This window comes from Lycium barbarum, chromosome 5 (assembly GCF_019175385.1).
Source record: "Lycium barbarum isolate Lr01 chromosome 5, ASM1917538v2, whole genome shotgun sequence".
NCBI classification, from domain to species: Eukaryota; Viridiplantae; Streptophyta; class Magnoliopsida; order Solanales; family Solanaceae; genus Lycium; species Lycium barbarum.
In genome coordinates, this window is record NC_083341.1 from 128,137,497 (window position 1) to 128,209,585 (window position 72,089).

The 72,089-nt window shown below is 34.6% G+C and overlaps 4 protein-coding genes and 1 long non-coding RNA gene across 6 annotated transcripts; 1 reads left to right on the forward strand and 4 right to left on the reverse strand.

Annotated features, from left to right (window-relative positions):
- Window positions 1–14,279: 14,279 nt before the first annotated feature.
- LOC132642711 (uncharacterized) lies at window positions 14,280–15,437 on the reverse strand. The gene is made up of 2 exons (XR_009583310.1): window positions 15,348–15,437; window positions 14,280–14,633 (listed from the first exon to the last, which is right to left on the reverse strand). It is a non-coding gene; the product is annotated as an uncharacterized LOC132642711 (long non-coding RNA).
- A 1,880-nt stretch (window positions 15,438–17,317) lies between these two features.
- On the reverse strand, window positions 17,318–23,722 carry LOC132641505 (ultraviolet-B receptor UVR8). The gene is made up of 8 exons (XM_060358529.1): window positions 23,435–23,722; window positions 21,952–22,104; window positions 21,299–21,457; window positions 19,796–19,963; window positions 19,480–19,611; window positions 19,287–19,376; window positions 17,808–17,897; window positions 17,318–17,716 (listed from the first exon to the last, which is right to left on the reverse strand). The coding sequence occupies exons 1-8, from the start codon at window positions 23,640–23,642 to the stop codon at window positions 17,523–17,525; spliced, it is 1,194 nt and encodes a 397-aa protein (XP_060214512.1). The 5' UTR covers window positions 23,643–23,722; the 3' UTR covers window positions 17,318–17,522.
- A 7,063-nt stretch (window positions 23,723–30,785) lies between these two features.
- On the reverse strand, window positions 30,786–33,626 carry LOC132641507 (uncharacterized protein At1g27050). The gene is made up of 2 exons (XM_060358530.1): window positions 33,185–33,626; window positions 30,786–31,373 (listed from the first exon to the last, which is right to left on the reverse strand). The coding sequence occupies exons 1-2, from the start codon at window positions 33,539–33,541 to the stop codon at window positions 31,098–31,100; spliced, it is 633 nt and encodes a 210-aa protein (XP_060214513.1). The 5' UTR covers window positions 33,542–33,626; the 3' UTR covers window positions 30,786–31,097.
- A 2,975-nt stretch (window positions 33,627–36,601) lies between these two features.
- On the forward strand, window positions 36,602–39,700 carry LOC132641508 (uncharacterized). Its single transcript, XM_060358531.1, has 2 exons — window positions 36,602–37,374; window positions 39,075–39,700. Exons 1-2 carry the CDS (start codon window positions 36,794–36,796, stop codon window positions 39,487–39,489), a joined length of 996 nt encoding a protein of 331 aa, XP_060214514.1. The 5' UTR covers window positions 36,602–36,793; the 3' UTR covers window positions 39,490–39,700.
- A 22,571-nt stretch (window positions 39,701–62,271) lies between these two features.
- LOC132641509 (homeobox-leucine zipper protein HAT5-like) lies at window positions 62,272–64,916 on the reverse strand. 2 transcript variants are annotated; one of them, XM_060358534.1, is made up of 3 exons: window positions 64,534–64,916; window positions 63,494–63,882; window positions 62,272–62,957 (listed from the first exon to the last, which is right to left on the reverse strand). In XM_060358534.1, the coding sequence occupies exons 1-3, from the start codon at window positions 64,649–64,651 to the stop codon at window positions 62,556–62,558; spliced, it is 909 nt and encodes a 302-aa protein (XP_060214517.1). In that variant the 5' UTR covers window positions 64,652–64,916; the 3' UTR covers window positions 62,272–62,555. The 2 variants fall into 2 exon arrangements, with proteins under 2 accessions (XP_060214517.1, XP_060214515.1); XM_060358532.1 differs by having other exon boundaries at window positions 64,528–64,914.
- Between the last annotated feature and the right edge of the window lie 7,173 nt (window positions 64,917–72,089).

The window sequence follows — 72,089 nt, forward strand, 5'->3', positions numbered from 1 at the left end:
TTTCAAGTGACGGAGTATTAATCGAGGTCCGAGTAACGTGCGGTTGTGATTATAATATTGTCTTGCGGCGGAATTGGCTTGGATTCAAAGTAAATATTGAACATATTGCTGCTCTAGAAATAATAAGGTATGAATCTCTCCTTATTAATATTAATTTCAGTTTATTTACAGAGATATAGTTATTACATAGTCGTATAATAAGTTGGATAGTTGAGAAACTTGGAAAACATCGTGTGAGATGTTTTATGGAGCCTATTGGAGTTGATAATGTTGTTGTGATGTTGGTATTGTTGTTGTTGTTGTTGGTTATTGGATTGTGATTTCGGGCTAGGCATATAAATAGGGGAGATGCTGCCCGAATTTCGGCAGATTCTAAATGGATTTAAATTAAGGGTTTAAGACGAGCGTATAAAGATGAGCCTAACAATAGTATGAATGGTTGTATATGTAGATTACGAGGCTACGAATAATCTTAAGTAAATTGCAAGACAGGAAGTAAGTTGGTAGTTGAGAAGTTATCTTCCAGGTATGTTAAGGCTAGTCCCTTTCTTCTAAAGGCATGATTCCTTTCTTATGAATCCAATAGGTGTTTTCCAAATGTCCCATGATCCCTTTATGTGAATCCATCAATGTTTTCCAAAGAATATTCTTATTCTCAAAAGCTAGAAATTCATAATTCATAGAGTTTATGGTTCAAAGGCATGACTTCTTTCTTGATAATCCATAAATATTTTCCAAAATGTCCCTATTTTCCGAGTCAAAGATTTATGATTCTATATGATTTTATGACAACAACAACAACGGACATGTTTTTACAATATGAATGACGATGTTAAAGATGAGAATATTTCTATGATGATTATGATGATGATGATTTTAATTCTAGAAATTCCAAAGCTTATGATGTTAATACTATTATGACATTATTGAGATTACTTCATGATTTTCTCGATTTTATTCATTGTTGCTGATCTCACCTTATAATAATTGTTCCTTCAAGGTGAGATATAGCGATGATGATAATTCCATAATGAAAATCAGAGGTTACCGACCTTACGTCACTCAGGCAGGGAGATGGATCAGACCTGTAGGTGTTCTATCAACGAATTCTCACGAGCACTCCACTTACTTCGGAGCTGCAGAGTATTTGGTATTGTCCTTATGATCATCGTATTCTATGTAGAGGCTCGTAGATGTGTGTGTACAGTTAGATGTTTTATAGCCCTACCGGTTCATATTGTTGTATAATAATTTGGTGGCCTTGTCGGCCTTATTTTGAGCTCTTGATACTTTACTGTTAGCCTTATCGGCTTTATGATATACGTTATGTTGTGACGACCTTGTCGGTCCGCATATGAACATATGTGCTGAATGATCAGATATTTCTATGTTGGGCCTTTTCTGCATGCAGGTGTTCTTTGAGTTATAGTTTATAATGTTCAAAGTAATGGATAAGTCAAGTGGTTCCCGGCCTACGGGTCGGAGCCCGTCATACTCCTGATAGGGGTGTGACAGTACGCTCTGCCTGACCATCTGTCTGCGGATGAAAGTTGTGATGAGGTTAACCTTGGTTCCCAATCCCTTCTGAAAGGATTTCCAAAAGTTCGCTATAAATTGAGCACAACGATCTGAAATAATGGTATTCTGAGCCAATCCACCAGGCCTCTGGTCCGTGAGTTTCACGTGCTGACAATTCGGACACTAAGCTACAAAATCTGCGACATTCTTTTTCATATCATTCCACCAATAAATTTCCTTAAGGTCATGATACATATTCGTGGAACCTGGATGGATGGCATACCTGGAATTGTGAGCTTCTAACATAATTCTCTCTCTAAGCTCATCAATATCTTGAACATATAGCCTGCCTTTGTACCTCAAACTACCATTATCTCCCCCTTGTTCGAAAGCCGTTGTCTTACGCTTGTGAATCCTCTCTTTCAGCTGCAATAAATAGAGATCACTAAACTGTTTCTCATTCACTTCGGCTACTACGGAGGAATCAGCCCTGTTCTGAACAACAACTTCATCATCTTCGGAGTCCAAGAGTCAAACTCCTAGGTTAGCTAAGTGGTGAACTTCCTTGGTCATAATTCTCTTATCTGCCTCAATGTGAGCTAAACTTCCCATGGAAAGCCAACTAAGAGCATCGGCTACAACATTTGCCTTCCCTGGATGATAGAGAATATCTACATCATAATCCTTAAACAATTCGAGCCATCTTCTTTGTCTAAGATTCAGCTTTCGTTACTTGAAAATATACTGCAGGCTTTTGTGATCGATGAAAATGTCAACATGCACTCCATACAAATAATGACGCCATATCTTAAGTGCAAAAACCACGGCTGCCAATTCCAAGTCATGAGTCGGATGATTCTTTGCATGAGCCTTAAGTTGTCGGGATGCATAAGCTACAACCTTACCATGTTGCATTAAGACACATCCGAGACCAATTCCCGAAGCATCACAATAAACTATAAACCCTTCGGTTACTTTTGGTAGCGTTAAAACTGGAGCAGAAGTCAACCTCTTCTTCAACTCTTAGAAACTTTGCTCACACGCATCTGACCATTGAAATTTGACCTTCTTCTAAGTTAGCTTAGTCAATGGAGCTGAGATAGAGGAAAAACCCTCTACAAAACACCTATAATAGCCTGCCAGACCCAAGAAACTTCTTATATCTAAAACTGAGGTGGATCTGGGCAAATTCTTGACGTCATCTATTTTCTGAGAATCAACATCCACACCTTCACCTAAGATTACATGGCCTAGAAAAGCCACAGACTTAAGCCAAAATTCACACTTTGAAAATTTAGCATAAAGCTCACCATCCTGAAGTGTCTGCAACACTATTCTGAGATGCTCTGCATGTTCAGTCTTACTACGGGAATACACCAAAATATCTTCAATGAAGAAAATGACGAAAAGACCAAGATAAGGCTTGAAGACTTTATTCATGAGGTCCATGAAAGCAGCTGGCACATTTGTCAACCCAAAAGACATGACAAGAAATTCGAAGTGACCATAACGGGTTCTGAAAGCGGTCTTCAAAATATCAACTTTCTTAACCTTTAGCTGATGGTATCTTTATCTGAGGTCAATCTTAGAATAACACTGAGCACCCTGAAGTTGGTCAATAAATCATCTATTCTGAGGAGAGGATAATTGTTCTTAATGGTAATTTTGTTCAACTGGCAGTAGTCAATACACATGCGTAAGGAACCATCGTTCTTTTGGATAAACAAGACTGGCGCGACCCAAAGTGAGACACTAGGCCTAATAGATCTTTTGTCAATAAGACGATCTTTCAACTGGTCTTTAACTCTTTTAACTCAGCTGGAGCCATTCTGTATAGCGAAAGAGATATCGGCTCAGTGCCTGGAAGTAGATCAATTCTAAAGTCTATCTCCCTATCAGGAGGAACTCCGGGAAGATCCTTCGGAAAAACTTCTGGAAACTCATTAACAATTGATACGGACTGGAGAGTTGGGATCTAGGTATTCGTATCCCTGACTCAAATTAAGTGATAGATATACCCCTTGTAAATCATCTTTCTGTCTTTAAGATAGGAAATAGATCCACCCCGGGGTACTACTGAAAATCTTACGATTTTGGTACTACAACCTATTGTGGCATAACATGAGGCTAACCAATCCATACCCATGATCACATTAAAGTCTACCATCTCTAATTCTACTAAGTTGGTTATGGTTCTGTGGTAATAGACTAAAACTTGGCAACCCCTATAAATACGTCTAGCAATAACTAAATCTCCAACTGGAGTGGACACTTCAAAGGGTTCATGCAACTTTTCTGGTTCTATCCAAAATTTCTTAGAAATAAATAGGGTTACATAAGATAGGGTGGATCCTGGGTCTATAAGGACATAAACTTCGAAAGTGAAAATTGTTAGTGTACTTGTGACAACATTCGCACGTTCCTCTGTATCCTGACGACATTCTAAAGTATACAAGCGGTTCCTTCCTCCTCCTGCATTACAAGACTAACTGCACCATGCCTTGACTGGGCTTGAGAATTCCGAGGAGTTGCTGAATTAGTGGACTGAGCCACGTTACCACCGGTACCCTGTCTCGCTGATGGACAGTCCTTTTGAAAATAGCCCCGTTGGCCACACCCATAGTATGTATCCATATCCATGCGACATTCCCCTCGGTGTCTCTTACCACACTTACTACAGACCGGATTATCATAAGTCTGCTGACCCACACTAGCCTGAGAATACGAGTAGGTTGGCCTAAAATTTTGTCTCTTCTGATCATTTATGAACTTTGGGGCTGGGGCACTGGCTGCAGATGGAGCGGGCTGATGACTTGTTCTTGAACAATTTCCTACCTCCACCTCCCCCATAACTGAAGTTACTTGCAAACTTAGCTCTTTTATTAAACTCTCTATCTTTTTCTATCTGAAGAGCTTCTTCTTCTTTCATTTTGTCCTCAATACCCTAAACAAAAGCAACCATCTTGGTGATAGTCATCCTCTCATTCTGTGCAGCAATATTTACATCACCATATAAGTCGGGTATAAGGCCCAACACAAATCGCCTAACTAAGGCCCTTATATTAGGGACCATATACTAAGCATACTTAACTAAGGAAACAAACTTGAGATAGTACTCATTCACACTCATATCATTCTTCCTGAGTCTCTTAAATTCGTAGGCCTTCGTCTCTCTGAATTCAATCGGCTGAAAGTGGTTAATGAAAGCATCTACAAACGCATCCCAAGTTGTTGAGGATGAATCTTTCGCTCAAGACTATTCCCACGTCTTATACAAAATATGAGCAACACCCTGCAACTGATAAGCTCCCAACTCTGCTGCTTCTGTCTCAGTGGCATGCATAACACAAAAAACTTTCTGAAGCCCATCAATGAAGTTTTGTTGATCCTCCACCTTAAGAGACCCTATGAACACTGGAGGCGTCATATTCAGGAATTGCTTGGTCCTAGAGCTATTCGGCCCTTCACTAGCACCTGTGCTAGGAGCCGTTTCCTGACGTTGAGCCTGGTTAGTAACAATTTGGGTGAGCAGCTGAATAGCTCCCCTAACATACATGTCAGTAGCACTGCGCTGCAAAGTAACTATAGGACGGACCTCCGCAGGCCCTTCTGTAGCTAGGGTTTCAGTCGAGGGCACTGCATCCGGTGCAAGCCCCTGAGCCTCGGTGTGAACTTCCTGAGTCTGAGAGTCCTCAGCAGTATCCTTTTGGCTAGTAATTAACATCCTTCTAGTGTACTTTATTTTCGCAGCATTTTCTGCAATACGTAATACACACGAGTTAGAAGAATTCCTGAAAGCATAGTCCTAACTGCACGATCTAGAGTATGAAAGAAGTGAGACAATCCTAGATGCCTTGGTGGTCAACTGTTTATATGTATAGGTGCCACACACACATAAAAGTGACCCCACTAGACACGGTTTCATAGACTCCTTAAAACTGTAACGACCCGCTAAGTCGTTATATGCATTTTTACCATTTTACCCCTGCCGGTTCATTTCTGAGTCTAGGAGCGAGTCTCGTGATAAATTAAGGGAGAGAATTCTGAAATAAAGGCATTTGATTTTATATGTGCACTTGTTTGAAAACTTGACTTATTTTCATTGGGGGATTAACTTAGTAAATTAGACCTCCGTTGTGAATTTCGAGGCCACAAGTGAGTCCGAAGCCTGTTTTTACATCTTTGTGCATGTTTGGTTTGCGTCTGTAGGGCCTCGGATTGATGTCAGGATTTTAGATGAAAATCTGGTAGAAAATCAGGGGTCACTGGTCGGATGCGACCGCTGCAGCGGACAGGGGGCCGCTACAGCGAGTCAGCCACAGTGGGGTGCTGGTTGCCGCCACCGAAATTCTTGCTTAATGAGGCTCGCCTTAGCTGTGGGATTTTTTGCTACAACGAGACAGCTGCAGTGAAGCTATGACTATTGCAGCAGTTGACACGAGACAGAAACCCATTTTTTATATTGCAAATTTCGAAGTCATTCACCACATAACACCAAAAACAGTTTGTTACACCCCGTATTTTCCGAACATGAGCATGACATGTACATCACCGTAGTAATGGAGTGTCGGAGATGTCCCATGCCGTTTTGGGAGGTACAAGTCATGGGAAATATGTAACAACGAAGAAAAAGGGTGAATTACGATCTCGTAAGTCGTAATCGGGAAAGAGTATTTTGAAACACGAGAACATGGACATTATTAGTATAATAAGTGATTAATATCATGTATGGAGAGTTTCGGAATATTTCGAGATCGAGCAAATTGAAGAAAATAAGTTCGACGAAAATTTGAGAAATGCTGGAAGGAGTTTTAGTCAACTTTGGAGGGGTATATCTCCATGTATAGTTGGAGTTTTAAGGTGTTTCAAAATCCTAAAATTAAGTTCGTCGAGTCTAGTTTGTAATGCAACAAACCGCTCGTTGATAGGACGTCGGAGTAGAGAATTATAGACGTTACAAACTGAACTGTCGCGCAGAAACAGCACAGCTACAGTACTGCTACAGTACCGACGGCCCACCCACTATAAAAGGGTTAAAACCCCATTTTTTTCATCCAAAATGTTCCAAAACATTCCAGAAAAATCAGCAAGAAAAAGGGCCCATAAATCCCACATAAAAGTGAGGATTTGAGTGAAATTTGAAGCTACAAGTACTAATCGAAGTCCGGGCAACGCATAGTCACAAATATGATTTCATTTTGGAGTTGGAGGAGCTTGGGAGCAAGTGAAAAATTGAAGATTTTTTTACTTTGGTAAATACAAGGTATGAATCATTAAATTTCTTTCTTTATCAACATGGATTAAGAAATAATTGCCAGAATAAAGGTTATATTTTGTTGTGTTGAGGTTGTTGAATTATGGATTGAGGTTTGAAGAAAATTTTGGATAAAATATGTATATAATCATCTTGTAGAATGTTGAGGATGTTGTTATTGACGTGTTGGTATTAATTTCAACTTCCTTACAAAAGTAAAGATTATTAAATAGTTGTATCACAAGTGGGTTGGTTGAGAAATTTGGAAAATAGTGTGTGGGTTGTTTTATGGCATATGTTGGTGTTGGAAATGCTATTACGACTATTGGTATTGTTGTTGATGTTGTTGGTTATTGAATTGGAATTTCGGGCGAGGCATATAAACAGGGGAAATGCTGCCCGAATTTCGACAGAACCTTAAAAGGATTTTAATTAAAGTTTGGAGTCGAGCGTATGATGATGATTCTAATAATAGTATGAATGGTTGTAGATGTAGATTACGAGGCTACGAATAATTCTTAAGAGAGGTGCAAGACGAGAAGTAAGTTAGAAGTCAAGAACTTTCTTCCAAGTATGTTAAGGCTAGTCCCCTTCTTTCTAAAGGCATGATCTTTTCGTTATAAACCTTTGTGTCGTATCCATAATATCATTGATTCTGCAAATGCTAGAAACCCATGACTTTCGTGATCCTTATGAGGTTATCGAATTTCCAAAAGCATGAATCTTTTCCTACCAAACTATGTATGGATTCCATAAAAATTTTCATTTCCAAGAATGTTAGGAATTTATGACTCTTAAAGTTTTATGATGGCAAATATGAATGATTTCTTTTATGATAACCATGACGATGATTATGAGGGATTTATTTATCTAAGCTCCAAGGCATACGGATTTCATGTTATTATGAGATAATTTGTATTCACAGAGATTTCCATGTAGATGAGCTTTATATTATTATGATGACCATGATGAGAACGATTTTATGTTCAAAGGTTTCAAGTTTACGATTTCAATGACGATATGAGAATGTCGAGCTATTTATTGATTTCTCAATTTATTCATGGATGGTGACTTTATTCTAAATCTTCCAAAGTATATGAATTGATGCCTTATGAGATTTACGATCCTATTCTATGTTTTCTCTTAATTCTATTCTTCATCGATAGTCTCACCTTAAAATAATTGTTCCTTCAAGGTGAGACAAAGCGACGATGAGTATTCCATAATACAATCGGAGGCTACCGACCTTACGTCACTCTGATATAGTTGTGGCTTTTGATTGGGCTCTTATGCATGCTTTATATATATGTATGTATTTTCTCACACCGCGCCGCGCTATAGTCAGCCGGGCAGGCACGTAGATGTGCACACCACTGCAGTGGGCATGTTATGATATTGCCCCAGACGCGGGAGGCCTGGACGCAGGCTAATGATGATAACACCGAGCCTTAATGACCGGGCATGACATTTTATATATGACACCGAGCCTTAATGGCCGGGCATGTTACTATGTATATATATTGAAATGTTTTTTAAAAGGCTAAGCATGCATGACATCCGCCCTACGAGGCATTCAGATGTACAAGTTATCTCTTATTCCTTGTTACTTTCCATATCTATGTTACATTGTTACTCATGCCTTACATACTCGGTACATTATTCGTACTGACGCCCCTTCTTGTGGGCGCTGGGTTTCATGCCACGCAGGTGCATACAGATGAGTAGAAGACATTGCTAGAAGATGTTCCAGCGGGATGCGGCGAGCTCCATTTCTTTCCGAAGTGTTGCCGAGTCAGAGTATCCATGTCATGGTATAATGATTTATGTTAGAGACTTTGCAGACAAAGTCACGTATTTAGCCTGCCAGTCTTGTATGCGGCTATATAAGCCGATGTATTCATTATGCATCACTTTACAGATTTATATGATTATAAATTTTATTTGATTCGAGAAAGATAAAAAGAATGTTTTTGTTAAAAGTTTTCCCTATGCATTTTAGTTCATGACTTAAGGATTATGAGTACCATGAGATCCAGCAGGTTCGCTCGGCTATAAGTAAGGGTCGGGTGCCCGTCACGCCCTATCGGGATTGGGGTGTGACACAGTTCCCAAGAAAGTGAGAAGAGATTTTCTAAGGCTAGGAGGAAGTTCCTTCTTGAAGGTAAGTCCTAACCTTTATGTACTGCATTCCCCTTTCTTCTTCAAGTCGCATGACTATCCTAAGGTCCATTAATGGTAGGTAAAGGCCCTAGAACCCTAGAATTGATAAACCCTTAAATAAATTGTGGAATGTTGATTTTATTGCTGTTCTATCACCTGGGAGTTAGAGTATCACTTTCTAGGATGAGAATTTAATTAATAATGATGAGAATAGTGTATTGAGACTTAGGGTTTTAATAAAAATGGAAATTATGCCCTAAAATCTGTTTTGAAAAGGGTAATTAGATTAGAACCCACAAATTGAAAGATTATGATTGTTGGGATTGAGATTATGATAAATTCATTATAAAGTGATAGTTCGCCCATTTGAAAGGGGTAGAAGTAATTGGGTCTTCTTCCCCAATTGTTGTTCTTATATGATTAGAAGGTTTATTGCTTACTTAGCGTTATATTGCTAGACTTTGAGCGTTCCAAAGCATTGCGAAAGGGGAAAGCTCTCGCGGAGTAGCTTGCATTGTTCCAGTTCTGCATCTGAGGTAGGTTATGGTTTACTTGAGTTAGACTTTGATTAGTTGATTGTATATGTAGTAGAATTGATGGGAGAAAGCATGTATAGGTCTTCGAACATGACATCTGGTTGGATATTACTTATTTTGGTACTGATTGCTGAATTATGTGGCTTATCGCTATTACTTTATGTACTGAAACCTGAGTTGGATTTGCTAAGTTATGAGAAGGAATGAGCCAATATATACTCTTGTTGATTGAGATGGTTGCATATTCTTGCTGTTGTTGAGTTGAATTAACTTAGTCCTATTATGACTTGTGGCATGGTGCTTTGCATTTATTGATATTGAATTTATTGACTGATCATATTCCATATTGACTGTTGGACTAGAATACGTTGAGATGCACATTGTGATCAGATATATATATATATATATATATATATATATATATATATATATATATATATACATACACATTTGATAAGGGATGAGGATGTGGCCTAGTTATGGACACGTGATCCGAGGTTAGTTCCGGAGCGAGTGGTACACGGACACCACGAGTCCCCTGCAGGTCATGCCTAATGAGCGAAAATAGTTGCTGGCATGTGTGTACAGTTGAGAACTATCATTGGTTGCATTGTATTGCATTGCATTAGACTTATCTTATTCTTGTGGTGTATTGTGGACTGGTTGATGATTGGCTCTTGATATTGTTGTGTTATTGTGCCTATGTGCCTATTTTGTTGGTTTTACAACGTATGCATGATACTAATCTTAGTCGGCATATGATATCTACGGTTAATAGTGTTTGTACTGATACTACCTTGCTGCACTTTTTATTTGAGTGCAGATTGTGTGCCAGAGACTTCTTCTGCAGATTGTGTGCCAGAGACTTCTTCCAGACCTCACATCTAGCTTGAGGCTATTTCCTGTCCATATCAGATGGTGAGCTCCTATCCACGCCATGCCACCTGAAGATCTTTTCCATCTTGATGTCTACTTAATTTCAGACATTTATGTTATTTCAGACAGCTATTATTTCTTAGACGGCTTTATGTTTTAGAGTCCTTGTACGATGACTTTCAGGTTTTGGGGTTGTAATAGTTAGACTTCTGCATCTTTATTTTATTTATAGCATGACAGACATTTTTATGATCTTATTTCTTGTTATGGATTTATAATGGTACAAATGAATGAATAATTTGTTAAGGGGATGGTTCGCCCACCAGGGGGATTAGTGTGGGTGCCATCACGACGGGTTGGGTCGTGACAAAGACACTTGAACCTAGGATCCGATACCAAGCTTTGTCACGCCCCGAACCATGGTCTGAGCGTAACACGACACTCAGTGCCTTGCTGCATATGACCGAGCTAACCACATGGCTTGCTGAATCAACATGGGGCATGAGCTGATGTGGAATACAATATAAAACATGGATACTCTGAATAAAACATGTGACATCGTAGTAATACTGAAAACACCGTTTAAACATGATGAGGAAGCAGTCTGAAAATATAATAATAAATATTGAGCCAATGCTGGCGATGCGACTCTGAACATCTGACATAACATAACTGACTAGTCTATGAAACCTCTGGTATGAGTATGACTGCTAAACTGTTTACCGGAACAAGGGCTCCGGCATACCTTAATTGCATGACTGAAATAAACATAAATAAAGATAACACTCCGAATAGAATGGGGCTCACCAAAAGCTGATACGAGCAAGTCCTAACGTGCTAATTCGTTGTCCTGTAAATCTGCATCGTGAAATGCAAGCCCCCGGACAAATAATGGGGACGTCAGTACATTCGAATTGTACTGGTATGTAAAACAACTGAATGAAATAAGCATGGCACATGAAATAATATAACTGAAACTGTAAGCTAGACATGAACATGAGTATATCTGACATAATATATATATATATATATATATGTGTGTGTATGTGTGTGTGTGTGTGTGTGTGTGTGTGTGTGTATGTGTGTGTGTGTGTGTGTGTGTGTATACATATATACATACATAACATGAGTAAAATATTTTAGGTGGGAGAGCCATAGTATAATCGACATGTAACCACCACGTAAGTACGTGGCGCCTTATCTCTGCCCGACCAGCTAAGCCATCTTGTACCTTGCTGGGGTATAAGACATGAACATGACATAAATGGATCCAATAACCCGCAATGGATAAACATGAAGGAATGGTCCTAACTGGGTGGAGCGATCCTTATCCTACGCTGGCACGCGTGGTTTTCAGGAATTAAACCTTCTCGGTAATCTATGAAACTCCCAAAATATGAACATGGATATAATTGGCTTAAAAGATCATAAATTACATAAACATTATTGTAAACATAATTCATGAGTGTAATATAACATGAATATAGATATATAGTATAACTTGTATGAAAACATAGAAGCATGTAGAATTTCATGATAATAAGCATAATAATTCATATCTTGCATTTAAGAACCCATGGAATACAAAGCATGGGTGTTCATGGATTACAGACAGATTCCCAATAATCAAAAAATGAATATCATGAACACAACAACAAATTATTAATACAAACATGGTGCATCATGGTACATGTACTTAGGGTCATCATGAATTTGACTAGAAACCCTAGTTTTGGTGAAACTTCGTATTGTCACAGAATAACGTGGCGTGGGGAATAACAATGATATATCCACACGTAGATAGAAACCCAACATACCTGTAACGCTCCAAAACCTATATAAAAGTCTGAATTTTGAGAAGAATCCCAAAAGCTTTAAACTTGAATCCTTGTGATGGGTTTTCTTGAAAACCCTAGGTTAGGAATGATGATTCCCATATTAAATTATGTGAATACATGTTAGAATTGACTTGGAAGGGCTTGGAATGACTTACCTTAATGTCTTGGATTGATGGGAGAAGAGGAACTTCGTTCTAGGGCATGAAGAATGTGAAAAGTAGAAATAAAACTGAACCCACATATTTATACAATTCACTGAAGCGGAAAAAGTACGGGCAACTTGTACGTCCCGTACTTTGAAGTACGGCCCGTACTCCTAGCCCGTACCTGGTTGTCAAAATCCAGTGACTTCATATTGTTGCCTGAATTGTACGAGACAAAAGTACGTCCTGTGCATCGTAAGTCATACCACGTATGGAAAATTCCGGTTACTCCCCCCCCCCCCCCCAAGATGTACGCCCAGAATGTACGTCCCGTACAAAATTGTACGGCCTGTACAATTCGACATAACACGTACATTTACCGTTCCAAGCAAATTTTCAATCTCAACACATTCCGTCTTGATTCTAAGTTTCTGAATCATGAATGTAATTTAGTTAAAGGGTACGAGGTGTTACAAAGCCCTTACAGTGATTTATGTGTGATGAGAGTTCTGTCACTTAGAGTTTGGAGTGAGTTGCTCGCTGATTAGACTCTGATTCTACTATCCTCTTCAGTTGTCTTTTAACTTTCTAGATAGTTTGGTGTCATTTCTTGTATTTACTTTCAATTAGATGCTCTTGAATCATGCCACCAGCTCTTGGGATAATTTAATTGTATTTTTTGCAATTATGTTAGGATTTGGGGTTTAGAGTTTTCAAAAGCACTAGATTATCTGCTGATAGAAGTATTTTTGAGAATTTTTTTATCCTGAAGTATCATATCTTTTACAATTGACACATTTATATATCATGACTATGAAGTATGACCATGATATAGTTTTACTCTTACATGGAGATATTGACGTAAAAATAACTGCATATTACAAATGAAAGCCTTATGTGTTTATCCTAACAATTATTATCAAGTTTTTTAAATTATACAAGACATTCATCTGATCAACATAAATGTTCAATCAAGAAATATTATCTATTACCATGTTGGGTCACTGTCATACCATATTGTTCTATATGTCAATCAAATTATGCAAAAATAACAAACTGGGAATGTTCTTGATTGTTCCAACAATATTGACGACAATGCAACTCTATAAGAAAAATGAGATTAATGATCAACCAGTTCGTCAAATGATAACGACTACATTTCATCTTACGTTGATTCTTTCCAAAACTATAAGTCCTGAGAATACATTGTCTCGTCATAAAAGAGTATAATTAAAGTTTTTGCATTTCGAGCTCATAAAAGAAGTTTGATAGACTAATTAACAATTGAAATTTAACCACGTAAGGATGACAATTAAATGTTAGTATCATGTCTTTTACAAATTTGATTTTGTCGCCTTTTACAAATTTATTTTTAATTTTATGCTTTTTAATTTAATAAAAGGTCTTTATCTTTACACATAAAATATTTGAGAATAAAACACAAGAAACTTTTGCAGACTTATTTTTTTAATTCGAAATTGTAAAGGGTTATACTCACTCATTTTCTCAAAATGATAGTTCGGTTGTAGTTAAAACGGTAACCTTGCATTCTAAAATAGCAGTCATTTTCTTTATTTTTCAAACACACTGTAATAGATTAGAGAATAACACACAAGATTTTTTACGGACTTATTTTCTTTTATTCAAATGGAAAGGGTTATATTTCGGAAACAGCCTCCCTACTCGTCAAAAGGTACAGATAAGTTCTGCGTACACTCTATCCCAGACCCCACTTGATGAGATTTTACTAGGTATGTTGTTAGTTGTAAATCTAAAGGGTTTGTAAAATGTAAAGGGTTATATTCATCCATTTTCTCAATTAAAAGATAGTTCACTCATAACTAAAACTGTAACCTGCATTCTAGAGGTGCAAAATTCGCACCTCTCCAATTCCCCTCCTCCAAACATTGCCCCCCAACAAAACGATATTCATAAATAGCTCTGAGATCCAAAATAGAAAAGAAACAAATATTTCAGATCATGATGCAACCGACTAATTTTATTGCAGTTTATTTCAGCAAGTAAACATAATCACATACATAGTATCCATCAACCATATAGAGACATTTTTAGATTCACCTGTAGAAACTCCACATATTCAATACAACCATATGAAGATTCTTGCAAGGTTAAAGCTTTCCACCTGAACCACTATCTTCATGGTCGATCGAGTATTTGTTCAGTGGACGGCATATGCAGAATTTATGCTTAACACACAAACAAGGAAACACACAAGCACAACCTCCAAATGCATTTGTATGTTCCATATTTCCACAATTTTTACACGTCTTTCGGCTAGTCGCCACATCTGAAAATTACAAAATATGTTAGCATCTTATACTGATATAATTTTGAAAGGGCTTAATTATAAACTACCGCATATGACAAGAGGTGATCCAAGGTAAAATAACTATATACCGCATGTGAGTTCACGGACGACTGAAATTGTCTGATTGAGACAAATTTAGAGCTAATTAATGAATTTAGTAGCTGTGCAATATTAGTTATGTATATATATATTCTGAAATTTCTTTTACCGACACATACATGGTCACGTTCTTTTTTTTTTAATTTCTCACCCACTGTTCGGTACCCTTTTGGATCCTGACTAATTCAGATTTGTGTCAGAAAGTTCACTTTGGGTGGTAAAGTGTTCCTCTCTAAAGACGACTTCATTCTCAGAGCTCGAGACCTCTAATTAAAGATGGGACATACGTACTACTCCGCAAGCTTTGGTTAAATCACATTTTAATTAAACTTTAATGAGGCTAGAACTTATGCTCAATTTGAGTTGTGTATGTAAGTGATTTGTGTAAGACATTGACATAAAGAGACAGTCGAGAGAGCCAGGAAATGGTACGCTTATAATATAATTTAAGTAGAAGGAAATGATTTTTCAGATCTTTCATGTGTTATTTTCATATTTTTCATGTGTAAAAATGAAAATTTGTTTATTTAAAACTAAAAACGACATGATGAAGATTACAGACGGAAATGATAAGAGAGAAAGAAATAGACCGACCACAAGAAACGATCAGGAAAGCAACTACCAAAAACACAGTAATCGAAGCCTTGTACATCTTTGTGTCAAGTAAGAATTTTAGAGTGCTGCTTAGAACTTACTATGTACAACCTTTATATAGTATCTAACTCTTTAATAACTGGCTAAGGAGAAAGTTATTACTTTAATCCTATTTTAAGTGATTTTTTGCCAAACTTCAAATTTGGTTAGTGGGTCAACGAAATTCTTTAGACTATATGGAAAGGTTAGTCAAAGAAATATGTCTACATTATTTGTGCTTCAAGTATTTCTTTATTTCTAGTAAAATATAACTATCTAAGTCTAACTAAAGAATTTCTTAAGAAAATAACACTAAATATAAGATGAGTGGTGATGTTGTGCTAAAATATTCAACCAAAAAGCTAATGAATCACAACAACAAACAACAACAAAGTCAGTGTAATTCCACAAGTGGGTCTGGGGAGGGTACTGTGTACGCAGACCTTACTTCTACTTTGAGAAGGTAGAAAGGTTGTTTCCAATAGACTCTCGTCTCAAAGAAAGATGGAAAAAAAAGGGCAGTAGCAACTGATAGGAGGTGTGGAGATCTAGAATTAGGTAAAAGGTTAGTAGGTAGTCCGGCATATTTCTCTCCCATTCCTGAAGTATTAGTATTATTCTTGTATTTTCGTATCCTTAGATTTCTATTACTACTTGTTGTTTCTTTAGCCTCGATTACAACAGCAAGATAATACAATAATCGAGGCTAAAGAAACAACAAGTAGTAATAGAAATCTAAGGATACGAAAATACAAGAATAATACTAATACTTCAGGAATGGGAGAGAAATATGCCGGACTACCTACTAACCTTTTACCTAATTCTAGATCTCCACACCTCCTATCAAGGGTGATGTACAGAGAATCCGCGAGGAGCTAGAAGAAGACTTTTTTACATCAATGGCATCAGCTGGAGCTTGCACCGAATTGGTCGTATCCCATCGTATTCACGTATCAATGCATGTCCTGGGTGAGCTGAAGATGTGTCATGTCCTGTCTAATCACCTCACCCCCAATACTTCTTAAGCCAACAGCTATCCCTCCTCAAGCCTATTAAGGCCAACCTCTCACACCTCCTTATCGGGACATCCGCACATCTCCTCTTCACATAACCGAACCATTTCAACCTCACTTCCTGCATCTTATCCTCTACGGGGGCCACTCCCCACCTTGGCCCGATATCTTTATGCATTTCTAATCTTAATCGCTTCTGGAAGATAATGAAATCGCATAAATAAATACTGCCAATTAATAAGCCATAATGAAAATGACCATAACCTAAAGTACTAAGTCATGCTAAAATAAGTACGACTAATAAGTATTTATTACATGACTAATTATTAAAGAAAAAATAAAATGATGTTATGTATCTTCGCTGTCTAAACCAATGCAAAACTAAAGAATAAAAATTTAATATTATTGTCATTTCTAGTGTTAGAATTAAATTTCTTTTGTTTGCATTAGTATTGATTTAATTTTTGTTTGGCTTTATTAGAGTCTCTAACTTTTATGGGATATAAAACTTATTGGACTATATAAAACTCTTAATCCTAGCTTGAAATAATATGTTAAAAGACAAAAACTATGTAAAAGTGAAAAAGTTTAAAAAATATCTATAAATTACATTACAAATAATATTTTTATGTATAAAATATTTTTAGAAATTTTATGCATGTAATGTCGGACTGATTTGGTTCGATTTGACGTTTTTTAGTCAAAACCAAACCAATTATAGTGGGGTTTTTTTTTTTCAATACCAAATAAACCAAACCACTAGTCAGTTTTTTTCTCGATTTGACTCGAATTATGGAGTTGGTGCAATTTGTTGATTTTCTTTGTACACCCCACCTGTGACCACACAAGGATTTGCAGGGAAGCTTCCCCGGAATAAGATGACATATAAATTTCATTCAGAAAGTCACACACATGGACTATATTTGGACATCATCGCGCCCTTTACTGCCTCTTCAAATGTGTAATCTTGTCAGACCACATTCCTTTAGTATGTAACAAATAAGACATGATTGGGACCGGTTATATGGATCCTCTATTGCCAAGACGGCTATAAAATAGAAAAAAATTATTTTGATAAGCAACATAGTGGACAATTACATTTCAAATCCTGAATATCGCTATATTAGAAACTGGAATTCACGGCATACGTCCTGATAACAAATGTAAAACCACTGCCACAGCAAACTCTACCAACACACGGTTTCCTAGACTGTTCATTGCATAAACTTACAACCTGCGGAACTGTTTGATCATTTGTATCTCCTAAGCCAAGCTGACCATGTTCACCCCACCCCCATGTCATTACTGATCCGTCATCTGCTCAAAAGTTAAAAATAGTCCAGACGTGAAGACGGGTTAATATGCAATTCAAGGTTTCTCACAATAAACTTTTGCATCAGATCCTCACCTGTTATCACGGCAGAGTGCTCAGCTCCTGTGCCAATTTGGACGACCTTTGTACTATCGAAGTCAAGGACTCTTTGTAGGGCACCTTCATCTTCAGTGCAAATGAAACAAAGTTGTGAAGTGATCGAGCCACGGCAAATACTTGTTACAATGTGATTTGAAATTTCAAACAGAATTAACCATTATATAGTTAGGCTTAATTGTTGTTGATAAACTTACATTAGGTCTGGGTAAGAATAAGCATCAGATTTAGAGGACCCCTAATTTCCCTAGAATCTATTTACCAGCAATTGCGGAGCCAGGATTTTTACCAAGGGGATTCAAAATATAAAGAAGTAAACATATGAAGTCAAGGGGACTCCAACATCTAGGATAGTTCCGTAAAAAATAATTTTGACTTTGTATTATACAGTGTAATTTTTCGGTGAAGAGGGCTTCGACGCACCCCCGAGCTCCGCTCATGTTTACCCGTATTGAATGAAATGGGCCAATTAGATCGCTAGATATGGAAGATTCATATAGCTGACCGCACCCTATCTAGTTTGTGATTGAGACCTAGTTGATTACAGCATCGAATAGCAAGAACCATAGATTATCAACTTGATCACAAGTTTAAGAAACATTTAAGAGGGTCAGAACAGTAAGTTCGTGACCAAGAAATGAGGCTTGAGATTATGTTCTGAAGGTTGACATCCACTTGGCCAAATTATTATTGAACTGCTTTTCTTTTAGTTAAAACCGAGAGACAAATTTGTAACTGAGTTTAGTAGACTCGACTAACATTAAATCTTCTATTGGACTTTTGAATCAACCGATATTCCTTCTGTTCAGGTTAAAATATATAATCCTTTTTGCCTCTTCAAATATTTACTAGACTCAGGTAACCTAACTCTTCTATTGGACTTCGAAATGTACTTCCCATTACATTCAAAAGTTAATGCTTTCTTTTAGATATTTCCTAGACTCAGCACTCAGGTAACATTAACTCTTTTATTGGACTTCTGAATGTGGCTGATATCTTTCAATCACGCTCAGAAAACTACTCTTTCCCTCTTTAACTGTCATCGCATTTGATGATATATAGCAGTCAGTACTACTGTTATGCAGTTTGGTGCCAAGCATTTAGCTAAAAGGCCACCAGAGCGCTGCTTCGCGTAAGTGTTTTGTTTCTCCTATATGGTTATAACTTGTAGAGGTCCAAAAAATGGGGCAAAGCAGGGATTTCCAAATGTTTGGTCAGTTTGACAACTCATGACCACATAGAAACACACAATCTTGTGAGAAGTTTAGGCATTTGTATCGGGTGTTTTCAGCATCATTTTCGCCTTTCAACTTAATTAAGACAGATAGATCTACTTCTTCCATGCAAGGATTCAATCAAAGTAGTGAAAATCCATCCATTGTGAGAATCCAATCTCAAGAAGCAGGAGAAAGAGACTCGAGCTACATAAAATCTTACAAGAAGTTTATTGATCATTACCAGATATACGATGACTCATCATGTTCGTTTTCTGAGCTCCAGTAGGAACATTATAATTGTACCTGCCAAGCATGTATACTTCCCCGTCACCTATTAAAGTGGTGAAAGGGAACGTCTTTAAATTTCTATATACATTGTAATATTTCCGTCATGTATTCTCAATTGGTACTAATACAGATCAAGCCTGACATACCTGTCAATACAAGAGCGTGATTCCATCCTAAAGCAACCTGGCTGAAATATAACTCTGCAGTAACACGGCGGGGCCTATACACATCTGGGGCTCCACAGAATGCTCTTCCCCATACATATAAATGCCCGTTCACTTAAAAATCCAAAAAGAATAAAAAATCTAAGCAATATATAACAGGTAAAAGTATTACCAACTTGATAAGATTATCATTCACTTATCGGGATGAATCTACAACCACCAAGTAGTGGATGCTTTGACTAGATAAAGATTGGGCGAGCAATCCTCAGTATTGGATATGGAGTACTCAGAAACTAACCGGATATTGCTGCACTATGATCTCCATTTGCAGTGATACTCCTGATTTTGACATTTTCAAAACCCAAAGTAACCTGAGGAGTGCTAACTAACTTCTGTTTGTCATCAGATATACCAAGTTGACCACGTTTTCCGGAACCAAATCCATAGATAAGATCCTCAGTATCTCCTAACAGAAGTTAATTGAAGTGAAAAATCAGCTTCACCAAAATCAATATACATGCTTATGTACAAACAATTGTGTGAACAAGATTACTCGCTTCCACAATAATGGTTACAATTTTTAAGGACAACTCTAATCAACCTGCTTTTTCTATCCTAACAGTGTGAGGAAACCAGATATATAGAAATTATTAAGTAATGTACCATTTATTAGGATTACCTAGGAAACCAGATATATAGAAATTATTAAGTAATGTACCATTTATTAGGATTACCTATAACAATCAGTTTTTACCCTACCACAAGGAAGAAACTTTTTTCACAATTATTTTGTAGCCTGTCAGTTAAGTAGTTAACAAGCTGCGATATATGTCCTAAATCCACGTCAGACTGAATTTTAGCAGCCGAGATCATTATCCATCAAACATCACTGACAACAAAGACCTGATAAAACGCATTTAAAGTTTTTGGTGCCAACAGAAAAGATAATGAATAATCTGTTCTTGAATTGTACAGTTAAGTAGGCGTTTGGATATAAATTTGGTTGAAACTTGTAAAAAAGAGTTTTTGAAGTTGAAAATGGTATTGAAAGCTGAAGTTATGTTTCTCACTTGAAAAAAAAAAAAACTTTTTGCGAGTGGAATATTTTTCTTCATGAACCAGTTTTTCAAATTTAAAAACTCCTCTTCAAAAACTAACCTAAAAAATCATCACAATGCACATAACCAAAGAATGTATTGAATTTTGTACAAAAACTCATTCCAAAAAGGCCCTAACTATGCTGCACAAAATTCACTTATAGGATATTCTTACCCACTTATGATATTTGGGGTATATCTCATAAAACCTGCTTAACGATATGATGGTGCAGAATAGCTGTTTAGTTATTAGAGAACTAGCTATTTGAAGAACTTTCATTTTCCGTCACTGTTAACCAAGCTGTAAGAGAGAGTGCAGAATTTCACACTAAATTAGTTATAGTTTTGTTGTGATTAAGAGAATAAAGAAACTACTGGAAAATTCTACCTAATTACTTTACCATGCAGTAATCTCTGGAGCTCTTATGTTAACAGGCCTGATTGTTGTGACTAACTGTGACTAGTCACAACAATCTGATTTCATTTCAGGCTCATGGATATAACCCATCAAAATTATAGCTGTATAGTGCTAGCAATAGTTTAAAAGAGAAGCATTTGCAGCACTAACTATCAAACTATATGAAAAATGACAGAAGTATGGCCAATTATACAAATGAGAACAGATATACAACACACAACATTCTTGGAAAGCATCGATTTTGTTAATATAACCAGATTAATAAAAAAAAAGAAAATATTATTACCTTTTAGTAAGACAAGTGAATGACGCATACCACAAGCAATTTGCTCGACATGCCTAGTCTTGAATTGCAACACTTGTACAGGAAAACATCTTGAGATATAATCCCCGTGCCCAAGCTGACCAAATGAACCATCTCCACAAGTAAATACGTAACCAGTATCTGGTAATTGTTAAAACATTTACTCTCAAATGCAAGTTAAAACAGGTATTCAGCTAAACAAGATTCCTCCAGATACATACCACAACTATTCAAAGTCATATTTGCAGCAAGAGAACATAAAATATTCAGGAATATGCTAAAACAAAAAGTTGTAACAAAAGTTCATATCATCTGTTTGTTTAAACTGTAACAGGAAAAGTTCATATCATCTGTTCCCAAAAAGCTTTCAACAATCATAAGGGAAAGAACTTTAGGAGTAACCTAGTGAATAAAAGTTCCTCGATATAAGAATGAAATTCTGCTTTAGTCTGCACAGTCAATGTACCCTAAGCGTGAAGACTTAAGTTTTAACTTGAGAAGCCCATATAACATAATTGGAATCTCAATCATGAACTTTCAATTTCATCAGTATTTCAGAAGCAAAAACCTGATAGTATGAAAATTAGTAATCCATTATCAGATTAGATTTATAGCTGAAGCAGACTTAATCAAACCTGAAACAAATCCTGAGTGATTCCATCCAGCAGAAGCATGTGTAATAAAGATGCCTTCCAAAGACTCTACTGACTTTGGGTGTAAGCAGTTCACCATCTCCTCATGGCCTAACTGACCAGAAGTACCCCTCCCCCATGTTAGCACTTTTCCACCTGCAAAACCCAAACAAGCTTGGTATTTTTTCCTTGAAAAAGTAAAAATCTTTCCGTTGAATCTCATACCAAGATGATATCTTTACCCAACAAGCTTTTTTTTTTTTTTTCCTTTTTTGTGAAAGTTCAAAATGTTCCATTGGTTCCCACATCAAGATGGTGTCATCTAACTATAACCCATCAAGACGTTTCATTTTTATTTTATTTTTAAGTCAATTTGTTTCCATTGAAGCTCACACTATAACCCATCAAGACGTTTCATTTTTATTTTTTTTAAGTCAATTTTTTTCCATTGAAGCTCACACCAAGATGGCGCCATCTTTACTGTAGAACCCAATCAACTTCTTTTTTTTTTTTTTTTTTTTTGCTGGTATAATCTTCCATTGAAGCTCGCTCCAAATAAAGTGTCATCTTTACTGCAAAACCCTATCAAGTTTTTTTCATTTTTCCATCTTCTAAAAATTTAATATTTTTCCATTGAATTTGAATCTCACACCAAAAAGGTGTCATCTTTACTGCAAAACCTCAAAACCTATCAAGTTTTTCATTTTTCCTTCTTTTAAAAAATATCTTTTCATTGAATTTGAATCTCACACCAAAAAAGGTGTCATTTTTACTGCAAAACCTTAAACCCTATCAAGTTCTTCATTTTTCCATGTTTAAAAAGCCAACATCTGTCCACTGAATTTGAATGTCAAACAAAAAAAGGAGTCATCTTTATTGCAAAACCTTAAACACCATCAAGTTGAAAAAACACATAAATAGAAAAAGGAGTCATATTTACTACCTAAGGGTTCGCACACCCAATAACTTTGGCTCAATCCCTGTATTTGTATTTAAAAATTCACTTCATATGTATAAATAATTTATCAAGAACTCTATAAGCTGCATTTCCTAGAATCCAGAACCCATAAACTCAAGATCCTAACTCCGCCTCTATTAAAGCTCACTCCAAATATGGTGTCATATCTTTACAATGAAATCCTGTCAAGTTTTTCATTTTTCCATTGAATTTGAATCTCACACCCAAAAAAGGTGTCATCCTTACTGCAAACCCCTATCAAGATTTTCATTTTTCTATTGAATTTGAATCTCACACCAAAAAGGGTGTCATCTTTATAGCAAAACCTTAAACCCCATCAATTCTTTCTGTTTTCCTGATATAATCTTTACTGCAAAACCCTATCAAGTTTTCCATTGAATTTGAATCTCACAAGTAAAAGGCGTTATCTTTACTGCAAAACCTCAAACCCCATCAAGTTAGAAAGCACATAAAACAAGAGATATAATAAAGAATATAAGTTTGTAGAGTAGAGAGAAAAGAACATACCAGAGGTAAGGGCAATGACATGGGCACCACCACAAGAGAGATGAGAGATTGGACCAAAAGAAGAAGAAAGGGATTGAATGAGTTGAGGTTGATGTTCATCTTGAAGTTTCCCTGTTGCTAATTGTCCTTCTGTTCCTGCTCCCCAACTCCATATTTCTTCTTCTTCTTTGCTTTTTACTCTTTCTGTTTCTTCCATCACTTTGGACATCTCATCTATCAGACTTTTTTCTTCCTCTCTTCTCTTCTTACTTTGCCAACTTTGATTAGCTTTGCCAGTTATGAAAATTTAACGAGGGTCAAAAATACACTCTAATTATCAAAAAAAAAAAAAAAAAAAAAAAACCCAAATTGTCAAATTATGTAAATTATGACTATCTAATTTATAAAATATTTGAACTAAATTTGTGAACTCATTCTCTAAAAGACAAGTGAAGTAACTCATTTTCTAAAAGGCAAGTGAAGCTGAAATTTTCTTAAAAAAATTATTTACATAGCATAAGTAATGTTATGGTGGCACCTACAAGAAAATTAAAAAGTAATTTTTTTATTAAAAAAATGTTTTGTTTTTTTTAAAACTGCATTATTTAAAAAAAAAATCAGCATTTTTTTAAAAATCCAGATTTTATTTTTAAAAAAAAAATGTAGAAAACTATCAAAAAATTTAGAAAATCAGAAGAAAAAAATGATTTAAAAAATGGAAAAGTTGATTTTTAAAAAAAAAAATTGAAAACGAAATAATTATTTTTCTTATTTAAAAAAAAAATAACTTTTCCATTTTTTAAACATTTTTTTTATTTTCTATAATTTTTGATAATTTTTTTACAAAAAAATATTATTTTTCAGTTTTTTTAAAAAAATAAATAGTTTTTTAAAAAATTTCACGTAGGTGCTATTGTGATATTATTTATCCACGTGAACAACACTTGGCAACATTTTTATATAAAATGGAGTGTGTAGATCACATGTCATTCAAGAATAAATTGAGATGTGTTTTGCAAACTAGATAGTAATAGTTTAGGTAGTTTTCCCAACCTTCTTCTGATAGTTTAAGTATGAAACTAAAAAAAAAAAAAAAAAAAAAAAGGTCCAGATATGCCCCTCAACTATACGAAATTATACGGATATGTCCATCGTTAAAAGGTGGGTGCACGCATGCCCTTAACGTTATGTTTTGCGTCACCCATGTCCTTAAGTTAACTGAAACCTGACAAAAATATTGGAGGGCAAATTTGTGCAGTTCCGCATAGTATAGGGGCATGTTTGATCCACTGAAATTCCTAAATATTATGGCACAAAAACACTAATATGACACAATATATCACTGCACTCCAAAGCATAAAAAATATTTGCAATTACAATCCATGCATCCACCATTACTTTACATCTAAATTATACAACTAAAAGATCAAATACAATTACAACCATCTTTTAAAGATTGTTTTCACAAACAAGAGCACCATTTTCCCTTTTCAAAAGATTTGTTTTACTGTGATAACATCTTCTTTTTTTTTCAATTTGTTGATGACCTGGATAGTTCTTTTTAGATATTTTTCGTCTTCTCAACCCCAATATCTATACGATAATGCATGTAACAATTGCCGCACAAAACATAAACATAAAAAAAAAATAATTACAAATCTGCCACAAAAAAATCACAAGGAAAAAGAGATAACTTACATTAGACTTATGACACCTGAAAAAACGTCTCCCGCAGTGCTGAAATTTTGATAGCAATGATAGAGAGAATATTACATTTTAGGGATTTATATGGTCTTACATAAAATTTAATCTGGTCTAACCCTTTTGTGAATTCCACGCATAACATAAATTTAGTAGAATTATTTGGAGTCCATGTTGTGAGATAGAGTGACGAACCCTTCCATAACTATTTAAAGAACTCGAAGCTTCCGATATTGCATAAACAAGTGAAAGAATAAGAGAGCAAAGTGTGGGTTACACGATAAGTGTGGAGTTTCAAAATGCTTACCAAAAAATCATTGGCTAGCATAAGTGCACTACAAAAATAATCTAAGAACTATTGGTACAATATGCAGTTGTTGCATGCATTATCGTTTAGATATTGGGACTGGGAGAACGAAAAATATCTAGAAAGAATTATATAGGTCATCAACAAATTGACAAAAAAAAGATATTATCCTTAGTAAAATAAATTTTTTGAACAGATAACTTAAGGACATGGGTGACGCAAAACATAACGTTAAGAGCATGTGTGCACCCACCTTTTAACGACGGGCATATCCGTGTAATTTCGGATAGTTGAGAGGCATATCTGGACCTTTTTCAAAAAAAAAAAAAAAAAAGATAGTTGGGGTATGCTTTTGACCCTTATCTCATCTTTTGTTATACTATTAATACTTGCTCTCCTTTCAAATGCCCTTTTTGAGTAAAATCTTTATATCTTTATTGTTAAAGATATTCTGACAAATTAGTAATCAAAGAAATATTGTGACTCCTAATTCATTTGAAAAAGGCTATCGTAAGATGTGGTGGGACAGATGAGATTTCTTTTATCTTTAATTTGGGTGATACAAAGAAAATCGACAAACCGCATCAAATGGATAAATTAAACCAAATCAGAAAAAATCTTATTAGTGGTTTGGTTTGATAATGGAGAAAAAAACCCGACCAAAATAGATTTGATTTAGTTTTAACTAAAAAAAGTCAAACCGAGAACAAACTGACCCGATTATATATATATATATATATATATATATATAGACACACACACAATTTATAAATATTTTTATGCATATATAATTTATAAGTATTTTTATAATTTTATCACCTTTAAGCATTAATCAGTCAGCTTCGTTCATGATGCACCATCCGTTTAAGAATTGGTACCACAACTAATTGTATAATTAATTTTATTTTTTGGCAGTCAAAAGGACTTTTCATTACTATATAGCTACTGTTGTACAATGTCAAAACACTTCTATGGCATAACAGCCAAACAGTGATCAAAACTAGTCTTTATTACATTAAAATAACTCAAATTCAGCTCATCCAATCTTTTTGTGAGTGTTGTTCACTGGGAACCTCTAACAAACACCTCTTGTATGATCCTCCTTGGAAGTATCTGTGGTGTAAAATAATTCTTAATGCAAAGTTTGAGCTATAATCTTTTTGTTCATTTAGTGATATGCTTTTTAATTAAATGTTTAAAACCTAGCTGAAACTCTTTTTTTTTTTTTTCCGGAAGAATATTGAAGTTGTTTGTCACTGCATTTTGTTTGATTGTTATGGTTATACATCACATGCATGTTCTATACTTATTTGATCCAACTGTTATGAATTTTTTATTTAATGAGTCGATGAATTTACCATGCATTTTTCATTTTACATATTTAGAAATAGAAGGGCAAGATGCTTATTTTTGGTCAAGCAAATGCTATTATAAGATGCTTAGTATTGAACCAAAACAAAAAAAATAAACTGAAAACCCAACTAACCCAAAAAAATCCTAGAAAAATCGAGACTGAAAAACCCGACTTTTGTTGGTTTGGTTTGGTTTATAGTTTTAAAAACCCTACACAATTAGTTTGATTTGGTATTTGAAAAATTTGAACCAACCCGACCCCCTATTCTTAACCAAAAGTTTCGTCCCGAAATGGGAAACCCTTGTTGAAAATAACCGTGTGTAATGCAAAGAATAAATAAATTACCCCGTCTCATATTCAATTCTCATTTAAAGGCTTATTTAATGTTTATTTGAATAAACATGTTAGTGGCTTATTAAGTTCTTTTTAAAGGGTGAGTTAATAACTCACTAATCCTCTTTGACCCCTTCATATTTCCAGCTAATATTAATCAGTCTTTTGGTGAATTACAAGACTGAAAAATCATCTCTTCTTTTTCTTGAAAGTTCCTTTTTCCTTCTAATTATTGGGCAATTCAATTTGTGCAAACTCCAAACTTCCAGCCACTAGTTTAAGTGTTTGGAAGTATTGTGGAACCTTGGGGAGCGACCGGGCTAAACGATTTGCATCGTATTCGGTCCAAAATCGCTTTCAAGGCAGTGGTTTACCACGACGCAGCGGTGAACCGATAAGTTGATTGTATCCTTCTGTTCGTTTTACTGATTAATATTGTTAATATTTCTAATAACCCCTTGTAGAAAATGATTCCTCTTAACCAACCCGACCCTATCCTTAATCAAATGTTTCGTCTCGAAATGGGAAACCCCCTTGTAGAAAATGATTCCACTTTAATGGGTTCTTACTGTGCGCGAACTTAAATTAGTTGGATCAGTGATTGAATACGAAATACACCAAAAATAATGAGGATGACTAGAAAATTCTCACTTTAATTCTTTTTATTTATCGAGTACAAAAAATTGAGACTCAAATCTTGACCTATCGAGTGCACGAAAGTATCCCCATGGTGATTTTATTTAGTTGTGGGCGGAGTAAACCACTACTACTAATTTCAGGCGGACTAATCAAATAGCAAATGTTTTTTTTTTTTAACCACAAAGTGTATAACAAAGTCTTTAACCAGTTTTTGTAAGTATATAGGCTTTACTTTTTGTCAAAATATGTGTACATTTCATTCAAGTTTCAATTTAGCCCAGGTAAATAATAGGGGCACTTTCGTTGAAAGAATATCACTGAGCCAGGGTGAAACTAAATATCAGTGCTAGCTCCATTTTCAATCAACCATTTTAGCCCTTAAGTATAGATTTTATGTCCCAAAATAAATAAAGAATTTCAATATAATTTCGACCATTTCAGAATTACCTAGATTTCCTGGACTGCTTGCTCAGTGACAAAAAGGGAATGTCCTGGCTCCTCTTGACTTCTAAACAAGATTACATTCATTAACAACATAAATTGGCCTAAAATGAAGAACATATTGGTTATTCACCTGGGGACTTGGGATAAAAATGGGAAGGTTGGTTAAATTCTATATTTTTTTCATCGGGAAGGTTGCTTAAAGGCGAGCAGCTAAAAAGCATCAGCTAGTTTAGTAGGCGTTTGGACATGCGGTTTGAAATCATGAAATGAAACCATCGTTTGAACATGCATTTCATCTTATAATTTCAAATCATAGTTTGAAATCTCGAATCATCCAAAAATGCATGATTTGGGATTTCAAACCATGATTTCAAAAAATTTAGATATAAAACTTGACCCATAAGTTTATATTTTATAAAAAAAGACCCATAAGTTAGTAACTACTTTTAACAATTACTCCCACCAACCATTTACCAATCTCAGTAACTTCCAGCAACCTTTATTTAAAGAGTAGTTACATTACTATTCATGCTAAATTTTCATTTTTATTGACCTAAAATTTGATCAATTGATGTTGCATTTTTTAAAAAGATCTTCTAGTAGCGTATTAATTTTGTTATGAACTATGACTTGCTCATTTGGTAAGATTGTATAAAAATTGAAAATATTTTGATAGTTTTCATAACTTCTGCGGTTTTTATGTCTATAAGAGAAAATATAACTTGAGATATCCAAATTACATGTCCAAACATGATTTCAAATCATGGTTTGAAAACCATGATTTCAAATCATGGTTTGAAAACCATGATTTCAAATCAAGATTTCAAACTATGTCCAAACGGCTCGTTAGTTCTGATCTGAGTAGGCTCATAATACGAACTATCCTAGCGCGAGAACTGGCCTAACCACCCTTCATTTGGGGTCAATGTTCCGGAATCAGCTAAAAAACAGCTTTTCCACAACTCCGTAATTAACATTAGGCTCATCAGATTCCACTTCGCGGTTGCAAGCTTCTGCAGTAAGATGATCCCCAAATAGGAGTACCATAGCCTTGAAGTGAAATGCTTATGTTGAATTTTAGCAACAATACCTCTTGCAGCTGAACATTTCTCAGCACGAAAAGAAGCAACAGTGTTGATCCTTTAGGTTTATACAATCAGCTGAAGAAGATTACACGGGCATACCAGGCTGTGTGAATCTCTGAAAATATCTAGCAACCACCACGGCTTTGTCAAGAGAAGTACCTCTTACCCATGAGTCCCATTAGATGTCTAATCCTTCTCACTTCTGCATAGATACAACATAATGACATTCTTTTTTCTTTTTCTGATGAAGTAACATTAATTTTTTTTTCTTTTTTTATAACAACGGTGTCTATGTACGACATCTTGACTATCACACCAGGTACCCGCTACCTCCACTAGCACAAATACCAGGTAACTCAAGCAAACGGAAAGAAATCACCTCGTTTTGCAGAAGTTACATGTCCCAAATTTATAGAATAACTACTACATCATTCCCTCAGTCTTCGCACAACAGGGTCAAATAACATCAACGTCCACTGTTCTCTAATATGTCTTACGATTTGATATTTACTCAAAAGTTATAAGTTTGTTACCTTGATCCCCTTCTTATCCCTGATTCTCTGGTTCATTCCCAGAGAATGTTCTTATACTGATCATACCCCTTTTGAGCAAAAGTGTACAGTGATTTACCTGAGAAATCTTCTGACTGATTGTAATGCAAATAATTGTACGTAAAATTCTGCAAAAGATAATTAGCAATCTGCAGCAGAATAGAGCCAGTTAGATTAGATATTCCTCTTTCCAAGTTATCTTGCAATGCACCTTCCCAGCTAAATTGGTACTGTTGCAGCAGGATTCTCTGGAAGAAAACATTGAAAGATTATAAATCATTTATACTTGAAACAAAATGACATTTCTTCCTATGGAATAGAAAAAACATTGTCCAACTTACGGCAAAGCAAGACTTTGGGAAGGGGACCTATACAGAACAAAAAGAAACCTGTAATCAAGTATCATCTAAATTTACATCATGTGATGCTGATCAGAAAATGAGTATATGAAACTATGAGGTAGCCCTTGTTGCTAGGACAAAATATAACTGCTTCCACTCTAGTAAGCACACAATAACAAATGTAGTGTCATTGTTACTAGTAATAACTCATAACTGTTAACCACGAGACAAAAACATCATCCACGAACATCTGACTCATAACTCATAAGCGTATAACGACTTTTTGTTATAGTCATCTTCAAAATAGTCAAAGATAAGGTAGGAAGGAGCCATCGGGAGGACCATCAGTACTTACCAAATGAGATAATAAATACAAGGGTAAATTAGCTTTACAAGATTACATAGCATGTGGCTGCTTGTTGCAGATTGTACCTGCCTTTATCATATATGACACAAGCTAAAAGCCATGACAGGAAAAGCTGATTCTCCTACATCCCCTTTGTAGAGGGACGATCCTAAAAATATATTGTGAAGCTCATCAACGCTGCCAACTTCTTCCAAGTTGTATGCTGCACGTACAAGTATTGAGGAACCCAAGTATAGAGACAACATCTATATTTTCGACAAAATCCAATCAAGGAACAATATCTTATTTGCAAAGACGGATGCATATATGAATTACAGACTCAAACAAATAAATAAATCTTACTTACATGATTATTATCTAATGCTAAATACTACACTGAGAAAAATTCCAACAAGATCTGGACCTTACTGAAAGAACATCTAAAACTGAAAATCACTCCAACTAATCTGCAATAAAAACTCAACCTTTACCTAACTTCATAAATAAAAGCTTAAAATGTTACTTTAGAAAGCCATATTGCTAATGTTACAAGTGAGGCAACCCCTCAAACCACGGCCATAAGTTACAAAATATCATCATACGCAACAATTTCCCTACCCTGGTAAGGCTCGACAAGCCGTGTACTAACATGTGCACGAACATTACCGCCAGCATTATCATTATCCTCATCTCTGGGGTTCACAATTGCTGATCCCAGTCTGTTACCTCTCCCATGCCTACTCAGTGGCACCTCCGCCCTAACTAACTTCGATGCAACCGTTGATGTGGATAGTTCATCCTTTCGCATCACGCCTTCCTTCCACTCTGATGCATGGTCAGTTGCCCATATTACCTGAACCTGTCATCCCCAAGAAAAGTAAAGCCACATATACATCAGCTCTCAATTTTACTTTTACAACCTGACACTGCAAATAATCCTTTGTACTATTAGGGGTCGTTTGGTTGCTGGTTAGGAGGTGATTTATTCAAGTATTAAATCTTGCATAACTTGTACCATGGTTACGTCACAAATTAATTCATCTTGGATGGTAATTAACATGCTATAACCTGTTACTCTACCTAGATTGTGCAAAAATTATATACATTCTACTTGTTATACTACATTGATTGTGCAAAAACTAATTTACATTGTCCATGTATGTAAATTAAACCCATACAATTATACCAACTAACTTACTAAATTTTGAGATATAGTATGTCTGAACCCATACTTTTAACACTACAATGAGTTCACTATTGAGAATATTAAAAGATGAACCCATTAAATTTAAATCCTGAATCTGCCTCTGGCCAAACGATACTCACATACCAAAATTCTTGGCCAAGCTATGACCAAGAATTTAGTATGTCAGAATCATAGAATCATAGATTCAATTAGACATCTTGATATCAAAAGGTCAAATTAACACAGAAAAGTTGCAAGCTTGGCAAAAATTACTTGAGAGATAAAGAGAAAAAGGAGTCTTTACTGGCAAAAAATTATATACATTGTCTGTGTATACATGCTACAACCAGTTATACTACACTGATTTTGCAAAAACTAGTCACATTGTCCATCTATATAATTTAAATCCACACAATTATACCACCTAAAGTGATACTCACATACCAAAATTCTTGGCCAAGCTAAAACCAAGAACTTAGTATGTCAGAATCATAGATTCAATTAGGCATCCTGATATCGAAAGGTGAAGTTAACACCAAAAGTTACAACCTTGGCAAGAATTTATGCATATCTTTAGTTTAAGACCACAAGATTCAAAAGGCTTCTTTACTTTCTTAAACTCCGTATCAAGTCAAATTAAAACAAACAAATTGAAACAAAGGTGTTAAACACGCTACAACCTGTTATACTACACTGATGTGCAAAAATTTAGTTACATTGTCCATGTATATTAAATCCATACAATTATACAATTATACCAACTAAATTGATCCAATTAGACATCTTGATATAAAAAGATGAAATTAACACCTACCAACAAGTTTTTACCAGTTTCAACCAAAAATAAAAGTGAAATCAACCCCAAAAAAGTAGCAAGTTTAACAAGAATTTCTACTAATAGAAGTTATTATTTATGATAAAAAGGGAAAAAAATGTGTTTACTGGTTTGGAGTGGAGAGTAATAGGGAAAGATGAATGCACAACATCATCAACAGCGTACAGAGCAGAATCATTAGCCCGGAAAGTGATAATGAGCGAGACCATTCGGATCAATACGAGTTCAACCACAAGATTAAAGAGCATGTTGGTACATTATACGTATCTTTAGTTTAAGACCACAAGATTCAAAAGTCATTCTTTACTTTATTTTTTAACTCCGAGTCAAAGTCAAAACCGGACAAACAAATTGAAAAAAGATGGAGTACTAACTAAACTGATTCAATTAGACATCTTGATAACAAAAGCTGAAATTAACACCAAAAAGTTGCAATCTTGGCAATAATTTCTACTATTAGAATTTACTGGCTTGGAGTGAAGAGTAATGGGGAAAGAGGAATCCACAGAAATTAATTAACTTTTCGGTTTTACCCTCAGCAGTAATTGTTCTTAAAAGACTACAAACACACATAAATACAGAAGAACATTCAATGAAGAAAGATTATATCTTTAAACACTAATGTTAGAGGAAAAGAAAGAGTGTTTACTGGTTTGGAGTGGAGAGTAATGGGAAAAGAGTTATCCACAGCAGCATCAACAGCGTTCTGAGCAGAATCATTAGACCGGAAAGTGATATGAGCAAGTCCATTGGGTTCAACACGGGTTCTTGAAATGGATCCATAAATCTCAAAACGAGATTTAATGTCAAGAACAGAGCACTCTGAAGGAACACCAATAACTATTACTGTGGCTGGTTGTTGTTTAGTGGTGGATGATGATGAGTTGTTGTTTTCCGGTGAAGGGTCGTCGCTGACGGCGGTGGTTGATGGAAGAGGACGGCGGCGCTTCGGGAAGGAGTATGGGCCGGGTCGGGCGAAGTGGGTTCTGTCTCTTTTCCGGCCCATGATTTAGTGGCCTAGAGATGTATGTAATAGCTATGAAAAGTGCGAATAAGAGATTTTGGACTATTTATTCTTTTGTGTTTTCAGCTGGGCAATTTGCACGATACTCTTTCGTTGGGGGTGGCCTGTAATATTTGTGCGGGTCTCTAGATTTGCTCTCGCCTAAAATATTTTGAGATTTTGGGTTTAAATTTTGGCTTAGTTATAAAAATTAAAAAATCTGTCTTATGTGACAGACTTTGCCTTAAGGCAAAACTAAGAGTCTGTCGTCTTTGCCTTATAAGACAAACTTTTAATTATGCGTTAAGAAAAAACTTGTCTGACGCGGCAGACTTTACCTTAAGGCATAACTCTCCGGCAGACTTTTCCTGATAAAACAGACTTTTAGTTATGCTTCAAGACAAAATCTGCTGCATAAGACAGACTTTTAACAAAACCTTGTCTTGCGAAATTATATTTTTTTTTTACTGAGGGGGTTCGAATACAGAATCTCGAGGTATTTTTGATCACCTTTTTAAACGAAAGGTAAAAATTAAAGACCAACCATTTGAGGAGTAAAAATTAAAGACCACCCCAAAAGAAGTACAATCTGCGCAAAAAAATGTTTTGAGTTGCCTAAAATCCTTTTCCATCTTGGTTCGGTTTGCTGATAGGTTATACACAAGTTATAATGATGTTAATATTAATTAAGTGCTATTGTGCTTAGTTATCTACATTTGTGGAAGATTTGATTAGCTATGGCAAAACTTGGCACATAATTAGAAAAAGATTGTTTATTTCGAGTAATGCCCTTGAGTCTATCTACATAATATTTGGCTTATCTTGCATAATAATACTGATGTAGTTTATATCATAAGCGGTATTCCTCCGTCCCAATTTTGTGTGTTACTCTTTTTTTTTTTTTAGTCAATATAAAAAAAAACGACTACCTTTCTATATTTCAATAATTTAACTTCAAAATACTTATTTTATTCTTAATAAAATAATTTATAATCACAACAAATATTTATGATTTATATTAGACCACAAATTTTAAAAATATTTCTTTATTTTTTAAATTTCTTGCTCAACCAAAACCATCACATAAATTGGACGGAAGGAGTATAATTTAGGGAAAAAGGGTCAAAAATGCTTCTCTACCTTGGGAAAGGGGCTAAAAATATCCTCCGAATTAATTTTGGGTCAAAAATATCTCTTCCGTTATTAAAGTTTTCAAATATACCCCTGTTTTAACGAAAATCCGCAACGTAATCCGATTTTATTTTTAAACCTGCTCTATTTAAAACCGACTCAATTAAATAAAAAATCCATATGGGTTGCCCGCTCATGTGCCTAGTGGCTCCAGATGTAGTACTAGGGAACAAGTTGGTCGCATATTGGTTTTTTATGTAATTGGGTCGGTTTTAAATGGAACGGGTTTAAAAATGAAATCGGATTATGTTGCGGATGTCCGTTAAGACAAGGGTATGTTTCAAAACTTTAATGATGGGAGGAGTATTTTTTATTCAAAATTAATTCGGAGGATATTTTTAGCCCTTTTTTCAAAGTAAAGGGGCATTTTTGACCATTTTCCCTGTAATATAACGTAATGGACTTAAAATATTCAAGTTATAGATTATAGGCCATACTTGTTGATTTTGTTGCACCAGAAATATAGAAGTAGAAGAATTGAGTAATAAGTACCTGAAAGCGTGTGGTAATTACTTCTTCCGTCCCAAAAAGAATGTTTTAGTTTGATTTGGCATAGAGTTTGAGAAATAAAGAAAAACTTTTAAAATATGTGGTCCGAAATAAATTTTAGATATTTGTGTGGTCATAAATTATCTTATAAAGTTAACTTATTTTTATATGTAAAAATGTGTCAATCTTTTTGAGACAGATAAAAAAGGGATGGAAACAATTTTTTTGGGACGGCGGTATTACTACTACCCTATATATGTATGTTTGGCGAAACTTTTTTGCCGCTGATGTCTAGACCAATTTGTTCAAGTTTTAATTATTTATCTTAGTGAATATTTTACCACATTACATCCACATTGACAGGGCTTAGTTAGTGGGGCTGGGCATGGTACGGTATGTAAAATTTTGGTATGATAATTTTGATTTTTGGTTTTTAAAAATATTAGACCATTACCATACTAAATTAATTCGGTATGATTCGGTATTTTTAAGTTTAATTTCGGTATTTTACGGTACGGTAATCGGTAACCAAAGTTTGTTCAACTTTGACAAACATATAATCATATCATAGAGAATTACTTAGCCTATTCAAGAAACGTCTTAATTATATCGTACTAACACCTCACATATGAAAAATTCAAAAGAAATTACAAGCAATCCTATTCGTAAATCAATTACACAACAAAAACATTTTAATCAAGAAAGAGTAGTCAAAGTTCAAACGTCTAAATAATTAGTTTTATACTAATACTAATTTAAATATTTGGCAGTATTATAATATATACTAATATATATGAATTGTATATGTAATTATATATACTTCGATATGATATTCGGTATTTTTTTTTATAAATACCGAATATCAATTTTTTTTTTAAATGCATACCAAATATTATAAGTAATACCGAAATCGCGGTATAAAATTTTTGAATATGATAATCGGTACATACTATACCATGCCCACCCATTGCTTAGTGGCAGTTGAAAGTTGCCACTTTTCATTTTAGATTTGAACTCTTGATGTCTAAATCCAACATTATTACTACTTATTTTAGCTAATCCACATCGTCAAGTGTAAGATTAGTGAAACTTAAAATTATTTGATAGTAGCTTGGTGTGTGAAAAATTGAAACTTAGGCCAATTATTCCTTAGTTTCATATTGTTTTCGATATGCTTGATTCTATCTGACCTTTGTCTTGTTTTCCTCTCCTGGTCTCTCTCTTGAGCCGATGATCTTTCGGAAACAGCCGCCCTACCTTGCAAGGTGAGAGTTAGGTCTGCGTACACTCTACCCTCTCCAGACCCCACATGATGAGATTATACTAGGCTTGTTGTTGTTGTTGTTGTTGGGCCAATTATAATGTACAAAGATTAAACACCTCGTTTACTCCTCCCTAATGGTGTTTCCAATGCTTTATCTGGCCATCTAAAATAAAACTTATGTCTCCAAAACCCTATTAAAAATTTCTCCTCATTCTGTTATTCTTTAACCATGAAAATACACCTCAATACTGAGCTGAGCTCAAACAAATGAACTATTGCTCTGCATTTTTCAGTACATTTTCCATCACCAAATGGCCACTTCTTTATCCCATTCTCCACAGCTATTAACTTTCTCATTCCCCAAGATTCACTCTTTCTTGAATCAAAACAGAAAATTTCACTTAAAAACTCAATCTTTTCCAATATTTCAAACATTTAACCATTTGGGTCACATTCAAACAAGACAATTTCACTTAAAGACTCAATCTTTTCAAGTATTTCAAACATTTAACCATTTGGGTCGTATTCAAACAATAAAAAGAGCTTCTTCTGACAGTTTTCTTGAAACAATTGAAAAGGAAGAAGAGGGTTTACTGGCTACTGATGAAAAACCATTGAAATTTCTGTTATTGGTGTTGTTATGGGCTTCTGTATCTATTGGTTTATTTGCAGTTTCTGGTGATGCAAAAGCTACTGCTGCTGTTGTTGATTCTATTCGGGCTTCGGGCTTTGGTGTTAAAGTAGCTAATGCTTTGAGGAGTTTGGGTTGGCCCGATGAGGCTGTTGTGTTTGCTTTAGCAACACTTCCTGTAATTGAACTTCGTGGAGCAATTCCTGTTGGTTATTGGTTGCAACTTAAGCCTATTGTCTTGACTGTTTTATCTGTTCTTGGGTAAGTTTCACTTTCTATTTTCATTTCCCTAATATTTCCACCTATTTGATTGGACACGGAGTTTAAGAAAAAAGAGAAACTCTTGAACTTATGGTGTTAAAATGAGTCATATATATTTTGTGTGGCTGTAAATTAAATTATTTTTAAATATAGAAAGGGTCATTCTTTTTGGCACAGACTAATACGGAAATAGGTTCGCATAAATTGAAACGGAGAGAGTAGCATGTTTGGCCAAGCTAAGCTTCCAAGTTGTGATTATTTTGAAAAAAGCTTTTGTTAGAAGTGACTTTCAAAAAAGTACATTTGGAGAATAGTAGTTTGAGTTTAGCTAATCTATTTTAAAAGCACTTTGTTAATATTAAAGCGACAATTTCTTGTTTGGTCTGAGGTTTCAAAAGTGCTTCGAGGAAAAACTACTTTTTTCAACTTTTTTAAAAATAGCTTCCGCTACTAATCAGAAACACTTATTGTCATAAAAGTTTGGCCCAAATAGCTCAACTTTTTAAAATGAGCACTTTTTAAGAAAACTAAGCACTTTTAGCTTCCCACAAGCTTGGCCTATAAGTTTGCAGCTTAAATCCAGTAATTTGGAAGAAAGATTGCACATTTGCTCCACTGTCCTGATTTTAAGTCCTTGAATTGAATGCGTGTTCGTCCTTAGAAGTTAATTTGGTTGCTGTGCTGCAGTTTGAATAATGTTGCTTCCAGTTAAAATGTATTGTTAGCTATTGGTACTTCAATTGTTATATGGAATGTCTATACAAACAAGCATCCAGTTGTTAGTTACTGGTAGTTGGAGTTTCAGTCACTGTCAAAATGATGTCTATTGCTGATTGTTTTTCGATAATTTAGACTTCAGAAGCTATATAATCTTATATGACAGTGAAAGGTAGTGATTAGAGAGTAGCTAATTCTTGAAAAGAGATGTAACTTCAGTTCCTTCAAAATCGTTAGTCAATCCTCCTTCCGATAGGGGCAGTTGAGAATTCAATCCGATTTTGACCATTTTAAGCTGATAATCAAGAGGATGCTGCATTAGTAGGAACATAATTTTTTAAAGTGATGTCTGCCAGAAAATAGTGGGAACATAATTTTTTGAAGTGATGTATGTGAGAAATGCTAAGGAGAAGAAGATGTATTAATGACTTTAATAAGTACAATACGAATCTAGTTATGTATGAGATACAGTTCAAATATTATATTTGACCTATGAGGAACACTAATGCATGCAATACTGCATTCAATGCATATCTAACAAAGTCTAACAGTGTCTGCTTATTCTGAAAAGTGCTTTTCGGATAAGTACTTACAGAGAGTAGCAATTTGTGTTTAGCTAATCAATTTGAAAAGCACTTTTGCCAATATTAAACAGCAATTTGTGCTTGACCAAGGTTCCAAAGTGCTTTTGGGAAAAAGCTACTTTATTCAGGCCCAAACAACTTCTGTTACTAGTCAAAAGAATTTACTATTTTCTTAAAAGCTTGGTCAAACACTTCAACTCTTCAAAATAAACACTTCAGGCTTCCTAGAAGCTTGGCCAAGCAGGCTATAAGTAACTATCAAACAATGTCTATTAGCAATTGTTTTACATTAGTTAGACTTGCAATTATTTTACATTAGTTAGACTTTGGAAGCTATAGTGACCATGTTAATCTTTAGATGAGCTTGTTAATGATCAAGAACTGGTGCTGCATCTGTAGGAACATGGTTCCTGTCCCCTTCATTCTGCTCTACTTAAAGAAGTTAGCAATTTCTCTTGCTGGAACGAACAAGTCAGCATCGAAGCTTTTGGATTTGTTGTTTGAGAGGGCCAAAGAGAAGGCTGGTCCCGTGCAAGAGTTTCAATGGCTTGGTTTAATGCTCTTCGTGGCAGTTCCATTTCCTGGAACCGGAGCTTGGACAGGAGCTATTATTGCTTCTGTGCTCGACATGCCTTTCTGGTCTGCTGTTTCAGCAAATTTTGTTGGTGTTGTCTTGGCTGGCCTTTTGGTGAACTTGCTGGTGAATCTTGGACTCAAATATGCCATTATTACCGGAGTAATACTGTTCATTATTTCGACGTTCATGTGGAATATTCTTCGAAGTCTTAAAAGATCGCTGAGCTCATCAAGCTGATATCAAATCCGGTTGAAGTTTTGAGATGATCAGTATAAGCCGTTATGGATGAAACAGAAATGGAGAAGAGAAAGAGATGTCTTTTTGTTCTTTTAATCGATCAGTATTACTACTTTTTCTTCACATATTGCTATTATATGTATTGGGATTCATCAGATCATCTCATCAATCAAGAATGCCTCAACAAGATAAATTCACTTGTCTCACACAATACTTCTGGTTGTGCCTTGTCCTCTTTACTTCCTTTATTTTTATATGCAATGATAGTGATGGAGTACTTTGGATCAGTAGAATTATAAAACTACAGAACCAACTGGTACCTCAATGTTGTGTGTTTGCCAGTGGTGTGCTTTTATTTGGACCGTTTTGAAAAATTCCTACGTCTTCCATGTCGAAATGATGTTATACTTCTAACTTCAAAGAAAGAAAGAATTTTTAAGTATGCATATTGTGGATTGCAAAATTTTTAAGAAGCATTTTGTTTGTTCTAGGGATTACTCGGGGGATAAATTTTTTGCAGCACAACATACTGATGAAATGCTTTGTTCGATAATCCTGCAGATGGAAATCTCAGACAGCCCCACTGTATCGTTCTTTTTTTTTTTTCTTTTTTTCTCCCGATAAGCATAGTGTCTAAGCCAGCTTTTGTTGGCTTCGACTTATTGCACGCGATATTTGCTACTTCCTACCAACATAAGTATTGGGTATCTCTATTCACCCAGGCTTAGACAAATAGAAAGAAATCACTTAATGTTTTTGTTTCTTTTGAAATTTGAACCTGAGACCTCATGATTTTTTATCCCACTCATTAACCTGTGAGTCATACCTGTGGGTGCTTCTTGTTCTTTTATATGTATCATCACTATAAACCAAATCAAGCACTTTGTAGATACAAGCCACCTTGTACTTCTAGTTTTTTGTGTGTTAAAGAGTGTTGGGACAATGGCAGGAGCTTGTTTTCCAGAGAAGGGTTAACTTGGTTGGCTTTAAGGTGAAAAAGTTTGAGGTTCAGCATCTTCTTTCCTTTTTCCTTGTGAAGAGAATTTTGGAAGGTTCATTTGGGAAAAAATGATTTGCGACAGTGCACCATGTTAACATAAATCTCTTTCCCCTTTTCAGAAGATGTGTGAATGGAATTTATTGAAAACACCTGGTTGACGTTATATACGAAATTTGAGAAAGACCGGAGGTGATTTGAAGTAGTTTGGAGTCACAATTCAGACTTGAAAAACGTCAGATATATTGTATACACATGTATACAGATATACATGAATATATGTGTATTGTACAGGAGCGGGATTACCCTATGCGCACCGGAAGGATAGCGGCTGCGGGTTCCCTGGTTAAAAAAAAAATGAAAATATATGTGTGCATGGATATACACCTCCTACCATACCGCCATTCTAAACCTAGTACACTCTCATCTTTCTCTCAAAAGGCAATTCTGCGAATTGCCCTTCTTTTGGGGTGATCTTTAAATTTTGTCCCTCATATTTGAAATCTTTAAATTTTGCCCTTCGGCTAAAATCCATGGGTTCCAGGTTCGAACCCCCACTCAGTCAAAAATTTTAAAAAAATTCGCAAGGCAGAGTTTAAATTTCGCTATGCCCCCACCGACATACACTTGTTAAGGAATTACCAAAGTTATGCCGGACCCGGCATACTTATGCCTTATGGGCAGACTTGGCATAAATATGTCGGATCCGGCATAATTTTGGTAATTCCTTCACAAGTTTATGTCGGATTCGGCATACTTATGGGCAAACTTTTAGTTAAGCGTTAACTAAAAGTTTTTTCCTAGTTATGCCTTATGGGGCAGACTTTTAGTTAAGGCATAACTAAAAGTATGTTCCATAAGGCATAACTAAAAGTATGCTAAGACATAGACTTTGTTTTATAAGCCAAATTTGGTTAGTTCAAACTCCGCATATTGGCAACCAAATTGAACTTAACATCAGTAAAGCAGTAACGCTGGCAAAGAAACAGATCATACATTGGCAGAAACAAAGCATGCTCATAAAAGGTTGATATTGTTTTTATATTTTATCTACTGGTGCATCGTAGGATGTGTCAATTTGCACAACTTGGTAAGTGCAAATACGAACAGACTGAGGTACATTTGCAACATTTTAAGACCTGAATATGCATTAAGATACATTTAGGTAGAACAGAACATCCACATTCTTTATTGGTTTGTTATGATTTATTGGTCTGGTCCCATTAAAAGTTTATCCATAAATATGACTGACCCGGCATAAACTTATTAAGGAATTACCAAAGTTATGCCGAACCCGGCATACTTATGCCAAATCTCCCCATAAGGCAGAGTATGCCGGGTCCGGCATAACTTTGGTAATTCCTTAACAAATGTATGCCGGATCCGGCATACACGCGACCCAAATCTTGCCTTGCAATTTTTTTTAATTTATGCTTGAGCGGAGGTTCGAACCCAGAACCTCATGATTTCTGCGTGAACGCTCAGGGTTGCAACGGAAAGGACAAAAATTAAAGACCAGCAATATGAGGAGCATAATTTAAAGACCACAAATATAAGGGGCAAAATTTAAAGACCACTCCAAAAGAAGGGCAATCCGCGCAAAAAAATGTCTCTCAAACACCATCCTAGTTTATATATACACGACACCTCTTGCCACACCACCATTCTCAACCCAGTAAACCATCATCCTCCACTCAAACACCACTGTGTTTTCATCATCGCACCACCATTTATAGAACCAACGCGACAACAGTACCCAATCAAAAAGTTGTCTACTCACGAACACCATTTGATTACAAAAATAGAAAAGGTTTTAGGGTCTAAAAAGAAGGAAAACTCTTGTAATATACTTGGTTACAGTTTGTCAAATTGTATTTGCCAAATTTTCCAAATTAGGCTAAGCCGTGCAAATAACAATATAGTTTGGTTAGTTTTTGTCATTTAATGGGCCGAATGGCCAGGCAGTCCAAATTTCCAAACTTTTTTCATGAATATGCTTCGCTGGGGTGGTCTTTAATTTTTGTCCCTCAAATCATCAGTGGTCTTTAATTTTGCCCTTCGCTACAAGCCTTTTAGTTTCAGGTTCGAATTCCGCTCAGTCAAAAATTAAAAAAAAAAAATCACTAGGCATAAGTTGGGATTCGTACGGCATAAGTTGTATAGTTGGCTTTCAAATTCTGCCTTAAGGCAAAAAAAAATTTCCTGAAATTTTGCAAACATCTGCGTTAAAGCCTAATTTTGAGTAAAAGTTTGTCTTAAGGCATAAATTAGGGTAAGGCATAAGTTGGACCCTAACTTATGCCTTGCGAATCTCAACTTCTGTCCTGCGAATCTCAACTTATGGCTTGCGGATTTTATTTTATTTTTACTAAGCCTGGATTCGAACCTAGGACCTCTGGGTGTTAAGCGAAAGACAAATATTAAAGACCACCAATGGGATAAAAATTAAAGGGCAATTTGCAGGATTGTTCTTTGCTGGGGTGGTCTTTGATTTTTATCCCTCAAAATGGTGATCTTTAAATTTTACCCTTTAGGCAGAATTTACATTTCACAGGTAGAGTTTTGCTGGACAGATTTGCAAAATGCTGCCTTGCGATTTTTTTTACTGAGCTGGGGTTCGAACCCACAATCTTGGAGTGTTAGGCGAGGGATAAAACTTAAAGACCACCAATTTGAAGGCCAAAAATTAAAGATCACCCTAAATGAAGGACAATCCACGCAAAAAAAAAAAAAAAAAAGGAAAATTAAAGACCACCCCAAAAGAAGGTGAATGCGCGCAAAAAAAAAAAATGAACGATTTGTCAATTGGGCCCAATGGTGCTTTTACAAAAAGGAGAATTTCTTGTTTCTTTTTCTGTGAGAGGTATTGAAGAGTCAAAGGTTTAGCTCTTTTGTTCTGCTTCGTCTACATAAATAACTTGTTGTAACACGTGTGAGAGTCCAAATAAGCAAGTTGGACCATCTAGCTTTAAAATCTTGATAAGTTTGCTTACGTATGAGAGTTGTTTACGTATAATCCCAAAACGTGTTAGCTTAATTGCTCACTCATTCTCCCTCCATCCAATTTTACTAGACGTCATTTAGTTAAACACATGAGTCAAGATATTAATTAGACGGAAGTCAAGCCATTAATTAGACGGAAGTCAAGACATTGTCATGTTTTTGGGTTATTCCACTCATTGTCTTTAAAGTTTTGAGATTGACTTCCAAATTGTTTGACAATTTTTGCAGGTAATTGCCGAGACAGATTAAAAATTTAAGGCGAATATGAAATATGTGGTGTGTGTAAACATGTGTGTTTCAAGACAAAAGCTGCACGTGTGATGTCAAAGTTGCCGTAGCCTGAAACATTAGCGACGAGGCCAAGATATTAGCTATGGGAGTCAAAATATAATTTGTATCTTTAGGAGTTTTTAACATATAATGTATATGCACAAAAATAAATTTGACTTTTCTATATATTATAATTTTGAAAAAGATAAAAAAATCTTTGATATGTTTCCGCGAGTTTTCGGGGAAGATAAATTACATATGTGCTATAGAAGCTGGCATAGAGCAAGCTTCCAAAATAAGAATCCGCAACTTAAATGACCCAAAAGGTGTGATTTGAAACCAAAATAACCCACAAAAAAAAAAAAGTTACAAAACTACCTTTTGCGCACTAATTTAGTGCACAATAGGACTAAACTGCACTTTTACAGTTAAGTCCTATTGCGCACTAAATTAGTTCGCAATAGAGGTTAATAAAAACCCTACTAGCTTCATTTTTCCAAGTTACTCTTCTTCACCTCCTGTATTTTCACTCTTTCAACATACTTTAGCAGCCCTCCCCCCTTTAAAAAATCATGTCTCAAAGCTCTGAAACGTCAAACTTTGCTATAGAACCCGATGTTTGTGAATGTGGTCATTATAGTAAGCTAAGAACATCAAGGACCCAAGATAATCCAGGGCGCCGCTTTTGGCGTTGTAAACTGCCCGAAGTAAGTGTTTTTACAAATTTTTAGGGTTTAATTTTTTTTCACATTATCTACATATTTTACTTTAAAAATTTGATTTTCTTGTAATGTTTATAGCTTATAGGCGGTTGCAAAAAATTTCGTTGGGAAGATAGCATTCCTACTGATAAAACGGTGGCGACGAAGTATAAAAAGCCTCCTGTTGATAGAGATACCGCGACCTCAAGTACCACTAAAGATACCGTGAAGTTTGACTTACAGTTTAAGCTTATGGAAGCTCAAGAAAAAATTGACCTTTTGGAGGTCTTGCTTAAAGAATCCAAAGAAAAACAAAGTTTTCTCAAGGCTAACCTTAGAGACACTCAACAAGAGAAAAATTCTTTGAAAGAAAAACTGAAATTTTGAAAGATTATTTGTGCCATCTTGTTGTTGTTTATTATTTCTATGTATTTTGTTTATTAATTTTAATATTTCTATGTATTTTGTTTTTTTATGTATTTTTTATTTAGTTTGCTATTTTTATGTACTTTGTTTTTACTAGTTGCACGTTTTCATTTATTACGTAATCCGCACCCTTTATGTACTAATTTATTTGTATGTTTTTTTTTAAATTGTGAATTGTTGAACTTTTTATGTATTATTTACTCTAAGAAGCTAATATAAATTAATAATAGACTATAACAATCAAAACAAATTTAAAACATACTAAAAATATTCAAATTGATGACTTCTTAAACTAAAAATACAAATTAACCACATGAGTCCGAAACTTAAATGACCCAAAATCTAAGAGAGTGAATCAAAATAACCCCTAATTATCATCATAATAGAAGTCCTCAATATCGTCCTCAGAATAATATTTTGAGTTTCTTAAGACATATATTCTTTCTATAGATGTTAATTCTCTACCTGTTGATGATGCTTGTTCTTCAGCCAACTTTAGCATGTAAAATCTACAACATCTTGCTAGCATTCTGTTATTTTCTTTTCTAATCCTTTTGTCACACCCCGACGAGGGGTATGACGGGCACCCAACCCTAATAGCCGAGTACCACCTGACGTTACATAATATAACCTTAATACAACAATCCTGATCGTAATCATTAGCATGTACATATAAGAGCATCGGTACACAGAAAGGCCCAACACAAGGATAACATAACCTGCTTGTGAACGACTGTATACATAAGCTGGCCGACAAGGCCGCAACATGAACATCATAAAATATCATATAGCCGTCTAGACTATAACATGTGTATCATAAGTAAAATGAAAACATGCATGACTCTGACACCTATTACACTTTCTATGAGCCTCTAAGATTACGTACATTTGTCATATACATAACATGTAGACTCGATATATACTCAACTAGCAAGCCCGGCATAGTGGTACTTGCTGACGTCCTGCTGAAGCTGCCGATCGTACTGAGAAGGTCCTTCTGCTCTGCCTGTCAGGACCTGCAGCACGAAATATAACACCCCAAGAAGTGGGACTGTCAGTACGGATAAAAGTACTGAGTATGTAAGGCAAGGAAGTAATGACATCAGTAAAATATAAATGTAAACATTGGAGAATAGTGATAACTGGTAACCTGTGACATCGGAAACCATACAATATGTCATGCATGAGAAAATTATTTTTCATATGCAAGTAAATATACATAATATACATATAAATATAACGTACCCGGCGCTAGTGGGACTCGGTGTGAAGCATACCCGGCCTTTTGGAGACTCGGTGTGAAACGTACCCGGCCTTTTCAGGACTCGGTGTGTATATCATCATCATCACATCATCATCCTCCCCGCGTCGGGGAAAACATAATTATATCATAAGTACCCGACCCTAATGGGACTCCGTGTAAAACGTACCCGGCTCTTTCGGGACTCGGTGTGATAACGGCTCTTGCGGGACTCGGTGTGCAATACCCAACTAATCAGTGGTTGCACATCTACATGTCGTACCCGACTGACTATAGCGCGGCTCGGTGTTAGTAAAATAGTGCTAACACTATAGTGCGGCTCGGTGTTAGTAATATATATATATAATGCATGAGGAGCCAAGGGAATGATATCGGACCTTTCGGAATGACGCAAGGTCATTATACCTCTGAATATATTATGGGACACGTATCGAGGACAAGGAATGACTCAAATGATAATACTCACATTAACATCATAAGGATCTTTCATAAAGTATACAGACGGTTTAATAGGAGTCAATGAACGACTTAGCTGGGGACGTTTACTAAATTTCGTAAAGTATCGGAAATTCCGTAAAAATAGAGATTTTCGAAAAAATATGCATCTTTCATAAAGTATATGTACTTCTCATAAAATACATATTTTTTGTAAAATATATATATTTCGTAAAATGTAGAAAATCGACAATAGACTCGAATGGACTCATAATGCACGCTAAGGGTTCTATTGATTTGTGCCAAGGAAAGCGATAGCGAAAACCTTACATACCTGCACTGCCAAGTTGTTACTCGAACCGTATTCCGATGCTCGCCCTTTCACCCAGACCTATATGAGGGCATACGAATCCTGGGTTAGTCCTTATTTTGCTTGCATGCCAACACTTACGTGCTAATTCCCGAATCAGTCCAAAGTTGTGAAACTTTGGGCAGCATTTCCTCTGTTTATACTCCGATCCAAGGACTATAACAAAGACAACCCAACACCAACAATCAACATCTAACTCCATATTTGTGATCACACCTCCACAATATTAATAATAATCCATCAACAATACCCATTATGGGGTTGTATCGTATTTTCATCAATTCGACTTAATAAGAGTTAAATCTAACGAAATTTACTACGATTTAACTTGGATTATGAGTAGATAGAAAGGAATTTATCTTAATTTAGCCTTGCATGCGCGTAACACCACCCGTGTTGATGTCTCCGCCCCTATCCACGATAATACGATAACGAAAATCGAGAATTACAAGGCAAACCGTCATTTCCGAGCCAAACTTGATGTGGGAAACCTCTAATTTCACTTATGGTTGGTATATGGACTTGGGGTTAAGGTTATGGAGTGTTCTAGAGAGGTTTGGGTGGAGGAAAGAGGTGAAAATGATGAAAAAATCTAGGTTTAAGGGCTATTTATAAGGCTGTTAGTCGGGTCACTTAGTGGGCCTTTAAGTGGGCTTTTAGGATTTTCGCGCTGGTTCGCGGGTTTCTTGCAGTTCGTTTTAAAATGCCCATAACTTCCTAGTATGATGTCTATCAATAAACAGCTTGTTGCGTTGGAAACTAGACTCGATGAACTTCAATTTGGATAGTTTATGCACTTCATAACTCCTCGTATGCTAGGAGATATACCTTGCTCAATTTGGACCAAAAATCCTGTCCGAAATTTTTCTAATTTTTCCTAAAGCTTTGACAACTTAATTTCTCTAACCCGCTTGACCCGAGAACCTTTAGCTATTCTCTTATTACTTGTTAGAAGTCTTTTTTAGCCTTATTAGAGTTCCATGGCCTCTTCTGGCTCACATTCGTTTAATAACGATACTAACGATACCAAATTCTTCCAAGGTGTAACACCCGTTTGTCATGACTTATATCCCGCGTATGCTCATGACGTTAACCCTCCATAAGCTCCTTCTCCAAAAATACGCCATAAGTATGGAACATCCTTAGCTTCTGGGAGGGCGAGATGTAACACCTTGTGTACGGCAAGCTCGCATGTTTCTGGACCTACTTGAGGCATGGTCATTACGTACCACCTTATTGGGTTTTGAGCGTTGAGATTTTCCAAGTCACGAACAAGACGTGTTGATTCGGCATGCCGGTATGCCCATTCTCGGCGTAACCCGCAATAATATTCTCGTTGATCTAAATATTTCACGCTGCAAAAATCATCATTACTCGTTATAAGAAGGTGGGATTTCGAATCGTCTAGTTTGAAATCATTGTTATCATGAAAACTTGTTTTACCAAAATAGCTGCTATTATTTGAACTATCATCACCACTGCTATTCGAATCATTTGGAAGGAATAAAGACCAACCTACATTTCTACTACTCGACATTGAATATGTTGTAGTCTAATAACAAATGAAAGGATACTTATATAGTTGCAAACCCCAAGTACCCTCGGGGGTGTTCAAAAATATTAATATTCATCGGATATCTCACCATCCAAATCCCACTTGGATCTAAATCTTACATACCTATATTGACCATATTCTACCCTTAGGCAATATATTGTCATCCGATTGTTCTCTTCGCGAAAATAGTTGAGAGCAAAATTCAACTCTTGTGGAGTGCCACGAGGCATTGACATAGCACGTTTTTTGGGTCGTTTAAGCCCTAATGACCTTAAATGTTGTTCCAGTGCTACAGCCTCCCTGACACGTCAATCCCACTCCACTCTCATTATATTATTGTATTCTTGATTAGATCTGTTGTTGGGGTTATTTGAGTATTTAAAATCATCATCTAGTTCCCATGTCCTACCCATTGCTTCGAATATGTCTACTGGGGTAAAACATGTAATAGAACCAATATCAGCAAATTGGGTATAGAATGACATGATAAATTGTTTTAATGTGAATGCTAGTTGTTTGTCAATCATGTTATATACTACTCCTTAATTTGACAACACTAAGCTTGATTTGACAACGCAATGCTACATTATCTGACCGCTTTATATGACTCTAACTTATATTGTGCAACTTTTAAATGCGCAAAATATGAATTTTCAGAATGACATGCTTGATCTGACAACACTATGCTGCATTATTTGACTGTTTTTTATGTCATGCTTATATTGCGCAACATTTAAATGCACAATATATAAGTTTTAGAACACTATACTTGATTTGACAATACAATGTTGCATTATTTGACCTCTTTTTTATGACACATTATGCTTGATTTGACAACACAATGCTGCATTATTTGACCTTTTTTATGACACGCTTATATTGCGCAACATTTAAATGCGCAAAATATGAGTTTTAGAACACTATACTTGGGAGGTCTCTTTCCAAACGTTGCCGAGGTATATGGCAGCTCTACAAAAATTCAATGTTGGTACTGTTGTAGAGTGGAGGCTTCTGCCTGGTAATATTTTCAACTTTGTGTTTTGGACATTCAAACCATGCATTGATGATTTTATTAACTGCCGGTCAGTCATATCCATAGATGACACGCATGTATATGGTGTATACGACATCAAGCTACTAATTGCAGTAAGAATGGATGCCAACGGGTCGATACTCCCTCTTTCTTTCACAATTGCCGCTAACGAGACATGGCAAATGTTTTTGACACATTTGAGGCGGTATATTATTAAGGATCGTATGGGCATATGCGTGTTATCTGATCGACATCAAGGCATATTGCACAATATGTCCACTTTGGAGGGGTGACAACCTCCTTTGCTTACCATCGCTATTGTTTAAGGTATATAAAGGCAAATTATCAAACGAAGTTTGGAAACAACACACTAAACAAATTGATATGGGCGGCTGAGATGGAGCAACAACAAAACAAATGGCTTGTAAGGATGGAGATGATCAAGGCAGTGATTCCAGAAGCATATAATTGGTTGAAGACAATCGAAGTTGAAAAATTGACATTACATGTTGATGAAGGCAGGATATGGGGGATGCTTACAACAAGCAGCTCAGAGTCATTCAATGGTTTGCTAAAATCTGCTCAAGGACTGCCCGTCACTATAATGGTGAGAATGACTTTCATGCAAGTTGTGGAGCGGTTTGTGACAAGAACAAAGCATGCCAAAGCCATATTAGCAAAAAGTGGGAGATGTATGCCAAAATCTAAAAAAATGATGGAGCATAACAGGAAAAAATGTGAGCCGCACAAAATGATCGAGTATAACCCTACTGAACGTGTGCATGAAGTCAGGATAGGTTATTACGAAGGTCGGGGAGGAAACTTACATACCGTTTATGAGGGCACGAGAATGTGTAGTTTTGGTAAGTGACAAACATACCACATGCCGTGTTCTCATGCCGTCAAGTGTTTCGAGGCAATAAGAAAAACGGTATCAAGTTATGTGGCATCGGAATACAGCGTCAAAAGTTACCTTAAAGCATATGCCAGCCACTTTTACCCACTTGGTGATCAAGCTTATTGCTCAAACGAGCCATTTTCAATGGTTGCTAACAAGGAGTACATCCATAAATTGAGCGTTAGGCACGAAGTCAGATTCACAATCAAATGGATGTCAATAATATGACATACTCTCGTAGGTGCTCTATGTGTAAGAAATTTGGCCATGATAAGCGTTTGTGTAGCCTACGAGGCCGTGGTGGTGCAAGTACCTCTCGTAGTAGGAGAACTTCTCATAGTGGAAGAGCGTCTCGTACTTGAAGGCATACGACAAAGTGTCGAGAGAGGTTCTATGGAGATGCTTGGAGGCTAGAGATGTCCTTGTGGCGTACATTAGGGCGATCAAGGACATGTATGATAGGGCCAAGACCAGGGTAAGGACTATGGGAGGAGACTCGGAGCACTTCCCAGTTATGATGGGATTGCACCAGGGATCAGCTCTTTGCCTATTTTTATTTTCCTTGGTGTTGAGGTGCGATGGTGTATGTTATTCGGGATGACATAGTCCTGATTGACGAGACTCGCAGCGGAGTTAACGCTAAGCTGGAGGTTTGGAGACAAACCCTAGAGTCTAAAGGGTTCAAGTTGAGTAGGACCAAGACGGAGTACTTGGAGTGCAAGTTCAGTGATGTAATGCATGAGGCTGACGTGGAACTGAAGCTTGGCACCCAAGTCATACAGAAGATAGATAGTTTCAAGTATCTTGGGTCTATTATACAAGAAAATGAGGCGATTGATGATGGCGTCACACATCGTATTGGCCCAGGGTGGATGAAATGGAGGCTTGCCTCCGGAGTGTTGTGTGACAAGAAGGTGCCACCAAAACTTAAAGGCAAGTTCTACAAAGTGGTGGTTAGACTGACTATGTTGTATGGGGTAGAGTGTTGGCCAGTCAAGAAGTCTCACGTTCAGAAGATGAAAGTGGCGAAAATGAGAATGCTGCGATGAAAGTGTGGGAACACTAGGAGCGATAGGATTAGGAATGAAGTTATCTGAGACAAAGTAGGAGTAGCCTCGATGGAGGATAAGATGCAAGAAGCGAGGCTGAGATGGTTTGGGCATGTGATGCGGAGAGACGCAAATGCCCCAGTGCGGAGGTGCGAGACGCTGGTTATGGACGGTTTCAGAAGAGGTAGAGGTAGGTAGAAGAAGTATTGGGGAGATGTGATTAGACAGGACATGGCGCATCTCCAGCTTACCGAGGACATGACCTTAGATAGGAGGGTATGGAGGACTCAGATCAGGGTAGAAGGCTAGTAGGTAGTCGCGTTTATCCTTTCTTGCGAGTAGCTGCATTGATCTTTAGTTTCTCATCCCTTGATTTCTGTGAATATTTGTTTGCACAGAATGGTTTATCATGGCTTATTCACTTTCGTTGTTTTCATTTTCATAATTGCTTTGAATTATTTGCCCGTATCTAACCTTTTCTATGCCTTTTCTTGAGTCGAGGGTCTTTCGGAAACAACCTCCCTACATAAGGTAGGGGTAAGGTCTGCATACACTCTACCCTCCCCGGACCTCACATTGTGAGATTCATTGGGTATGTTGTTGTTGTTATTGTAAAGAATGATATATTATTTTGTTATTGTAATGAATTATTTTAAACCTCTCGTATTGGATGAATTATTTTTTAATATAATATTTGTTTTTTGTATATTCGAAATAAAATAATGCCTTGAGTAACTAATAAAACACTTAAACCTAAAGATAACAAGATTAAAACAAACAAAACTTACTTCGGGGCACTTTACCATCCCTAAAACGATAATCCAAACGTTTAGGTATGCTTGATATAATGAGCCGACATTATTGTTTGCAAAAAAAGATATCAAGTTCTATTTAAAATATTGATATTTCGGAGTTTTAAAACATGACTAATTTTTTGTCAAAGTATGACAAAAACGTGAATTTGAGAACTTTAAAATTATACAAAAAAAAAAAGAAGATAACCTCTATTGCACACTATAATTAGTGCGCAATAGGACTTAACTCTAAAGTACAGTATTGTCCTATTGCGCACTAAATTTGTGCGCAAAATGTAGTTTGGTAACTTTTTTTTGTGTGGGTTATTTTGGTTCCAAATTCCACTTTTTAAGTCATTTAAGTTGCGGACTCTCTGAAATAAGTTGCGATCCAAGTCAATAAAGAACCTGTGGCGAGCCGATTTAATTTTTGATTAGTTTAACAGGAATGTTAGGTTGAATATAACATGAAGTCATACATATTTATCATGATTTGCATGCCACAAACTTCTTTTGTTAGTACTTTGAAATCATGACGCTCTACTATGATCTTGAGTAATTGAACATGACAAATATGTTAATATATTACGAAGTCTTACCGATAAGTCATGACTTGCATGCATGCCACAGGTATAAAATATAATTTTTTTCTTTTTCCAGATTTGAATATCATATAAGAGAGTATCACGAGCGAAATAAAATAAATAAAGGAGAATGATACCATGAGTGCTGGAATAAATAAAAAAGAGATACATAAATGAAAAAGATGGAATAAATTTAAACAACTGACTATGAGCGAAAAATAGAAATCAGGACAATTCAATATGAATTGTGAGTTATCCAAAAGGATAATTAGATTAAATATAGGATGAAGTCATGTACTTGCATGTCACAAGTGGTCGATTTTGTTGCTCTTCCTGCTATCTCTACCGCTCAAACTTAAGGGCATTTAAGTCCGAAATTCTCTTATTAAACTTAAAAGGGACATCTCATGCAAATATTAAAATCAACGATAATATTTAAACATCATCCCAAAGATATTTTTTTTTGTGTAAATCACCATCAATTTTTTTCAAAAGAGCGTCAATTAACTTTCTTGCACAAATATAACTCCGCCACTACGTGAGTCTGCCCCAAAATAAGCAATATATTCAAAACTCAGATGGAAAAGGAAAAGGAACTTTAGAACCTAACTTATAAAAGGAAGAATAATATTTATAGGGGATCAAGAATTTGGTAAGTTGGAATTGGCAGAGAAGCTTATGAACACACGAAACGGCAATACACCGTTTGTTAAAATGTTCTCTTTCAGTTTCTGACGATCAAGACATGGGTAGTGGTGTGATGGTGTCCCATGAGAACGACCCTACACGTGTGACATCACCACTCTCCTGAAAAAATAGGTCCCTTCAAACTTTTGGACACTTTTCTAGTAGTCTGTCGCAAAACAATTATCTTTTTTTTTTTTTTAATTTGTCCTCAAAAGATTTTGTTTTTCATATTTAAAAATAATTTAATTTTATGAGATAATTTATAGCTATACAAATATTTAAGACTTGTTTTGGACCACATATTTTTAAAAAATTCCTTTATTTCTTAAACTTTGTGTCAAGTCAAACGACGAAAATCTTTTTAGGACGGAGGGAGTAAATTTTTTACGGACAGTCTATTTTGACATCACGAATTTTTTACGAACAGTCTATTTTGCCATCACGATCTAATTTGTATTCACTTTTTGCACATAATCCCTCCATCTCAATTTATATGACATAGTTTCAATTTTGAGAGTCTGTAATTTATTCATATGTTCTTAAAATATTCAAAGTGTTAATTCTTGTGACATATAGTACTATTTATATAATTTCTAAGTAACTAAATTATTTTTCAAAATCTGAAAGATTATATGTTTGAATACACCAAAATAAAGAAGTTTGACTTTCGAAATCTAAATTATAAATTGGGACATAGGTGTATTTTAACTTCCAATATATGGTGTTTAAAGTAGGCTTGACAAAATCAAATTTAAACATAGTGTCTGTAGTTACATATGAGACAAAATTGGTTGGATTCCAGTTATTTTTGCTTGAACTTCAGTCAATTTTACTTGAATTTCTGATAGAAATAGCTAATGTTAGACAAATATGATGAACTTCAGTTATATGTACCTGAATTTTATCAAAACTAATTTCATACAATGTATATCAATGAATACACTATCACAAGAAAAATATAAAAAAAAAAAAATGGATACAAATTACTTCCCCAGTTTCAAAATATTTTTCTTACTTTTCTTTTTAATTCGTTTAAAAATGAATGTCTTTTTTTTTTTTAATAATTTTTTAATTCTAACTTTCACGTGACATATTTAAAACCATAAAATTAAATGATATTTTGACATATTTAATATATCTTTAGTTAATAACCACAAATTCAAAAGTATTATGTTACTTTTTAAAATCTGTATCAAGTTAACATTTTAAAACAGAGAAAGCAAATAACGTCAAAATCGGAAATCCAAGCACTTTGCCCCCACTTTCCTGTCTTGTCAAACCAAAACCCAATCTCTTCATCAATATTGGGCCCTCAAACTACAGCAATTTCTTACATGCTTATCCACATCTCGTGTAAAAAGAACCAAGTGAAAGCGACGTTCTTCTTAGCCCACCGTGTGCTGCCCGCCACGTTGCCCGCCCCAGTCTACATCAACTTTGGCATCTTACAGTGGGACCCATTGGGCTTTCTTTGTTTGCGTGGCATTTGTTTAAGGGACACGTGTAAGATGATCGTACGGCCGACCACGTTCCCATTTGTCGATAATTCATTTGTCTCCTATAAAGTATTCCCTCTTCCGATAAAAAAAAATGTCCACTTAACTCTTTTTTTGGATAAAAAAAAGTATTTACATATTAAATTAAAAAACAATTAACCTTATCTCCCAATGCCTATTTAATTAAGGGTAATTTAATCAATTTACATATTTTTTTCTTAAAATAAGTAATTTTTTAAGGAGTGCAAATGACTAAGTGAACTCTTTTTTTGATACGGAAAAAGTATCGGATTTTTCTGATTTAGCCCAATGAGGTTTTATTGTTGTTATAGTCTCCTCTGTTCCAATTTATTGGTGCAGTGATCTTAAGAAAGCGAACTTTTTATTTTGACCGTGAATTCACACATAAACTATTTAAGTTTTTTTTTTTAAAAAATAATTTATATTTTTAAAAACTAAATAAAAAGCACATTAAGTCATATCAATTTACAATTTAAAACATTTAAACGACATAAAAATAAATTGTGTCAAAACATTTCTCGTTCAGAGCTTGAAACTCTATTTGTATTACATAAATTGGGAAAGAGAAAATAACTACTCCATCTGTTCCAAAAAAATTATCCTCTTTTTCTTTTTAATCTGTCCTAAAAAAATTATCACGTTTATAGATTTAGAAATAATTTAACTTTATGAGATGATTTACAGCCACATAAATATTTAAGACTTGTTTAGACTACATATTTCAATTTTTTTTTTTTTTAAATTTTATGTTAAGTTAAAAGAGGATAATCTTTTTTAAACCGAAGGAATATCTAACTACATAAAGTTCTAGAAACTAACTGAAAATTCACTTTTGACGTGTCGTATAGGCTATAGTCTAATCCAAAATACGTGCGATGACAGAAGTTGTAATAACTAACTTCAAGAGATATAGTATTCAACTTAGGTTTAGAAAGTAAAAATATTTTCCTCTTTCAATTTATTGGTAGACATATGCAGTAGGGTGTAAAGTTCAACCTACGGATTTGAAAGAATTTTATATTCGTGTTAAAATCCACTGAACATGTATAAATAATTATTTTAAATATTTTTTCTGAAATTTACAACTTACCGATTATAATTCTAAATCCGCCTTTGAGCATATGAACTTGTTATGCTATTGGGTTAATTTCATAGACCCATTAAGATCACATTTAATTCATTTAGACTTCTAAACTTATTTCTAGCTAGAGGCAGGCCTGAGATTAATTCTACTTACTAGCAACTACTCTTCTACAATATTAGGTGAAAACTAAACGTAAATATGCAAATCTAAAAATTATTCAATTGCATAAATATAATCCGAGACGAAGATAATAGGTGTGTCCGGTCGATCATCAAAAAGTTTCTCTGAATATATATAATTAATTTGTAAAAGATAAAAATAATAAGTAAGTACATATTATAGGATGATATATATCTCTGGATAAGATAATCGTGCTTGGTCTAACAATTAATCTATTTTTTTTTTTTGTACAAGTTCACATGTTCGAAACTCCCATGTGTTTTTATGTTTGTGTTTTTCTTTTATTAAATGATTGTTGAAACGAGTCGTTTTCAATTTAATTTGATTTAAGAAATTGCAATCCTAGCGAATAACAAAACCCTGGATTTAAACCTACAACCTTAGACTAAAGAAGTCTAAAAACTCAGAGGATATTTATATTGTTATGCATTTGAATTGCATTTTATCAATATAATTTTATTAGCATGATTTACTCTCCTTTTTTCGCCCTGTGATTCACTCTTTCATTTCTTTAAATATTGACATCGCTTGCCAAAAATTTCAATCCGCACTGTAAATGTAATATCTGCCCTTACTCCTTGAAATGTAGGTTTGTTAATACTATAGTAGTTTACACCACTAAATGTCTTCTATTTTACATTGAGTTAGTGTAACATTGCGTTTGGTTTCAATTTCAATCATAATTCCACATGGTCTAGAAGTTCATAGAATCAATCTAATATGAAGCCAAAAGTGACATTTCATGGTTCTTTAAGTTACGCAAACGCATTAAGGCGGTTCTTCTTAAATAAGCAATTACTACTAATAAGCTGTCTCTTTAACACCTCCCCTCATCCACAAAACTTGCATCAGCAATATTGACGAAGAAAGCTACTTGATTTGAAGTATAAACGAATAAATGAAATTAATAGATGGCCTTTGCTTCATGAGTTTAGTAACTTAGGAGAGACAGATTTCAATACCCATGATGACTTGTCGCAAAAGTATAGAAATGACGCCTAATGCAAGTTGTCATGAGTTGCAGTATCATCACTTGTGCCTTTCAATTCTCTACCCCATTTAGTTACCAATTCTCTTGCCCATTTAGTTGTTTCATCTTCCGACATTTTCCACTTTAAGCTAACAGAAGAGAGGTCACACGACCTCAAATTCGTAGCCATTATGACTGATTTTTTCAATCTTTTCGATCTTGGCGGGGCCAAGAATTCAAATAAGGGAATTTAAAAAAAGTCTTATGCTAAGGGGATTTAACAAGTTATAACATGCAGAAAGACATTTTGACCTACTTACATTGTATAATTTTTCAACGAAGGAAATTCAAATTCAACCCCTTGCGATCTGCATCTGCCGCTGCTTTATTAATGTTTAAATCTGGTTCGACCATGGTCATATATATAAACCTTATCCCGTTGTTTTAACGAGCGTTTTGCATTTTTCAACCGAACCTCAATAGTCATTCTAAAACCAATCTAATTAGTTACCTTTAAGAAGACGCTACATAGGCCAGTACTTTCGAACTTGCAAGTACCTTAATCACATGCAAATTCCTATTGTGTAAAGAGACCCTCAAAAAAGCGGATGAGCTTTCTCTTCCTTTTTCCCCATTCTTGTCTTATTTCTACTTCAATTCACTACTAAAAAACGAATTTCCAACGATATCCCTTTAGTAATTGGCTTGTCGGAAACGTTGTCAACGAACTTTCTGCCACAAATCCCTTAACAACGAGCAATTTCTTACGAGTTGTCCGTCAGAGATGTGCGTTTTTTTTAGTAGTGATTCATCTTTCCCTATCATAAGGAGATTCAAATTTGTTACTCCCTCCGGCCCAAGTTATGCGAGTGTTACTAGGCACGGAGTTTAAGAAAAAAATGAAGACTTTTGAAACTTGTAGTCTAAAACAAGTCATAATTATTTGTGTGGTTGTAAATTATAAATTGAGACAGAGGGAGTACTAATTTTTAATCTGACTCTGGCATGATCACATATACAGATCTTATCTCGTGAGTTTTAACAAGCATTTTACATTCTTCACCCGAACCTTAATAGCCTTTCCAAGACAAACCTAACCAATTGCCTTTAGAAAGGCTCTAAATATGCCATTGATCCCCCCGAGCGTATAAGTACATTAATCACATATAGATTTCTATTGTGGATATTGCGGTATAATATCTTGATATTATTTGATATTATTTGGTAGCATATTTGTAGGGAGATAATTACCATATATTAGTTAGTTTCCTTATTTCACTAGGATCTTAGTTTCCTTGTTTCACTAGGGTTCAAGATTGTATCCTATATATATTCTCTCTTGGTGAATGAATGGAACAAGTCACGATTGTATAGTTTCTACATGGTATCAGAGCCACACGGTTTTTTTCTTCTCTTCATCGTAAATTTCCATGGCCGGTGACGTCGTACCTCCTCCACCACCATCCAAAATTGAGTCTAATTCTTCCTATTTTCTCGGTCCTCAAGACCGACCCGGGGACTATATCACGCCTACTCGTTTCAAGGGCGACAATTTTGATGAATGGGCAGCCGACATACAAACGGCGTTGGAGGCACGACGTAAATTTGAGTTCTTGGACGGCACTATCACTGAACCGCAGCCTCCTTGTATAAAGTCCGATTGGACTGCAATTAACACAATGTTAATCTCTTGGATCACAAATACTATTGATGTTGATGTCAAATCTTCCTTGTCAAAATTTAGGGAGGTAAAACCCTTTTGGGATCACCTTAAAAGGAGGTTCGCGCAGACTAATGGACCACGAGTTCAACAGCTTCGGTCTTCCCTGGCTAAATGTGAACAGACCAAAACCATGTCAGCGTCCGTATATTACGGAAAATTACATGCTCTATGGCAAGAATTGGATCATCATGAGCCCCTGATTTCTTGTACTTGTTGCTCTGTCACATGTTTCAACATCTTCACAATTGGCAGACATTTTTACCAAAGCTCTCGGCAAAACTCAGTTTGACTTCTTGCTTTCCAAGTTGGGCATTTTTTATTCCCATGCTCCAACTTGAGGGGGGTATTGCGGTATAATATCTTGATATTATTTGATATTATTTGGTAGCATATTTGTAGGGAGATAATTACCATATATTAGTTAGATTCCTTATTTCACTAGGATCTTAGTTTCCTTGTTTCATTAGAATTCAAGATTGTATCCTATATATATTCTCTCTTGGTGAATGAATCAAACAAGTTAATTGTATAGTTTCTACGGAGTCGCTCGAAAGCACATATGAGCGTTCTCTTCCTTTATAACATCCATTGTTCTGTCCTGTCTCTTGTTCAATTCATCTTTCCCTATCATAATGGAGATTCGAAATTTATTAATATATAATCCCAAGAAAAAAAACAATTAATTAATTCCTTTTTGATGTTGAGTCAATTCAGGCTTTCTAAATATTTTTAAAAGGAAAAAATAAAAGAGAACGAGAGGAGAACCATACAGAGTAATGATCGAATCTTTAAGACAACTAATATTATCGTGTAATTTGTCTCTTAATTATTGGTTTATCTAAAAGAAAACTTGATTCCTCAAGGACTTAACATACAACCTAGTGTTTGGTAAGGTTCCAACACTGTAGTTAATTAAAAAATTAATAAAGAAGTTAACGGATTTAGAGTATAAATATTTCATTTGATTTGTTCCTTCAAACCTACGTGCTTGCTATCCTTAAAAGAAGGGATTAAAATAGACACCATTACCAAATTTTAGTAAATAACGTTCACAAGTCACAGTACAAATTACACATGTTAACATGTAACAGGAAATGCATCAGCAAGATATTCATGTTAAAAGGAGTCGTTGATTCCCTCAATAAAAATATGTTTAAAGTGACGGGGTATGTCTCAACGTCCATTTTATAAAGTTAATTAAAGAAAAGAAATTGTTAACATCTAGCTAAAAAGTCATTGCCTATTGAACTACGCTTTTGAATCCAATCATCCACAAAATTTGACTTTAAGAGGGTATTGCCTTTCCTTTTTTTCTTTCCCTTGCAAAAGATTCCAACCTCAATCCTCTCTTTTTTTCTTACATGCAGACAGATGCAGTTGTCTTTTTCTTTACCTTTTTTTTTTTTTTTTGGTTGATGATTTCTCTTCTAGGAGTTAAAATAATCACTTTTTTTTGGTTTTTCACGTGGTGTTCGCACGGCCGGCTAAAGGGCCAAGTTGCTGAAGCAAAGCTTTAGGCCTCCACATTTTGGAGGCCCTATTTTTTTATTAGTGGTACTAAATTTTATGATTAAATTCGTAAGAAAAATATTGAATATTATAAGATAAAATGATATACAAACTCTTCAGAAAGGAAATAAAACTGTTTAGCAATATAACAAGTAATCACTATTAGACAATTTATTACATTCTCACATGAATAATCTTCTTTCTTTGATTTACTTTCTCATAATTTTTATTTTTCTTTTTCTTCCTACTAAGTTATCTATTGTCACAAAGAGTTTAAGTTTTTATACTAAATATTTTTACCATAAAAACATCCAAAGAATATTTATAGATAAACCTGCTTAAAATATAGCAAATTGAAGTTATAAAAGTTTGTTTTTATACTAAATTACCAACTTCTAGAATCATGCCCTATTGATCGAGCTTTCTGTGGTTTTTTTTTTAATTTTTTTTTTCATATTTGTTGTCTTTTTATACTTTTCTCCATAAGTGTATTCTTTTTTATTACATGCTAAAATTCAAATATAGCAACTAGAAAATATCAATCAAGTACTCAAAACTCAAAAAAGAAGGATGTGAAAAAAATGAAATTTGTATACAATCTCAAAAAGGAGCTCTTTATCTTATATTTCAAGAAAGATTAAATGAATCAGTGTTATTGTTAATTGGAAAAGAACTATTAGAGGAAACCTATTATTAAACAATATTACATAATAACTTTGTTTTTCAAAAATTTAATTTAAGAAATGTCAAAGATTTTTTAAATTTTATAGAAAGAAGCTTAAGGCCTCTTAATAGAATGTGGCTTTAGGCCACTAAATATGTTGAGCCGTCCCTGGGTGTTCGGACCGGCATTGGGGCCAACTGAATTTAAATTCGCGCTGGGAAGTCCCGCATTAAGGGCAAACAACTCCCTAATAAAAGGCGACTCCTTATCCAGGGACTCTCGAACCCGAAACCTCTGGTTAAAGATGAAGGAACACTTTGTCACTCCACCACATACCCTTGTTGCTAAATTAATCCTATATATTCATGCTTGGAGGATTTCTAGAGAAATAGAAAAACTTACATTCTTGTAATATTTTCTATGTTGTTTTTTAGTTTATTATTCTAAAATGAATGACTGTCTTTTTACATTTTAAAATTTTTCATTTTACTCTCACTAGCATGCTCTTTATGGCTATAGAAATGTCATGTCATATTTAATATAATAAGTTCTAATAGTTCCTTTAGTAAGTTTAAGAAGGCTTTGGTTTTTTTCTCTCTCAAACTTCACTTATAGTATGTTTCAGAAGGTTTTGGTTTTTTTCTTTCCTAAACTTTACTTATTGATATATGTTTAAGATTACAAGTTCTAATGATAGTACTTTTTGTACATCCTCTAAGATTTTTTTTTTTTTCATCTCTAGTCAAATACAATCATATAAAATAAAATGACCGGAGCGTTTATTTTTTAGAAGTCTTTTGGAGATTAAAAAGAAAAGTTTTATCTACTATATATACTCTTTTTATACATGACCAAACACCTAAAAGCCAGTGGTTTTTCCCATTGCAGAAAGGGTTTTTGAGTCCCATAGTTTTCTATTCAAAACCTCTTTCTTTCCTTTCCCACTAGAAGGAAAATGACATGCTTTATTCACTTTCTACATATCCCAGAAAATGACTTGTCATGATTTTACTTTTCCAAATAAGGCCAAAGGATCCTAACTTAAAAAATTTATCAGTAAAAACAAACTGAATCACTTGCAACTGTGTAGAATTCATCATGATCAACTGAAAAGAAGGGGAAAAAAAGGCAATAGTACCATTTTTGTCTGAGCTAAAGAAAAAAGGCCAATCACAACTTCTTTTGGAACAAAGGTAATAAAGAGTCTAAAGACACCTCATTTAGTTAACTACTACTACTTATTAATCCTATATACAGCATATTATTGATTAAAATAGTGTAAGACTAGATAAGAAATTTTAGCAAATGCCTCGGAACACTAAAGTAGGATTGAGCCAAATCTTGAAACTCAAAAACTTAATATTGCCAGAACCAACAAGGCTGATCCTCAATTTGGAAACTCAAATTGCATGAATTAGCTTGAATTTGATCCCCAATTTCTGGTAAACATAAAAAGCTCTTGCTCAAGTTGTCATCTTCATCTTGAGAATAATCTGATGGCTCTGGCTCAAGTACATTTGAAGAATGATTTCCATCAGTATGATGTGGACTATCTGAATCAATAACATCACTTTTTGCTGAACTTGCATCTTCTTGTTTGCACACTAGCTTTGTTATACTTGGCACATTTGAAGTAACAACAACAATTGGAGTTGATTTTTGAGCCTCTTGTGCATCTCCTGGACTAATTGGTCCACTTTGTTCTGAGTTTTCCTTCCCTTTCTCCCTCCTATGCCATTTTTCTGTCAGCAAATTAACCTATTCAACAAAATTAAAGAACATATTATAAACCCCGTTAACAAAATTGAACCTTAGGCTTAACTCAACACTAACACAAAAACTAGCTTGCTTATGGGGCGAGGATTATTCAAAATCCTTAGAGAGACGATAACATATTCCTCCGACTAATGTGAGACACTTAACACACCGACATTCCTAGGTTGGGTAACCCCAGATGCCCGACACTTAACCGCAAAAACTTTAACCTCAAAAACTAGCTCACGAGATAGAGAATAACCTAAGACCATATAAAGGACGACAACTCATTTTACTAACATAGGACACTTAACAAAACCCTTTGGCAGCAGGGGCGGAACTACTGGTTCGACAGAACCCAGTAGCTTCGGCTCAAACTATGTATTAGTATTTAAAGATACACTTAATATGTATAAGAAATTATCAAGAACCCACTAAGCTACGTTTTCTAGAATTGAAAACCCGTAAACTCAAAATTCTAGCTCCACCTCTACTCGGAAGTTCTAATGCTAATGAAGAATGCTGGAAGTTCAAGATACCTCATTTCTCAAATTCTCATTCTCCTTGAAAAGGGTGTCATAGTCATCCTTCAGTTTATTAAAGCTAGCTTTCAAAACATCATAGTCCTTCTCAAGTACTTTAGTCTTGTATCTAGCACGCCTGTTTTGAAACCAAATAGCAATTTGCCTAGGTTGCAACCCAAGTTCATTAGCCAATTGAACTTTCCTCTCTGGTTCAAGCTTGTTGTCTACCTCAAAACTCTTCTCAAGAAACTGAACTTGATTAGGCAAAAGTCTTCTCTTTTTTTCTGGTTGGTGAAAACAACTATCATAATCATCATTGCTTGTTTCTTCTTTGTCAATTTGTGTGAAAAATGGCCTCTCTTTAGTTAATTCTCCATCTTTGAAATTAACCATTGATGCAGGCCCTGAAACAGAGCAAATCAAGGAAGAACAAATTTACTAATCTTGAACACACTAAGTTTCTTCACTTCAAAACAAGTAAATTGGACCATGTAGTCATCATTTTCCTTTGATTGACTGCTAAATCAGAGTTTTTCTACTTCTAAAACTAAAAAGACTCAAAACTTTAATATAAATTGTACAAAACAAGTGTCAAAAAATTATTACATTGAATTGAGAAAAAATCTGTCCTTGTCTAGGAAAAAAGATTAAAAGAACTTAAGTAATAAATGGCTTAGTTTTCAGTAACCATAACTAGTCAATCTTTAAGCTGAAAGCCTGAAATAGAGATAAGAGTCAAGTACTATAAGCTTACAAGAACTTAGCTATATTAGAGTTTTTCTACACCAAAAAAAGGCTCAATTTTGGACCAAAAATTGAACAAAACAAGAATCCAAACTCTTTACATTGAATTCAGCAAAATCTGATCTTTTCTTCGGAAAATAATATTAAAGAGTGAAAGGACTTTAGTCCTAACAAATGACAAAATTTTCATTAACCATACACTTAGTCATCAAAGATTCAACCTTTAAGCTGAAATTAAAATAAGAACCAACTATTGTAAGCTTACAAGAAGAATACAACAAAGAATAACAAGAAAAAGAACATACTTTTACCATGGAAAGAGGTGGAAGAATTGGACATCCAGAGACAATGAGAAAGTTTATCCTTTGGAAGCAAAACAGTATTAGTAGTAGTCATGTTACAACTTTCATTAACCCTTCCAACTTCCATATCTTTTTTCTAGGGTGCAAGAATTATGAAAAACTATATGGTAATATTAAGCAGTGGAAAATGGGGTTTCTTGATTGAATCTTGAAGTTGTTATTAACAATAACACTAAGGTTATGTCACAAGTAAGGGAGCAATGAAGGGCCAATGCCATCGTCTAGCAAAATAAACTTACAATTTGAGTGAAGAAAACAATGCATTAATTAAAGAAGGAAGAAAGAAGTGAAAGAGAGAAAAAGGAGATTCTTCCTTGAGAAGAGGAGATTGATGGGGTATATATAAACAAGCTAAGTTGAAGCATGAAAGTGGCAACAAAGAGCTTTCTTCTGGCAATAGAACACAGGATAAAATGAATTTCCTATTTTGCCCCTGCAATTATTTTTCACTCAGTACTTTTTTCCAACTTTTTTTTCATTGTTTGTGGATTTGGTAACGTTTTGATTTTCAGGATTTGATTTGACTTGATTTGGTGTTGAAAAAAATCCAATCATAATTAATTTGGTTTATTTTTAGCTAAAAAAAAGTCAAATCCAACCAAACCAACCCGACCTTACATTTATTAAATTTTTAAAATATTTTATACATAAATATATTTATTTGTAATGTAATTTATAAATATTTCTTAAATTTTTTCATAATTTTTTGTTTATTATCATATTATTTCAAACTTGAACTTAGAATTTTGAATGTCAATAAGTTTTATATCCCATGAATATTAGTAACTCAAAAAAGGTCTGAATCAAAATCAACTCGACACTAATGCTAACAAAAGAAATTCAATTCTACTACTAGGAATGAAAATAATGTTGGATATTTATTCTTTAGTTTTGCATAATTGGTCTAGATAGTGAAAATACGTAATTTTTTTTTCTTTGTCATGTAATTAATACTTATTGGCCATTCTTATTTTAGCATGACTTAGTATTTTTAGATTATGGTCATTTTCTTTATGGCTTATTAATTAGCAATATTTATTGTAATTGATTTTATTATCTTTTTTGTTGAATATTTTAATACAATATCATCACTCATCTCACATTTTGTGTTATTTTCTTAAGAAACACATTAATTATATCGTTGTATCTTACTAGGACTAAAGAAATATTTGAAGTAAAAGTTAGTATATGTTTTGTATGAAGACTTTTCTGGGAAAAAACTCGAAAAATCCGAGAAAATCAAATAACCCCAGAAAACCCGAGGTTGAAAAACCCATTTTTTTTTGTTTCGTTTGGTGTATAAATTTAAAAACCCGATGCAATTGATTTGGTTTGGTATTTAAAAAATCTGAACCAACCCGGTTCAGATACACCCCTACTCATAGGTGTATAATTTAAAAATTATTTATGTTGATAAATTAAAATCTCTAAAAGGTAGTATTAATAATTTCACAATGATAATAAAATCAGACTTCTCTATAACTGTAAAAAAAAATAATCAAAGACACAACTTCGTTATAGAGGTTTGATTGTGTATTCATTTTTTTTTTGGTACATTGAAAAATAACTCAATAAAAGCCTTAAGGTCTTTCATAAGCCAGGTGGCACAAATTAACCCAAGAGGTGTATGCATTCTGTAAAGATGAAGTAAGTCTCTTCTTTGGCAAAGACTACTCGCTCGCGGTAGAGAAGAAACTCCATATTCTTTAGCCATTCTCCTAGATTAGCAAATCTTCATTGTGTTTGTAACCTTCACACGCTAAAAAATCTGCACATTGATTCGCTTTTCTCCAAATATGTTTGATAGTAGCCTTATTTGCTTCCAACAAATATTTGCAATCTTTAATTACCCTAAGAGGATGACATTGTATGCTCTCCTCTTTGATAAACTTGACAAGATAGTCTGTTTTCACCTCCAATTCTTTATAATCCCATTTCTTTTGCTAATTTTCACCTATGTTTGATGCTCCATAGTTCTGTAGTCAGACTTGAGGTAGGTTTCATCCTACCTGAGTATCTTAGCATCCACTTTTCTTGATCAACTCTAAAAATTTCTCCAAAAGTTGTGTCTCTAATTTGAATCTTGAAACTGCCATTAAAATTCAGTTTGATCGTATATTCATGTACCCACCATGTTGTATAATGTGACAAAATGTACCCAAAAAATAACTTGACAAAGCAGTTATATAGAGTTAATTCTATATTAAATCAAGCTAATATCTCATCTAATTCATATTAGAATTAAAGACTAATTAGCAAAGAGAGTCCGGCGCCAAAATGACACGTTTTTGGAGCTTGAAGACAAAAATGGTATGTCTTCTTTTTTTTATATACCAAAATGGGCTTTTCGTTGGTTATCCAACGAAATGTTAACCCCATTTAACATTTCTGTCAAATGTAAAAAAAAAAAAAAAAAAAAATTGTATTTCGTTACATACCTGGCGAAATACATTTTTTTTTTTTGTATTTCGCTAGGTTACTAGCGAAATGTATTTTTTTTTTAAATCCACTTTTTCGTTTTTTTAAAGTTTCCTAAAATAAAATTATGAAAATATAAATTTTTTAGGACACAAAAAAAATCAATTTTCCTGATTTATTGTTTCAGATATTTTAATTAATTTAAAAAATCCAATTTTTCATTTCTTTTCATAAAGCAGGTTTAAAAAATGAGATTCATTTTTCCTGATTCTAAAAAAACCATTTTCCAGATTAAAAAAAATTAATTTGCCAGTAATAAAATGCCATAATTTACATATTTTTTTAAATTTTTTTTTAGTATGGACCGTTAGTCAAACGGCATAAATAAGCCAAAAAGTTGAATTGAGGGGTATTTGTAGCAAAATAGATGAATGAAGGGTATTTTTAGACCTTTTCCAATAGTTCAGGAGCATTTTTGCCATTTTCTATTAATGTTTTAACAAAATATTTGGGAGTTGACTAAAAGCACACCACTTATGCAAACATAATGCTCCATGTAAGAGAACGTATATAGTTTTAGGTCCAAACTTAAATGTAATATACTATTTTGATCATTTTCTTGAAAACTAAACTGTAACGGCGCGGTTAAGTCCAATAACACAGTAAAATACTACGTTAATTTTTTTTTTTTTTGTATAAAGCAGTATTTTACTGCAGTAATTTTGGAAACTTTAGGTTTAAGTGCTATATTTTTGTAAGGTTATTTTAGAACTTTATATGTCGAGAAAATTAGTCAGCTTTATTTTCAAAAATTGAAACCACATAAGTGAAATTGACATTCACAGCTACATTACTCCGAAATTTTTATGTTGAAGTCTATTGCGCAACATCATATTATAAGTAAAAAAAACTAAAAATTTCCCGCCAATTTGGGGGAAAATTAAAATTGGAAGGGAAAAAAGAGGTTTTCTAGAAAATCGGCCCGACCAAACTGCCTTGTGAGGGTTTGCACTGCTAGATATCGAAAAAATATGCAAAATCATTTTTTTTTTTGCATAAATCGGATATCCGAGCGCAAAGTTATGACTGTTTAAAGTTTCACCAATTTACAACTACTCTTTCACCAATTTACAATTACTCTTTCTCCTATATTTTTTAACTATGTTTTTATCTAATTGAATTAGATTTATACTCAAAATAAAGTTATGTCTTGATTAAAAAATAACACGCTTGAATCAAAACCTTAAAAAATAAAACCCTTAAACCTAAGTTTCTAAACAAAACTTACTTCGGGCACCTTTTCAACCCCTAAAAGGCTAAAACGACGATCTGAACATCTATGTATCCTTGATGTATTGAGCCTACATTATTGTACGCAGAAAAAATATCAGGTTCTATATAAAATATTGACATTTTGGAATCTTGGCACACGACTAATCGTTGGTCAAAGTATGAAAAAAAAATACTAAGTGTTGCCAATTTTTTTTTTTAAAATAAGATGTTGCGATCTTTTTATGGAAAAAAAAACACTAAATGTTCCTTAAGTGTGTTATTTTTTAATGTTTAACTTTATTTCGAATATGTTGCGATCTTTTAAAAATAAGATTTATTATACACAAAAAAATATACTTAATATTTACTAAATCATGCACCCGCATAGGTTTGATCCATGGTGGTTGGGATAAAAAAGAACGGCTAAACCGCCAAGCCAAGTTTGTGAAAGTGACAATGTGGACATTTTTTATTATCTATAAAGTTCACTAATGTCATCTAACTTGTTTTCATAAATTGAATTTCGAGCCTTGAAATTGACATTCAAAACATCAGTACCACGGGATTACCATCTTGAGATATATTTTTTATCACTAGATTTTTACTAAAGATGAATGAAAATTGTGCAACAATTTAGGGAAAAATTCAAATTGGATGGGAAAAAAGAGGTTTTAATATTGATCGAATATCCTAATTCACGACTCGAGAAAAGGATCAAAATAGTATATTACCTTTAGGTTTGGACCTAAAACTATATACGTTCTTTTATATGGAGCATTATGTTTGCATAAGTGGTGCGCTTTTAGTCAACTCCCAAATAGTTTGTTAAAAATTTAACAGAAAATGGCAAAAATGCTCCTGAACTATTAGAAAAGGTCTAAAAATACCCTCCATTCATCTATTTTGCTACAAATACCCCTCAATTCAACTTTTTGGCTCATTTATGCCCTTTGACTAACGGTCAACACTAATTTTTTTTAAAATGTAAATTATGGCATTTTATTACTGGCAATTTTTATTTTTTTTTAATCTGGAAAATGGTTTTTTTAGAATCAGGAAAAATGAATCTCATTTTTTAAATCCGCTTTTTGAAAAGAAATGAAAAACTGGATTTTTTTTAATTAATTAAAATATCTGAAACAATAAATCAGGAAAATTGATTTTTTTGTGTCCTAAAAAATTTATATTTTCATAATTTTAATTTAGGAAACTTAAAAAAAAAAAAAAAAAAACACACGAAAAAGTGGATTTAAAAAAAAGGAAAAAAAATGAATTACATTTCGCTAGTAACCTAGCGAAATACAAAAAAAAAAGAATTGTATTTCGCTAGGTATGTAACGAAATACAATTTTTTTTTTTAAAAAAATTAACGGAAACATTAAATGGGATTAACATTTCGTTGGATAACCAACGAAAAACCCATTTTGGTATAAAAAAAAAAGACATACTATTTTTGTCTTCAAGGTCAAAAAACGTGCCATTTTGGCGCCAGAGTCAACTAAGAGATAGAGTAATTTTTTTGTTAGGGTAGATTTTTTGTACTCTATAGTGGCTAAAAATTTAAGGATTTCGTTGTTATATGCAATGATTGAATTTTAGTTACTTTAAGTGATAAAAAAAATTGTGACTTTACTGTTAATTATACATATTAAAACTCAGTGACCGGTGGCAAAATTAACCCCATGTGATAAGTTAGGTGAGGGTGTCAATTCTTTGGTTCGATGGATTACTGTAAAAAATTTATACCATACAATTTTTAAGTTACTCTGTTAAGTGTTAACCATCTCGATTTAAATTAATGAACCATTTTGTCACATGGCAAGTTGTAGAGCAATAACGTAATCAATCTAAAAAGCTACCTACAGCATTAGCAATAGGATTTATAATATTACCATTAAAGGTTATGATGGGATGATAAAGCACTATTCTTCTCGTTTCATCGAAGATCATCTCAAACACTAATAAAAATATGAAATTCTGATGAATCTTTCTATCGGAAACTCGAGATTTCAACGGAAGATCCGTTGAAAATGTTTCCGACGAGCGAAATTCGACAAAAACTCTAATGATTTTTTTTTTTTTTAGTAATGGAGGTCGAGTAGCCGTGAGAACAGAGTCGTCTTTAGCTAAAAGTGTTTTACCTCACAAAATAAATTCCCTAATAAGAGTCCGGATTATTTGAATCCCGAAATTGAAATGGAATACTGAATGGGAAACCAAAGAAGAATTCATGGTCCAAAATTGTGAATAATGTCTGTAGTCGACTAGGGCTTCCCATAGAAGAGTCCGAAACCAAAATGCTCCAAAAAAAAACCATGTGGAACCAAAATATCCCAATAAAAAAAGAGTGACAAAAGTACTTTTAGTGCAGTAATTTACTGCGCTAAAGCAGTTCACGGAGACGGAGCCGTTAACTGCTTTAGCGCCGTATTTTACTGCGTTATAGAAGCAGTTAAAAAAAAAAATCTATAACGCAGTAAAATACTGCGTTATAGAAACAGTACAAAAAAAAAAAAAAAATTGACCAACTTTATTTTTTGCAACACTTAGTGTTTTTTTCCATACTTTGACCAATGATTAGTCGTGTGTCAAAACTCCGAAACGTCAATATTTTATATAGAACCTAATATTTTTTTCTGCGTACAATAATGTAGGCTCAATACATCAAGGATATGTAAACGTCCGGATCGTCATTTTAGGGGTTGAAAAGGTGCCCGAAGTAAGTTTTATTTGTAAACTTTAGGTTTAAGTGTTCTATATACATAGACGTCCATTTTTGTTTGAAGACTTGTTGTCATTAGCTTAAGGTTTTTTATTTTTAGGGTTTAGATTTATTGAAAATAAATCCGTTGCCAAAAGGTTTTTAACTACAAGAATTTTTTTTTGTATAGCGAAGTAAAATAGCGAGCACTAAAAAAAAAAATGGCCAACTTTTTTTTTTGCAACACTTAGTGTGTTTTTACATACTTTGACCAACAATTAGTCGTGTGTCAAGACTCCGAAACATCAATATTTTATATAGAATCTGATATTTTTTTCTGCGTACAATAATGTAGGCTCAATACATCAAGGATACGTATACGTTCGGATCGTCATTTTAGGGGTTGAAAAGGTGTCCGAAGTAAGTTTTGTTTGAAAAAACTTAGTGTTTGACTGTCGAGAAAATTAGTCAGCTTTATTTTCAAAAATTGAAACCGCAGAAGTGAAATTGACATTCACAACTACATTACCCTGGGATTTTGACGTTGAATGGGATAAAAGGTGTTTTTTTTAAAACTCGGCTCAGCCAATGGCGGTTTGTCGGCATAGATCTCGAAAAAATACGCAAGTTAAAAAAAAAACGCGTAAATCGGACGTCCGAGCGCAAAGTTATGACCATCCAAAGTTTGACCACTTTACAACTAGTTTTTCTCTCTATATTTTTTAGAATTATATTTATATTCAAAATAAGGTTATGTCTTGATTAAAAAATAACACGCTTAAATCAAAACCTTAAAAAATAAAACACTTAAATCTTAAACAAAACTTACTTCGGGTACCTTTTCAACCCCTAAAACGACGATCCGAATGTTTACGTATCCTTGATGTATTGAGCCTACATTATAGTACGCAGAAAAAATATCAGGTTCTATATAAAATATTGACGTTTTGGAGTCTTGACACACGACTAATCGTTGGTCAAAGTATGGAAAAAACACTAAGCGCTGCAAAGAAAAGATTTATTAAAATAAGATGTTGCGATCTTTTTATGAAAAAAAACACTAAGTTCCTTAAGTGTGTTATTTTTTAATGCGTAACTTTCTTTCGAATATCTT

Excerpts from the sequence above, each read along its gene's own strand:
- LOC132641505 (XM_060358529.1), bottom strand. The coding sequence starts at position 23,642 with ATGTCCAAAGTGATGGAAGAAACAGAAAGAGTAAAAAGCAAAGAAGAA. Across the intron at positions 19,377-19,479 it reads TCACGCTCTTGTATTGACAG|GTGACGGGGAAGTATACATG; the intron begins GTATGTCAGGCT and ends CCACTTTAATAG. Across the intron at positions 17,717-17,807 it reads GCACTCTGCCGTGATAACAG|ATGACGGATCAGTAATGACA; the intron begins GTGAGGATCTGA and ends ACTTTTGAGCAG.
- LOC132641508 (XM_060358531.1), top strand. The coding sequence starts at position 36,794 with ATGGCCACTTCTTTATCCCATTCTCCACAGCTATTAACTTTCTCATTC. Across the intron at positions 37,375-39,074 it reads ACTGTTTTATCTGTTCTTGG|GAACATGGTTCCTGTCCCCT; the intron begins GTAAGTTTCACT and ends CTGCATCTGTAG.
- LOC132641507 (XM_060358530.1), bottom strand. The coding sequence starts at position 33,541 with ATGGGCCGGAAAAGAGACAGAACCCACTTCGCCCGACCCGGCCCATAC. Across the intron at positions 31,374-33,184 it reads TTACTCTCCACTCCAAACCA|GTTCAGGTAATATGGGCAAC; the intron begins GTAAACACTCTT and ends TGGGGATGACAG.
- LOC132641509 (XM_060358532.1), bottom strand. The coding sequence starts at position 64,651 with ATGGAAGTTGGAAGGGTTAATGAAAGTTGTAACATGACTACTACTAAT. Across the intron at positions 63,883-64,527 it reads CACCTCTTTCCATGGTAAAA|GGCCTGCATCAATGGTTAAT; the intron begins GTATGTTCTTTT and ends GCTCTGTTTCAG. Across the intron at positions 62,958-63,493 it reads ATGAGAATTTGAGAAATGAG|GTTAATTTGCTGACAGAAAA; the intron begins GTATCTTGAACT and ends TTTGTTGAATAG.